The sequence below is a fragment of the Falco peregrinus genome, chromosome 9 (genome assembly GCF_023634155.1).
Source record: "Falco peregrinus isolate bFalPer1 chromosome 9, bFalPer1.pri, whole genome shotgun sequence".
In the NCBI taxonomy this organism is placed as follows: domain Eukaryota; kingdom Metazoa; phylum Chordata; class Aves; order Falconiformes; family Falconidae; genus Falco; species Falco peregrinus.
This window is the reverse complement of record NC_073729.1, coordinates 2,504,140-2,575,367: the sequence shown is the minus strand read 5'-3', so window position 1 is coordinate 2,575,367 and position 71,228 is coordinate 2,504,140. Positions and strand designations below refer to the sequence as shown.

The 71,228-nt window shown below is 48.0% G+C and overlaps 2 long non-coding RNA genes across 2 annotated transcripts; one reads left to right on the top strand and one right to left on the bottom strand.

Moving 5' to 3' along the window:
• Positions 1 to 14,750: 14,750 nt before the first annotated feature.
• On the bottom strand, positions 14,751 to 20,188 carry LOC114012146 (uncharacterized). The gene is made up of 2 exons (XR_003554448.2): positions 20,109 to 20,188; positions 14,751 to 15,204 (listed from the first exon to the last, which is right to left on the bottom strand). It is a non-coding gene; the product is annotated as an uncharacterized LOC114012146 (long non-coding RNA).
• Positions 20,189 to 43,992: 23,804 nt separating this feature from the next.
• LOC114012141 (uncharacterized) lies at positions 43,993 to 70,326 on the top strand. The gene is made up of 4 exons (XR_008748859.1): positions 43,993 to 44,185; positions 53,213 to 53,394; positions 62,144 to 62,220; positions 66,316 to 70,326. It is a non-coding gene; the product is annotated as an uncharacterized LOC114012141 (long non-coding RNA).
• Positions 70,327 to 71,228: the final 902 nt, after the last annotated feature.

Sequence of the window (71,228 nt, the reverse complement as noted above, 5' to 3'; positions counted from 1 at the left end):
GCCCAATGAATCCTGGAAGCCCTCAAGTGCAAGTCTGGATATGTTCTGTGTCCGATTGCCAGCTCTGATGGAGGAAAAATGACTGCCACACCACTGTCCCATCCCTCAGCAGCTATTTGGCAACCTCCCCCTTACATCAACACTGCAGCTGGCTTGCATGCTATCTGCTGACCATTTTCTTTTCCTCAACCCTTATGCCCTGAACGGATCAATTTTTAGAATTTACGAAGTGTCAGATGTCCTGTTGAGAACTGAACATGGATGAAAAAAACACTGGAAAGCTGGTGGAAATTGCTAGAAAGCAGCATTATTTATCCACTGGAAGAGTACACCACAGCTAGCTTCAGGGCAAGTACCACGTCCCCTGGCTCCCCTGCGGTCCTCCGAGCCCCTGCTGATAGGATGCTTGCTCAAGGTCCACTGGCCACTCTTGGCTCTGAGCCGCATCCCCTTGCTGACGGGCATGTTCTGCAGCAGGACCAAGGGCTCCGGGGAAGACTGGGTAAACCTCCCTTGCTGGCTCAAGCATTTTTGCTCAGGTTTAGTTCAGACCCTCTCTCACCGCCATCGACACTATTGGGCCCACCGTTTTCTTTGGAGTCACCGACACCCTCAGACCCAATTGGTTGCAGTGGCTGGGCAAGGCCAGAAGTTTATTTTGGTGCATCTCTCTCACCTTGAAAAGTGTTACAAAACCATGAAGTCATTGCTAGAGCTGGTTGGAAAATTTATTTTACATGGGTTTTTTTCTGCCACAAAAGACCAATATATATAACTGAAATTGTTTGTGGGAAATGGGATGATTTTAACAGATTTTCCAGCTTACGAAAAGGTTGCAAGTCTTCTAAACCCATTTTCTTTTCTCTCTTTTTTTTTTTTTTTTTTTGTCTTTTTACATGATTAGATATTTGGGGTTTTTTTTTTTTACATTGACATAACATTTCATTATTTAATTTAACTTAATTTTTGTGGAGAAAAGAGATTAAACAAAGAGGAAAAGGTCCAAATCAAATACTTGAAAATTATTTTTATCTGTACTGATTTTTGTTTTGCTTTGTCTTGTTTTTGGGTTTTGCCTGCTGGTCTGTGAACAGTTTTGAGATTTCCTTCCAGTTTTCTTTCTGATGTAGAGAGGAACACCAACTGAAATTTCAAAAACTTTTATGAGAAAGGGAAAGCCTTCCCTGCCAAGCTCTAGCTATGGCTTGAATATGTCTTAAAACACTGACTGTCAAAAGCTGTGATCTGATTTACCAGGGAGGGTTTTCTTACATTGTCACACCCGTGCGTAGCCTCCGACGAGTGAATAACAGGGAGCTATTCCTGACGGGTTCCACCTGTGCGAGCTCTTAAAATTCTCCAAAATAGAGTATATCATATTTTGGAGAGGGAGATGTGTTAAGGAGCTTTGAGTCAGCCAGGAGGATTTGTAAACAGAATTATGTGAGGCGGGAGTCAATGCAGAAGAATAATGACATGTAGGAACGAATTGGGAAATAAGAAGTTAGGGATGACTCCACGTGAAGATCCACACCAAGCAATTGCCCGTGACCAACAGCAAATGCATGGGGCAGCATGAGAGTCCAGCCTCTAGAGGTCTGCAGCTCCAGGACTTCTTGAGCCATGAGCTTCAATTTTTTGTCTAAAGGCATGGCTAGGAAATCTCAAAATGCAGTGTGAATACAGGTAAAAAATTCAGTAATTGTGATTTCTTCAGAGTCAAGTGGAACTGCTATGGGGGCCAATGGAAAAGATCTTGTGGCACCTTGTTTATAAGAGCATCGTTCTTTTCCCCACCTTCCAGTTGTCCACAGTTTGCCTTCTAGACCAAGCACCCAGCCCTGTGGTTTTGACTTTTGTCTGAAAAATGGGGAGTTTTGAGTAAACCTTCACCCTTTCTTCCACTGAAGTTTCAACTTAAAAAAAATAATCTCAAACTGCAGATTTAAAAAATTTATTCCACCCCACTTTTAACTGTATCTGTACCCTCTCTGTAGCAGAGTAGATAACTGGAGAGATGAAACACAGTGTGGCTTTGTCCCTGAAGAACATCATCTGTTCTTTTTTCTTCCACTCATAAATCTCACTGGTGTACCTTGCCCTTTACAACGTGGTAGGACTGAGTGACCAGCATACACTCAGCAGAGGAGATGGGGAGGGTGTAAGTACAGATAGTTTCCAAATGACCCCAGAGAAGTGTAGAAATCATGTTGTTAACAACCGTATTCTACATGGCAGTGATCCAGGGCCCTGTAATTAGATGCGAATATTACAGTTGGCTTCGAAACACTATAGAAAGTAGAAATTGCTGGCTGTTGGGGAATTAGAGCATCCTTTTATTGGACGGGGGGAGAGCACATTGGTGGTGGGCTCATTTCATGTTTTTGTATTCCAGGCAGTTTGCCCACTTGAGAGGAAGCTATTTATTGATCTCTGACTGTGGGGGTTAATAAATCTCTGTTTAGACTGGTTCAAACTCTGGCCAGGTCAATCTGAGGCAGATGATAACTGCTTCTTAACCAGAGGCACTCTGCAAACCAGCTGGGGGATGCTGCCCAGGTCTGGGCTGCAATAAGAAACCGGGGGTGTGTGGACCCTTTGACCTCCCCTCAAACCTCTGATGCTTGTGTAGTTTGGATTTAATACATATGGAGTCCTTCTTTTTTTGTTATTCTTATATGGCATTGCAGTCAACAGTGTTTTTTTTCCCCCATCCCTTTGCATCTCCCGTTATCCATGCCACCTTCGGTGGGGGGAGGCGTCGGCTTGGCAAACAGGCTGGTTTCATTACCTCGTCTCCTCCCCTCACCTCCTGAAGGACGTCTTCATTAGGAGCCTCCTTGTGTGGAAATCAGCTTATGCTCCACACAATATGTGAAAGCCCCCTGGAAGGATTTTATGAGAGGTCACACGCTTGAGCCTGCCTGTCACTGGCCACCCGGGGGTGGCCAGCCCACCCTCCTGCCTCCCTGGGACTTGCCCTTTGATTCCTCACCCTGAGCAGCAAATGCCTCCACTTCAATAGACGTAATTTCCAATTGTCTCCATGCGCTTTGGAAGTCTCTCTATCACACCCTGAACAAATATGCCTTCTTTTTTTTTTTTTTTCTTTTTTATTTGTTCTTCTGAACTCGCTGCTGAATAATCGGTTCTTTCCCCACTGCCATGTTTCTGCTCTAATCAAGGACAGATTCTTGTGAAAATAGATTGGTCTTCCCACCCCCCCTGCCAATGTGTGTATGTCTGTTTTTTTAAAAATAATTTCCTAGAACTGATAGATTTGGCTGGCCCTCGGGTCTCTTCTGATGCAGGAGGGTTAAGGGAGAGCTGGGTGGCCTGTTTGCTCTCCCTTTAACCATTTCATCATTTGTAGAGAAAACCCTTTCCCCTACTCCCCTTCCTTAAGAGGGTCAGTCCTGGTGCACGTGGTGTAGGAAGCCCCACTGAAACCTTATCAGCAGCTTTGGGCATGACAAGGAGTAATGCCTCCTCGTCAGGCAGCCCTGGACTGTGGGTGGGTGCGGAGAGATGCTGGGTGTATCCTGCTGGGTGCTGCGTGCCCTCAACTCTCACCGGTGATGGCGGGACTCAAGACAGGGACCCTTTGCCAGGCTTGTGTGCACATCCCGAAGGCCTGAAGCTCTGGCTGATGAGTTTTGTTGTTGAGGACATCACCTTCCCTGGGCTTCTGGGGTTCCCTGGCCTCCTGCTGGGTGTGGGAAGGACCAGTTCTCACCTTCCAAGGGTGCGGGGTGCCTGGCAGTGGGACAGCAGGGCGAGATGTGGCCTTGTCTAGAGGAAGGTGAACTTCTGCAAGACCTGAGGAGGGCACTAGAGAAGTGCAGAGATGTTGAGACAGGGGCTTGGCCAGGCAGTGCATGTGGCTGCCATCTGCAGAGCCCCCAGCTCCTGGTGCTCGGCTTTTCCTGGGAGGGTGCGGTGAAGAGAGCAGGGCGAGGGGGAAGGGCTCTCAAACATTTTTTTGATGTTGTTGATAAGACCTTAGCTGCTCCACACTTTCTTCCCCGTCTGATCCATGATTACTGAGCCTTCACGTGGACGCGCTGGGCGTATGTGTGTATAAAAATATATGGCTGTATAATTAGAACCAGCCAAGAATATTTGGCTGAAATGATGGGGGGGGGGGGGGGACACACGGACTCAGGGGGTGTCCAAACATACTGATTTGTTGGAGCCAGAACTCTTCATGGGAAGTGTCAGGTTTGATGAATTTCCCATTTAACAGAAAAAAGAAAAAAGCAAAAAAAAAAAAGAAAAAGAGAAAGAAAAAAAGGTTTTGACATATTTTAAACATTCCAGTGCAGCATTTTTAAACCATCACCTCCCAGGCTCATTTTTTTCTGCTCACAGAGGTTTTTGAGATCATTCCGAATCAGGCAGAACAGGGATTTGAAGCATGGCCAATGTCCTAAACACCAGCTAAACAGCATCACTCAGTCTCTCTCTCTCCTTTTCTCCACAAAAAGCTTCCTGATAAAACTGGTTGAAGCCAAAACGTTCCACAGGGATGCGTCAACTTTAGCCAAACAGTATATTTGACTATATGAGGTGATAGCGACCTCTAATTGAAATATTTCCATTGCCCATGTACTTAGTGATTCTTCCCATCCCCAAGATGCATCTACCATCCTGCCTTAAAGCAGCAATTTGGTCAAGGCCCTTAAATGAGCTGGTCTTAGTCTCCACATTTCCCTGTATCTTCCCATCTTCCCAGAAAGGCTCCCTGCGTTTTGTGGTGCTGCAAAGCCTCAGCCTTGCCACAGGAGCAGGAGGTCGGAGGGGTGGCCAGGCCGGTGAGGGCAGAGATGAGCAAACGTTGGGATGTGTGGGAAACCCAGGCAGTTCAGAGAGGCTTTGGGGAATTAGGACCCACCTGCCTGGAGCATCTAAGCCATTAATTAGGAACACATTGGGGGGGGGGGGGGGGGGGGGGGCGCGCATCAGCCTGAGGGCCACGTGGCTGGCGCTTTTGCCCAAACTATTATTCATGCTTGTCTAGGTAGAAAGCCCTTGTGCTGGAGCCCAGATCCTCAAAGGTTTGGCTTGACTAGGGAATCAAATGCCTAAATACCTTTGAGGATCGCAGCCTTAGTCACTACATCCACAGCCAGCTTTAAATCCACTCTGGAGAACTTATAAATGCTTCTTTATAAGCTTTTTGAGCTGGACTCTGATCCCGACTGGCTTCGTCCTGGCAGCACTGAGTGCCTTAACCTCCCTCCTTGCTCCACTTTCCCCATGTGGAGGGCTCTGGGGTGGCCACCAGCAGCTCCCCTCTTCCTCCAAACTCTTGAGCAAAGTGATCACCTGAGCTGCTCTTTCAGTAGGTCACTGTGGGATGGCTTAAGCAGAGGTTCACGGCATGAGCTACAGCTGAACAAAAAGGTAATGTAAATATATAGAATCACAGAATCGTTTAGGTTGGAAAAGACCTGTAAGATCAAGTCCAACCATTAACCCAGCACTGCCAAGCCCATCACTAAACCGTGTCCCTAATTGCACATCTACATGTCTTTTTAAATACTCCCAGGGTATTTAAAATACATGAACCATTTCCCTGGCAGCCTGTTCCAGTGCTTGACAACCCTTTTGGTGAAGATTTTTTCCCCAATACCCAATCTAAACCTCCCCTGGCACAACTTGAGACCCTTTCCTCTTGTTCTGTGGCTTATTACTTGGGAGAAGACAGTGACAACTCGCCACACCCTCATTTCCAGTAGCTGTAGAGAGCAATAAGGTCCCCCCTGAACCTCCTTTTCTCCAGGCTGAACACCCCCAGTTCCCTCAGCTGCTCCTCATAGGATTTGTGCTCCAGCCCCTTCCCCAGCTCCGCTGCCCATCTCTGGACATACTCCAGCACCTCTGCATCCCTCTGAGGTGAGGAGCCCAAACCTGAGCACAGGATTTGAGGTGCAGCCTCACCAGTGCCCAGTACAGGGGGACGATGACTGCCCTGGCTCTGCTGGCCACACTGTTTCAGGTACAAGCCAGGATGCTGTTGGCCACCTGAGCACACTCTGGCTCACGTTCAGCCGGCTGTCAGCCAGCACCCCCAGGCCCTTTCCCACCAGGCAGCTTCCCAGACGCTCTTCCCCAGGCCTGTAGCCCTGTGTGGGGCTGCTGTGGCCCACGTGGTTGAACCTCATACAGTTGGCCTCAGCCCATTGGCCCAGCCTGCCCAGACCCCTCTTGCAGAGCCTCTTGCCCTCCAGCAGATCAACACTCCCACCCAACTTGGTGTTGTTTGCAGATGTACTGAGGGTGCACTACATCCCCTCATCCAGTTAATCAACAAAGATATCAAACAGGACTGGCCCCGATACTGAGCCCTTGGGAACACCCCGTGTGCCCAGCACCAGCAGGATGTAACCCCGTTCACCACCACGCTTTGGGCTTGGCCATCCAGGCAGCTTTTTGATCAGTACAGCCACCCAAGCCATAAGCAGCCAGTTTCTCTAGCGGAATGCTGTGGGAGATGCTGTCAAAGACTTTACTAAAGTCCAGGTAGACAACATCCACAGCCTTTCCATCGTCCACTAGAGAGGTCGTCTTGTCATAGGAGATCAGGTTCATCAAGCAGGACCTGCCTTTCTTAAACCCACACTGGCTGGGCCTGACCCCCCAGCTGTCCTGCACATGCCACGTGGTGGTGGTCAGGATGATCCGCTCCATAACGCCTGCCCAGGCACTGAGGTCAGGCTGACAGCCTGTAGTACCCCAGATCCTCCTTCCTGCCCTTCCTGTAGGTAGGTGTCACGTTGGCTAGCCCCCGTCAGTGGGGACCTCCCTGGTTAGCCAGGGCTGCTAAGGAATGATTGACAGTGCCTCAGTGAGCACTTCCACCAGTACATGTGCATTTGGTATATGTATATTCATATTTACAGAATACATACCTATCCCTATATGTTTCTATGTATTTAAGTCTACATAGTGTTCTCATCCTGGTGTTCCTATACCTTGAACTGGTTCAAAACTGGGCTGAAGAACCGGAGAGAAAGGAACCATTCTCGGTGTCGGTCTGTGCTGGGTTACATCCCCGTGGGTGACAGCAGCTGGTCACTTGTCCCCACACCTGCATTTGGGAGCAATGGGAGGGACACAAAACATCACTGTTTGCTCCCTTGGCACCTGGGAAAGAACTTTCTCGTGTAGGTCACACAGAGGCTGCTATCTGCAAGGTTTCCTGCACCTTCCTTGCCACTGTCAGGTACAACCTCCTGAATTAAGCAGAACTCCAGATTTGATCCAGCTTGAATATATATTATTGCACTTTTTTTTTCTGTCCCATCCATGTGCCCCTCAAAGTGTATTTCCCTTCATGTGTTCTTTTGCATTAAATTTCAAAGGGCAATCTCTAGATATAGCAAAAAATAATGCAAGCAAGAAATGAATGCATGGTTAAAAGGAGCTTGTACTGTAAAATATTCAAATGTTAATGGAATACTTGTGTCGATAACATTTCCCTAATCTCTGGGGTGTTTGGGATCAACGTTTGAATTTATCTTTTTCTGTATCACAACAAACTGAAGTCTAAATCCAGGCAGAGGTCTGAGAATTGGTCTGGGACTGTGCAAATGCAAAAGCAAGTCAAGGCGCTGCGGTGCTGAGCCTTCCCGTGAGGCTGCCTGCCTGGACCCCAGCACAGCAGGGTTTACCCCACAGCACGCAGACAGCGATGCTTCCAGGGGAGCCCAACCACCTAACTTCTGCTGGCCCCGCAGCCCGGGTAGGCTCAGCGTTACAATGCCAGCTAATTGTGTCTCTGTACACCCCCCAAAACACCATCAGTCCCTGACCTACTTTTGTCTCCCACAAAACCTTTTCTATTCTTGTTTTTCCTGCTCCTTGCCCTGGTTTTCTTCTTGCTTTCCATGCCATGCTTCTGCATGTACATTCAGGGCCTATACTTTTCCATGGACGTTTTCTTGTAAATGTGTTTCTTGGCTGCAACCCACTCATTACACATCCAAAGGGATGCTTGATTGGCACATCTCTCCAAATCAACAGGAAAACCAACTGCATGCTACTCTTTTATTTTCTTCTCCAGGGATCTGCTTGGACTCCCTCCTCCCCCAGGCCAATGCTCAGGTCTGCTTACTCCCCATTTAGGGGAGCTTTAAGGATTCCCTGCATTGTTTTTTAGGTCCCAGGGAGCTCTGGGAAGCAGAGGGCAGGGATACACCTGACCACCCTGGAGCTCTCACGTGAGGTCTGTGGCAGAGCTGACCATGCCAGGGGACACGCAGCCACACCAAGGAACTGTGCCACAGCTGGCTCTGCCTCCAGAGCGGGAGAGCATCCCTGGAGCCAGCGGAGCCAGCAGCTCCCTGCCACTCAGGCGGCCGCACGAGCTGCACCATCTTAATGCTGCTGCTTCTCATTTATTCACCTGCCTTTTTTTTTTTTTTTCCCCCTCCACCCTCTGGCAGATGGGTTGCCCTCGGACAGGACATCCCCGCGCCCATCTGTGCTGGTGTTGTTCCCTCTGCTGAGCTCTAGGCACCGTGCAGGGGTGGGCTGGGGGCTCAGTTTGCCCGAAGGGCATTGCTTTGTACCTACCAGATGTGCTGAATTTCTCACTCTGGCTCCCTCTGAGCAGCCCCCTGCTTCCTCTTGACCTTGCTGTAGTTTAGATTCTCAGCCTTTTGCCAGTCCCTGCAGCTGATTTATTCTCCTGATGTTTAATGTTGGATTTGCCTCTTTGGAGGAAGGTTATAGCCACCTTGGAAATGTTTGCAGAGCAGAATTTCTCTCTCTCTCTCTCTTTTTTAAAAAAGTATTTAATTTTTTTCTCACTTCTTGAGAGCAAACTAGTGTTACGGTATGTGGCTAGCCTGCAGTTCCCTAGCTAGCAAATTCTCTGCTGGTCAGGTCTCTGTGCGAGCATTTGCATTCTGTCATTAAGCCTTTAGAGATCTTGCCAGCCATCGGTTTGGCATCCAGTCATTCCCAGCAGGACTGTATCCTGTCTTTAGCTAATGCTCTGTCAACCACAGGGGGAAACTCAGCCAACAAGGTATCTATCAGCCTTTCAAGGACCCACAGTTCTTCCATGTGGACTGGAGTCCTGCATTCTGGTCTGATCTATTTATTAAAGAGCTCTGCCAATCAGTAGACCTTGTAAAAAGTAATGTTTCCGCTTCTCCTGTCCCTCCTCCCTGGAAAATGTTGATGTGAGCGACAAATGTTTGGTTTTGTTGACTTATTCCATGGAAATTTACAGGTTCCTTTGGAAAATAAAAGATACATCTTCAGCTGTTGAAGATCTTTCACTTTAAGGCTTTTCAGATTTCTAATAAAGGAAAAGTAATCGAGAATTTTCAAGGAAAGTCACTAATCACTCTGAACACATGGACTTGACTAAATGCCTAACTTTCCAGCAAGACTGCTCTTTGCCTATGGTCACTAATGACTGAATGGTTTCCTTCTCACAGAGGTGCTCCTGCAGGGTGGCTCTAAGGCTTGCTGTGACATATGTTGCCATTGGCTTTTCTGGGCAGTGTTGGTTACCTCTTGCCACCCCTTTAGGACACATCATTGTCCAGCCTTGCTGGTGACTTGACATATACGAAAATGGTCTGTTTTCTTGATGGACTCTCCTGGCTGTCTGATCATCTCGATGGCCTTCGAGCATTGTCTGAGAAGGGGTGTTATTCATTTGGAAGACAGGTGGAATTGTGTGCCTTAAATTCTTAGCAAAAACCTTGATCTAGTTACCATTTCCTTCTCCCGTTGTGGACTAGCTGCGGTCATGTGTGCTATAACTGGAGTTTTCACTCCTTTGTGTTGGAGAGATGGTATCTGAAGTGAGAGGGAGCCCTCGTAGCCACTTCGGACCCAAGACAGGGGTTTTCGCTTCACTTGCCCTTGAGATGTGCAGAAACCTGTGACAAAGCCAAACAGTTAACACGGGTGTCTAGTCTTGCATCATCCTTTCTTGCTCATCCAAGCACACCTGGTCCTGCTTTCCCCTCCCACTAAATTTTTGCCCACTGCTAACCTTCCAGTCCTGAACGCACACACAGGAGCATGTCTTTGTTTTTATCCAGACCATGGGCTTCATACTTTATGGACTAGAAAGAGAGGCATTGCATCACAGCCAGCTCATTAGGCTCAGCTCTGCTGTGCAAGTGTGAGGGGAGGTGGAGAGGGTTGATTAGATAAAGTCTGGAACTGCTCCATTAGTGAGATGTGCTCACAAAGCCACTGTGGTCACTGGAATTAAGCTTTAAAATATTTTGAGCAAATATTGTCCTAGCCCAGTTCTGAGGATTGCTTGTGTGTGTGTGTGTGTGTATGATGCTCTGGCTCAGCCTCCTTGAGCTTGGCAGAGGGCTCTCTTCTGAAACTTGGACCTGTGGCTTCAGCACCTAGTGGCTTCTTCTGAGCTGGTCTCCAGCTTGGTTAGAAGATATCAGCCAGTCGTTTAACCACATGGCAGCTCTGGGAGCAGCTGCACTGGTAGGAAAAAGCATTGGAAGCCCAAGAGCCTTGCCTGTACCTGTCAGCTGTGGGAGATGCATCTCTCCCTCTTGCCTGCCCAGCTCTGGAGGTACAAGCCTCTGGGAACAAAGCACCTCTTGCATGCTGCTCCCTGGCTGTACGTGCTGTGTGTTGGACACAGGAATCTGTTGTCCCTAGAGGGCATGTCCACTGTCTGCCTTCTGGCCCCCTGTACCTCTGAAATAGCTTGACTCCCAGAGACTGATCATTGCAAAGCCAGTGAGGGACGGGTGCCTCTCGTGCCCCATGCTTGCTTTGCCCCAGCCCCATACAAGCTGCTCCTGTGAGGGGAAGCAGGGGGATGCAGAGTGCCAGAAGATGGCATCTCTCACCACAGCTCTTTGTGCCTGACCACCCTCTTCTCTCTTTGTCAGCTGGTAACTTCAGGATTCACCACATGGCAGCACAGATCGAGGGAGACAGTGGGCGAGCTGCAGACTGACGTGCTGGGGCGGGTGTGATGTCGCAGACCCCCCAACCATCACACTGCACCAACGGGGAGAGAGCCACGGGGCCGTAAACCAGGTAACGACAACCGAAGAAGCCAGCGGTAGAGGTGAACAGCATGGCTCCAGTTTCCTACATCCTTTTCCAGTCCCATGTGTCTGTGTCCCTGTGACCGGCACTGGGAAGGGAATGTGGGAGTTGGTTTTGGTTCGTGCACCTTGGGGCGGCTGGGGCTTCACTCCAACACCTCTGTCATGCTGTGCATGAAATCACCAAAAAGCTGGTAGGGGAAATGCGGGAAGAGCGGGTTTTCCTTTGGAGAACGCAGTTCTGTCAAAACTCCATATGTCTTGAAACATTTTTAGGATGAAAAGTGCTATTTTTTAATCCTGAAATAACTTTTTAAAATGTGGTGCATTAGGTAATATAAAATATAAAGTAAATAAGTTCAGCCAGTCTCGACCAGATTTGAAAAGAAAGATTATTTATTCCTGGCACACACACACACACACCCCCCCACCCCAAGAACTTGGTCATATTCAGGTTTGATCCTGGCTTTGAAGAGAAAATTTTTCTGATCTTGAGCGAGTCCAAATTACAGACATTACAGAGCCTCGCTTTTTTGATGAAAGTCTTGGTCCTCCATGGAGCTTAGTGGGAAGATCTTGCTTTAGGATCAAACCCTATTAATGCTGCATAACCGTGTGGTTCAGTGGGGGCCCTCTGACAACGGGCTCAGTCCCCACCTGGAGACCAGGCAAAGTGCCACACAGCTAACGTGACCGACTACGCGACATGAGACCCAACCAAGCGTGGTATCAGTGAGGAACAACCCTGTGGGCAGGGCAGTGGTCTGGGACATGAGATCCGGGCTCTCTGTTCCCTGCAGACTGTCCCTGTAGCCATGGCCCCACCACCTGAGATCATCCTCGCTAGATAGCAGTCCCCCACAGCTGTTACTGCCCTGGCAATGGCTGTCAACCTGCCATTAGCACTAATTAACTGCGCTATGTACGCAAAGCCCCAACCTGATGACGAAGGTGGCCAGAGGTGACGAAGGTGGCTTGGTACCAGGTATCAGCTCCTCAATGACAAGGAAACCTGCAACCCTTTTTCCTCTTGGCTCCTATCACGTTACAAAAACTTTGGGGGGAGCCAGAAGAAATGCAACGGTTGGAAGCCTGCAGGAAGCTCACCAGTCATGGGGCTGGTGGAACACAAGAGCCGATGGACTTGGCAGTGAATAGGAGTAAACCCAGCAAGGGTTAGGTGAGGCCGGTGAGTGTTATTTTTGAAGTGGCACAGAGAGGGAAGAAGGGAAGGCAGGAACGGCTGTAAGGACATTTTTGTTGCTGACTGGTCCAAAGGAATGTGTATAAACAGCTTTAGATGTATTTCCCTGAGCATGCTAAGTGTATTTACTGCCTGCTCTAATTGGTCTTGCCTCAAGTTAGCCAGAACCAAGAGTTCCCATGGGAAGTACGCTTCACTGACTGAAATGGTCTGAAGACTGGTGTTTGCAGTGCAGCCTGTGTTAATGATTGCCCCCGAGCTGTCCTTTCTCACAGCCTTCTGCTGGAGCATCTGGGGTGAGCCCGAGGGTCCACCTGCCGGGTAGCTTTATCGCAGGGCAGCAGCAGGGCTCGGCTGGCACCAGGGCTGGAAAGGGCTGCGTCTCCCTCCCGGGAAGGCTGGTCCACATAGCCGAGGCAAAGGATGCTCGAATTTATTTCCTGACCCTGCTGCAAGCTCCCTCACTCCACTCAAGCAAGTTGCAGACAAAGGCTCCCCGAGCAGGGGCTGCGTTTTCCTGACATGCCAGTTCCCATGCAGGCATCACCAGCCAAAGGTGGTTTTGCATGTGCAAATGCCCCTGCACACAAAGTGTTTTTTCCCAGTATAACCTGGGTGACCACTTTTGCCGAAGCGTTCAATGCAAGCAGTCAGCAAAAGGAGGGAGCGGGGTGGGGGGGAGTGGGAAGCATAAACCAGTTTCTCATTGCAAAATGTCGTTTTGATGGAACTGACATTTTTGGCAAAGCCAGTATAAATTTCAGTGTTTTGTTTTGTTTGTTTAAAAAAAAAACAAACACAGAAAATGTCCAAATATGTAATATTGACATTTTTAGAACCAAATGTTTTGCTACTTCATCCCAGCACAGTTCTTAAAATTTGAATTAACTTTTTCATAAAAATGCTACAAAGAAACTAAAGGAAAAATAAGTTTTAAGTTCTTCTGAAGTACTTGGGCTTTTCACAAATTTTATCTTTTTACTCTGACTCAAGACCTGAGCTCATCCATCGAACAGAAAATGAGATGCCCTCTTTTGGAAAATGCATGTTTTACCTCACTGGCTAAGCCAGTTAGTTGTGAAAATGTTTCCAAAGAGCCGTGCCTGCGGTTGGTGATCTTTCGGGCTGTTAGCATCCTCTTGCCAGCTGAGCCGTGCACACGCCTGTAAAATGCATCCTTGGCAGGGTACCAGCACCGTTGGCTTCCCCACGCAGGGAGCACCAAGGCAGAGGCAGGGTACAACCCAGGTTATCACCTCATGTCCAAAAGCAAGATAAAGCAAAAATTTAATCAAGCTGCTGAACTTCTAAGAATTGCTCTCTCTAATGGTGCTCAAGGGTAAGAAATGTTGAGGAAGGCAGGAGTTTGGGGGGTTTGCTGGATGCAGAGTGGTACAAGAGCATGGCATGGGGACTGCCGCTTCCTTGCTTGTTGCCAAACCATGGGGCCAGCAGAAGGTGTTGATAGGAAGCACTGGTGTGGCATATCTTTTTAGTTAATTTCCTGTGTTAAATACTCGCTGTAAGTGTTGATTACAATTGCAGTTCTCCCTTGTCCATTATATTGCTTTGGATATACAAAGAGAACCCAGAGCATGTGAAAAACTGAGCAGTTGGTTTGCATTTGGTGTCCCTGGATGCTAAGCTGGGCTCAGAAGCTCCAGCAAGGCTTGGTTCGTAGAGGTGCTGAACCTCTGGTTTCCCTTCTCTTTCCCTGCCACCTTTCCTTCAAAGCTCTTCTTTCCTTCTCCTTTCTCAAGTCCCACCAGCCTCTGACATCTTGGACGTGGCTCTCAGGACCTGGCAGAAGGGTCTCCCCACATGCCCAGGAGGTGGTGCAAGTCCCACCCGTCATTTGTCAGAAGAAGTTGCAATAGGGTAATGAGGAAATTTGCCCAGGACCACTGAAGGGAATCAGTGGCAAAGGAGAGATGGAAAAATCACCCCCTAGAAGAGACAGGACTGGTCCCACCAGGAAGGTTGACCTTCAGGGAGTGCGGTGGATCGAGCACCAGGAAGACATGGCGTCACATGTGACACACATGCCGACCCTCCAGGAGTTTTCCAGGAGTTGTTTTTATTTTGTGTAGAAGCTCTGAGCTCCAGAGACCCCCTATTCGGTCCCTCAGGGCAGCACTAGCAGGGTTTGCTGCCCACAGCCCCAGAAGGGTCAGATTTTAAGGCTGACTGGCAGGGCTACGAAAGCCTTGAGTAAGTCCGATCTGCTTTTGGCTTTTTTCCTTGAACCATTCTCTGCTGTGCTTTTTCTTCCCTTGCCATCCGTCCCATGGTGGTTCTCTCTCCCCCCTTGCCCCCTGTGGCCCCCTACCAGCCCCAACCCCACCCTTTCCCTGAGTGTCCCAGTTAGAAAGCAGAGAGGTAACTACGTGCCAGCCGGTACCTTCTTATCTAGTCACAGTGTGTTCCCCTCAGGGAGTTTTTGGCCTGGGATTGTGTGTGTGTGTGTGTGTGTGTGTGTGTGTGTGTGTGTTTTTATATGCTTTATTTTTATCACAGAAAGGATAGACAGTACATTATGTCTTCAGTCCAGGAGGTTACACATTAGATAAGAGACCAGCAGATATACTACAACTGCTCCAGCCTGTGGAGTTATGTTCCGGAGATAGCGCTGGGAACGTAACAGGTAAACTGCTTCCAACCCCCCGCGTTCAGGCAGTGGATTTTGTGTCAACAAATCCAGATCCGAGCAGAGATTTCAATGTTGATGTTCCTGCAGGCAGAGAATAAAGTCCACAGTGCTCCCTCCATCTCTGCCGGGCTTGTACCTTCTCGTCAGCCCCCACCTGCCATCTCCCCCGTCCCAGCTGCTCCTCCTCCCGCTGCATCCTCACCCCTCTCTGTCCCTCTGGACATGCGGTGTGGGTCAGCAATTGCCTTGGGCTCCTCCACAAATACAGCTAGATTCAAAAGGGAAGGGGGCTGGGGGAGTGTAGGAAACCGTGGTGGCAACAAGTTAGTGATAGCAAATGTTAACAAAAATTGGGAAAGGGAGTTTTTTTTAAAAAAAAAGATATTATGGTATTAAAAGCTAAGATCAGAGATAGTTTATCTGTGCCTACTTCTTGCACCTTCCTTGAACTATCTAGGAGAGTTATAGTGCTGGAAATTTCACACTGATTTTTAAAGGATTAAGGGTGAGCCGCAGTATGGTGATGCCTTTTTTTCTGTCATTGCAATAACAGTGTCCTCACCACTGAGCCACAGCTGTGGCAGGCTACGGCAAGCATCCAGAGTCTGGTTCACCAGCATCTCCACCCCTCACAAAGCTCAGGGGCACACAGCCACTTCCACAAATCCATCCCTAGTCTGGCAAGGGAGGTGTTGCAGAGCCTTTGAGTCATCCCACAAATTCGTGCCCTCCCTCACCTCCCCCCAAGCCTTTGTCTCACATTGTGAAGATTAACAGCATGTTGCAGCATCATCGTGCTGCGATGGGGATGGTGGTGCTGGGTTTATTTTCTCAGGAGTAACAGATAAAGGTGGCACCAGCTACTACCCAACACCAAAGCTAAATTAGTGAATTTATTATTCTTCTAAACCTGACAGACGTGACAGGGGCTGTTTTGGATTTTGATCCAAAGCTTAGCAAAGCCCGTGACCTCTGTATCAGCCTGACAATGAGCAATTGCGGCCATGCTGCCCCAGCATCCATCAACCGCGATGATTAAGTGGCGTGACTGGCTTGGCAGAGATCAAAGTCACTGTAACTAAACATTGTCACAAGATGGATGTCTCCTACTTAGAAAATATTGTCTTAGGCTTTAGTTTCTGGGTGTTTCTGTGATGGTCTCACCCCAGTGTCTGCATCCTTAACAAATGTTACCCAGGTTTTAATGAATATATCTTTGTGGCTTACCTGGGAGATAAGAGCAAACCATCACCCTAATTTCGTGGTGGGGGAAATGAGGTACCACGAGATTATCAGCAAAGTGTAACCACTCATTTTGATACCAAGCGTGAGTCATAGAAATTTCAGCTTTCCTGTTTAGCTTTTTTTGTAGCTCTTTATGCATCGTCGGCATGGCTTGGGATGGCCCCAGTCCCAGTCCCAGAGGCTGACAGCCTCCACGCATCCAACCTCTCGTATCTCACACTTGGTAACTTAAATGAGGGATATGCAATGCACATCTCAATTCTCTAATTCCCTGCCCTGGGAGGGCTTGGTGTTTCCTCCTTGGTGCCCTGATGCTTCTGTTCATGCCACAGATATTCAGTATATGTTTAAGTTTAATGTAAAGCTGGCATCACCTCTGAACTGCCTATTATTTTCAAAGTATCCTGTGGTAAAGCTAACTTGGCCATTACACATAGCTTGCTAGATTTACAATAACAGAGCACATCAAACAGATCTCAGACTAAGCTGTGCCGATGCGTCCCTCCCCTTCCCCAAAGCTCTACACCGATTGCTCCAGTGCTACTCATGTAATACAAATGTGGGACCATGTGTTTTCTGTTCTAGAGTTTTTAACATGAAGAAAACCAGAGCTGCTGGAGCCCAGGTCAGGAAGGTCCACGCAGTTCTTACAGCCTTCTCCATCTGCACGAGTCCCCAGCCCCAGCCGGCTCCTAGGAGTTTGCAGGTTGAAAAGATGAGAAAGGAGGACAGTCCCTGCCACATCGTACTGCTGGGTCCAGTTTGAGCTCCTCAGCAACAGCTTCTGCTGAGCCCTTCGACAGTTTCTCACCTCCATCCTGGGGAGCCATGGGCAGAAGAGACCCTGGGAACTCTTGGCAACCACTACTGCTACATCCATCACCTATGACAACCCACGTGAGAGCAGTGAAACCAGCCATGCAGCACCCCAGGCATCTTCATTCCCTTCCACACTTGCAAGTCTTCCGCCATCATTGCAAAAATGAAGCCTCGTGCATGTCTGCTCTCCGTTTCCCTCCCTTCAGCCCCTGCAGTTATTTCCTCAGCTGCAAAACTGACCAGGTTTAAAGGTCACAGCAAGGATGCTCCCTCAAGGGCCCACAAAAGACCCATCCCACTCTCTCTGCACTGCATAATGGGGCAGGAGGACACCTTCACATTTGCTTTTATGAAGATACTACCCTAGAGGTCATGCTGCCAAGCCTGAGCTCCACTTGCTTGGGATTATTCACGTGCTGCCCAGAGAAAGCGGTCATTTCCCTTTGGTACAAGAGGGATTTTAGTAAAAAAAAAAATCCTTCCCCATTCCCAAATGAGCTAGCTGCTTGAGGAGACTGAGGGTACGTTATTAGCAAGGAATTGTCAACATCAGCATGGTCTGGAACAACAAATGGCATGTGAAGCCCTAGAGAGCTTGACTTGCACATGTAAGAGACATGTAGCGTTGGGTTTAGTAAATCCAAACCAGCCCTCCCGTCCTGAGAGTGTGCTGAGAAGTTGCTGCAGTGAAAACGGAGCCGGTGTTCCTGGGGCTGGGGACAGAAATGCTGGAGGTGCCTGGGGTGACTGGTTCCCAGGTTCTGGTGAACGCTGCGGGTTCTCACAAGCCAGCTCATTTGGAAGCAGTAGATGGGATGGGCAGATGGACTTCGGTTCTTCCTTCCTGCAAAAAATCCCCTTTTCTGGCTCAGCTTGTGGCATAGCTTCTGATGCTCAGCTTGGACCACAGGATGCTTTCAAGGTATGAATGAAGTTCTCAGCAATGACCTGCTGTTCTTAAGCCCTGACAACTAGTTGGAAGCTGAGGCGGTGCTTCTCCCAGGTCCCCTATCCCCACCAACCCCCCTCCTTGGGTGCTGTGAGGTCCCCTGCGGCCAGCTCCTCCCAGCCTGGAGGGCTTTGCTGGGGTAACACCGTGAAGGCTGGCAAGCCCACGCTGCAGGTGAGCCATTCCCCTCCTGCACTTTACAGCTCTGGGACTGTCCAAATTGGCCTATTTCTGAGGCTGAACATCTCACAGTGGGTTTGGGAGCAGGTTATTCTGCCCACCTCTAGCTTGCTTGCTTCTCCCCCCACTCCCCCAGGTCTCCCAGCTGCTCAGCGTGGCCAGGAGCAGGGCTGGGATCTGCTTCTCTCGGTGTGCATGGTGGGGCTGGGTCCCTGCTCTGCTGTGCAAGCAATAATTAATTGCTGCCCTTGGTGAGGAGCACCTGTGCCAGCAGTAAGCAGCACTGGCTGGAGAGCGAGCAGCAGAAAGCTGCACACTGCGCAGGGGCACAGCCGTGTCAGTGAGGGGATGGCATCCACCGTGGCTTTGGAATGGGGGTGTTTGGAAGCAGATAATCTCCACAGCGAGGGTTCCCTGTGGGCTTTTGGACCCTCAACATCACAGGGCAGAGTGGGTGCACACTGGGACAGGGGAGCTGTGACCCAGTGGGTGCTCCCCCCAGGTGGAGTGTCAGGCAGGGGTGCAGAAGCACTTTCATTCCACCTAAGCTGTGTCGGAAAATTGTTTTCTTTTCATCCTCATTCTAATTTTGGGTTCTGAACTCAGCGCCCAAAACACGCACAAGTCAAAAGTCCAGCAGGCCAAGATAGGCATGCCATTATGGGGCTGCACAAACAGGAGCAGGGCGGAAGGGAAGAGGAGCCGAACAGTGCGGTCTCCCCTCTTGCTGCCCAATATTTTTGGTAATCTTCATGCACTGGCTACCTTCAGTGATGTCCATGCTAGCTAGGGCTGAGCTGTACCTCCCTTGTTTAAGTTGGACCTCCTCTGTCCCCTCCATTTGACTGTTTCTCCACTTTTAAAATCTGTTGTCTACGTTTGCAGTGATGTAAGGCAGTCCAAGGAGTAACACTGTGGCCTGCAACACGGCACGTTCCTGTATGTTTCCAGGCTAATGAAATGTCGCTAGGCCTCCCAGCATCTGTTCCAGCAGCACAAAGACGGGACCAGAGTCCTCTGTGAGGATGGGATGAGGAGACAGCGTGGCCACCAACTCAGCCCTGCCTGCAGGATGCGGCCCCGAGACCAGATGCAACTGCACAAGCAAAAAGCCAACAACTGATGAAAATTTTGCAGACAGTTCTGAAGATGTTTGGAAATTCTAATGGAAAAAACATTTGCTGGCTTGCAAGTTAGTGATGATAATAATAATATATTTTGCCTGTGTGACTTTTTCAGCAAGATGGGCAATGATATCACATAATAGATGGTATCTGCGCTTTGTTCCATGCCCTTATTTTGATCATCTCCCACCTCTTATCCCAGTCATTCATGAACCACTCCCTCATTCACCCACAAATTTAAATGGACAAGAATACAGATCAGTTGGGCCTTGAAAATCAAGCTTTTTGTGGTTAATACATTTCCACCCATGAGGCAAGACACTGATATTGGCTGAAAGCAGATGCTTCTGAAGGGACTCTTATCTCTTACACTTCCCCAAAGAGACCTCTACCTACCATCTTTCAGCACCTTGTGTGTCCGGACTCTGGGTACTGAGCCGAGGTTGTACTTGCAGCAGTGCACAAAATATATTACATTCAGTGCACCAAAATTTTTTTTTTACAAAAATCACATCCTAAGAAGTTCCCTGAACATTCTTAAAATAGATTTTTCCATCATTTAGGGTCGCACGCAGAACCTGGCTGATGAGGTCTGGGAATCTGCTGTTAATTTGCTCATTAGGAGGTATTTTTATGGTGGCTTTCAGCACTCATGAGTTTTGTGCTCTTCCTAAAACTGCCACTAAACTTCTGACAGCAAACTTCACGAGGAGGGATTTGCCCACTTGGTAGGTCCCATCAATCCGCTAAAATCAATCCTAAATCTGAACTCGCCTTCTCTCACTGTGGTGCCGCGACAAAGATCAGGCACACGCCCGACCCCAAATCTGCCATAACGGAGAAGTCCTGGGTTGAATAGATTCAAGCAAGCTTTTACCTATCTATCCCGGGAGTGTACCCCAGCCTCTGACAGCTTGCCTGTGCACCGGCAGAGTCCTGGGCAGTGACGTACGCGGAGCAGCGATGTGGCTGGGAGCGCGGTGGGGAATGCCGAGGATGCCACAACAGGATGCGCGGAGACATAACATGTCCAAGTGGGGTAACTGAGGCAGACGGAGCAGGAATGCGATTAAATTACCCCTGCGGGATTTGGCTGAGACGCTGGGGCGTGCTGAGCTCATTCCCCCGTAAGAGGGAGGAAGCGAGCGGAGCGGGCTGGCTGTTTGTTTTGGTTTATCAGATGGGACCAACCGGCAGCAGCAAAGGTTGCGGTTTGGGGAAAGAGGGATTGCAGCGTGTTCCCCGGCTCCTTCTGCGTGGCCTCAAGTGCAACTAGCGGAGGGAGGGAGAGCAAGTGAACATGTCCCTGGGCGCACTGGTGTCAGAGATGGAGCCACCTGTGGAGAGCGGCCAGGGAGCCGGCAGGCGCTGGAGGGGCAGACCCCGCGCGTCCCAAAGTGGTGGCCACAGTCCGGCCAGCTGCACACAGAGCCCCAGCCGAAGGAGCCGGCATATGCTTTTTGTTTTGCATGCGCTTCCCCCTCTGCAGCAGAAAACCTGTCTGCTCTGGCCAAGGAACGGGCCCCAGTCCCCCGAGGTCCCTCCACAGGGGTCTTGAGTAAGTCACAGGGACGAGGACGAGGTGCAGCAAGCGGCTCCTCTGCAGACGGTCTGAGCCACTCCCATCCAGGAGAGTAAGTTAAAGCAAATCTTTGCAGGCTAATTCAGTGTGCAAGCTACAGGGCCCTTGTCTGATCTCATTCTTCAATGCATTCAAGAGGTTTTTTTCCTTTGAGAGAGTTTCAGGGTTTTAATCTGAAAATGCCATTTACTCCAAAGCAAAACTGTCTGTGGGAAAAAGGTAGTTTTGATATCAGCGAATGCCAATAGTCTCTTGAAAGTGGTTTCAGCTCTGAGGAATCCTGCACCGAAAATATTTTAGGTTCAGTAGTAGTATTGCAAATTAAGTGAACGTGGAGTAAAAAAGTAGGGAAACATCAACACTGAAATGTTTTGTTGCCATTGATCCTCTCTGGACGTGCTCATCAACGAACTCAGACCTCGATAAAGTTTTCCGAGTTCTGTCCTTGTCCTGATTCAGGAAAGAGAAAAAACCATTTCTGATATTCTGGAAATTTTCACAGGATTGGGAAACAGTTTCCCACTTAGTCTGTTGGGTATTCACCAGGCATCAAGGCTCTTTGCCCTCGTGCTGAGCTTCATGGCAATATACACACATCCTGGATCAGAGCTAGAGCAGGCCGAGACGTGTGACAAAAATAGGGCGTGTTTTCAGATGCCACTTGGGAAATGCCAGATTTTGCACAAGGCATGAAGATTGTCTCCGTGCTGGTAAGTGTTTTTAAAATAAAATCATATTGTGGGGTGGTGGTGGGTGGGGAAGAGCTTGAGACTCTTTTCTGTATTAATAAATCCTCCGACTGTTCCTTCTTAGGTTTTGCAGGGATCTCGAGTGCCTTTTTGTGAGGCCCTGAGAGCACAAGACCACCAGTCCGTCAGTGCTGCGTGGCTTGCTCACTCTTCTTCTTTCTGAGCCCGATTTAGAATTATTACTGTCAGGCCCTTTGCATTTTAAGCACAACTTCCCAAGTTCTGTCACTTCCTTAGGACCCAACCATGTCCAGCAATGCCAACAAGCATAGGAGCGGATCTGTGGCTCTCACAAAAGCTGGGAACAAGCTTGTCAAAAATTTGCAGAGCAGTTCTTACAGCAACTGGATTTGGCCAGTATCTGAAGCATCTCTCATGACAAACCAGAATCAATAAATGGAACCTCAGCAAAATTGCTTCACCTCCCAGATGTATTTCCTTCCAGTGACTCCTGCCTTTCCCAGTTTGCACGCTGTTTATGGGTTAAACCAAGGTAGGTTTTTTTTCCCTTACCTGGCAACGCTGCAAGTCTCACATGGTATCTGAGCAAGAAGGGAGGTTGCTTCCAGTCTTCTACGCAATTCAGAAATCAGGATGTTTACGTAATAGTTTCCAGGTTATATGGACCGTGTCAGAGCTCTGAACTTTGCTGGAATCTCTGAAACAGTTGATTATGGGTTTCAGTTCACATGTGAGAGGAGGATTCAGGTGGCTCTTGGTGCATTCATATCCCTGTGTTTGTCCTTCCTGCCTTTAAGCTGTCACCTACCAAAAACATGCTGAGGTCAGGATTCAGCTGGTGGCCTCACTGGTGGAAGAAGCAAAAGCTGGCCTGCAGTTCCCTCTTTTAGTTTTGCACGAGCTTGGGAGTGCTGACTTTAGTGAAAACTTGTTTTTGTCGGTGTTCAAAACTGCTTGCATGTTACTCAAGAAGCAGAGGGGCAGCAGACCCGAACTGGTTAAAGTCACTTTTCTGACGGCAAACTTTGACCCCTCCCCAAGATGTTAATTTCTAGTGCCAACCCCAAAAAAGCTGCCCAACTCCACTCCCCTCCCCCCCAACCCTAATCCTGCTTTTTGGCAAGCGTTAAAATATTGTGACTTTTTTTTTCTGGACTTTTTTTTTTTTTGAGATCAATGAATCCGATGACCTCTCTCCTCTTGCTATATAACAGCTACCCATTCAGGATAACACATCAGAGCACCTTTTTTTATTTTTTCTTTTGCTAACTGGCTGAGGAACTTAAAGAAGGCTGAGGAGCAAACCCAGGTTTTAATGCCAACAAGCGTTACTGTATGGATCCTGGTATGTTTCTGAACAGATTTCCTTGGGAAATAGGGCAAGTCCCAGGGATGGTGTTTCTGCAAGCAGCTTTGCTGGCTGCCCTTCTTCCCAGGCAGCCATGGCCAGGCAGCCAAAGGATCAGCCATTTCTGTGCCGTGAGTACACTGAGCCTTTTTCCTTTGATCCAGACAAAGGCACAGGATGGAGGGAGAGGCAGCAGCATGCCTATAGTCCCAACAGCCTGCAAGTGCATTCAGCCGTGGCAGCTGGACGTACGTTACAGCAGCCCTGAAATGTCTCTTTCTGATGACAGCTGAAGCTGATGTTGCATTGGGTCAGACATTGCCCAAACACCAGTCCATCTGGTCTAGATCTAAGGCATGCTCTTCCCTGAGGCCCTGCTGAGAGGAGCACTGGGGTTGCTCCAAGCTGTGCAGCCCTTCAGCAGAACGCCAGCATTCACAACCCCGGTCGCAGCCATGCTCCTGCATGTGGTAGCCAAGAAAACCTGCAAGAACTGTAGGCTTGAAATGTGCCCATGGGAAAGATGACTCTCTTCTGGCTCATTAACTCCTGAAAATACTTTAGCCAGGGCCGGCTTGCCAAAAAAAATCCTAAAACTCAATGACAGAGAGACAGATCTGGCTGGTTAGGTGTAACCAGAGTCCTTACCTACCTCCTAAACCATTGTCCACCCCTATTAATGGTTAAGCTCTCTCTCTGTCGTTGCTTGCTGTTCCTGGCCAATTCAAACTCTTTCAAGTGGGAGAGAGAGGGAAGAATGGAGGGAAAACACCATCAAAGACCTGCTTGTTGTATTCCTCAAGACACCTATTTCAACAGCACCTCAAGTCACCAGTAAGTGGCATTTGCTTTCCTGTGAAGGGATGTTTGTTTGAATTCAGAAGTGGGTGAATGAGCAGGGCCCTTAGCCTATGGGTGAACGTGTATTTGTGCATAACTCCCATCCTAAGTACTTATGTGGCATCCTTCCCTCGTCCCCCACAGTATCTCAGAGCCTCATTTTCCTGCTTGTTTATCTCCAGAGGATTCCTTAAAAAAATGAGGTCTGACTAACTTGCCCAAGGTCACACAAAAAACTCGTGGCAGCAGAGAGGGTCAAGTTGAGGATCTGTCGGCATGGCAGGTGTGTCACGATGAAGCCCTTCTAGTGCACCTCAAATATCATGGCAGCCCTTCAGCTTTGGGCACCTGCCCTTCTGCTTGCACGGTGGGGGGTGAAGCTGTACCAGCCTCATGCCCTCGTGGGGCTTTGTGCCCCATGGGCGCCCGTGCATGTCATGGCCGGTGTCACAGGGGCTCTGCCTGGCCGCAGGGCTGAGGGCAGGTAACTCATGCCCCTGATCAGCCGCTGACGTCTCACCCTTTAACTGAACTGAAACTGCTGAGAGTGACAGATTTGCCAAACCACGTATTTTTTCCTGTTGCAGTCAGATATTCACTGAGGATTAAGCTGAGTCCACTTCCCTACTGTCCCTCCTGCCCAAAGGCCATGACGTTATGTTTGAATCAGGTATATGTGAACCTCCCCAGTAGATGAAGACCCGTACCCAGCCTTGAACCAAACTGCACTTGACCCTTCTGTTGAGTTTGAAAAGTTCAGTCAACCTTTTTTTCAACTTTCACATTCCTCTGCCCTCTTTGGGAATTGACTGGTGGTAGAGGCACCAAAATACCCTGGGAAATGCTGTCTTGCGGTTATTTCTGACCCTGCTGAAACCAGTCTTTCTGATTCTGGTTATCCCTTACCATTTCCAGGCCAAAAAACCTATTTGGGCAAGGTTCAAGCGGATGTCCAGGCCATCAGCTTCAAGTGCTCTCATTCATAGGTGATCCATCGAAAATCTCTCTGCTGAGTTCACTGGCACCAACACCAAAGTTACACCAATAAAAGATTTGGGCCCAGCATTTCCCATTGCGTGCCCACATCGACGTTGCCATTTCAAAGCCTGATGTAGGCTGGAACGAGCAGATCCTGCCACTTTGCACTGCCTGTGTTTAGCAGCACGCAAGGTTTTGCAGTGAGCTTTGCTGGAGGTGAGGTGATGTTGGACAGCCGTGGCAGCCCCTCAGTTGCATGTGGCACCCGATAGCCTGACCTCGGGGACAACACTGAGGCTCCCTGGGAGTCCATTGCTAAAATGCCATGCTGCTTAATTAGCATTATGCTTTCTTTTTCTTTCCTTTTCTTTTTTCTTTTTTGTTTTCTTCATCTTGCTCATTTATCTGGCAGGGAGGCTGGTTCACAGGACACTATGCTGGAAAGATGGGCTGATAAAAATGTTCTTCCATGCAAAGACGTCTCATATGGTATAAATGGGGTCTCTTGGGCTGTCTTTACTATTCCAACCCTGATCTCCTACCATATGCTCCTGCAGATGCTGCTGTGATCTTTGTCTTGCCCTGAGAATCACCTGAGCCTCAGATGGGCTGAGGGAGGTCTGAGGGCATCAGGGCCACCCAGGGCACCCACCACTTGAGCAGCTGAGCAGCAAAACATTATACAGGAGATAATGAGCCTTTTGAAAATAATTAACAAATCAGCCAGCAATATTTCAGCCAGCCAGGATGGCTTCAGCAGCTTCCACCTGCCCAGCCTTGCCATCGAGATCAGACCCTTTTTGTGCTGCAAGAAAATTAACTGGGGGTGGGTGGGGGGGGGGTGGGGGAAGGAAAGTGGAAGTTCTTCTGCTTAACATCTAATGAAAGATCATTTAATCAACTGCAAAAACAAGAATAGTCATTTCCCAAATGTGTTCACGTGATGCTGCAGCTCTTCTCGGAAGTGTGCTCTCTAAAGGACGACACTGCCAGGAAGGGAGGGCAGTTTAGGTTCAGGAAGGTTATTGCCTCATAGCACAAGGGAGACAAGGGCTTGAAGGCTTGAGTGTGAGCTTGACAGCCCCTCACATGCACATCAGATGTGCTAGTCCAGTCTCCAGGCCTCCCTCCCTACTACAACAGTATAAGAGCAAACCAGCCAGAGTTTAGTAGAATACAGTAGAAAAAAAAAAAACCCATGTGTAAGTATTATGCTAATACCCTGTTGCCTAAAGGAGTAAAGGAAGAGCTGGCCAGTAGTATTTTGATGGTGAGTTACATGCACCTGGGTGGATGCTTGGATGCTGTGTACAGCAGGAGCCTCTTTCTTGAGAAACAGCTGAAAGATGAATTATGAAACATGAAAGCAGTGATGCCTCCAGTGGGTTTGAGAGAGCATCACATTCAACAGCTCTGCCCCAGGCAAGGAACAGGCGCGTCCCTAAGGATGGTATGTTGCTTCCGTGCTGGCTTTTCCTACTTCTCAGGGGAGACAGGGTGAGTCCTGAGATGATCATCTCACCGCGAGCAGCAGTCACACCACTTCCATCATGCTCTGAAACCAGATCAGGATGGTCCGCTGCCTGGTTGCACTCACAGAAGATGCCTCATTGGTGCCTCATGAGCTTCTTCAGCTCCCTCCAGAGGGAAATCACGCTGGAGCATGGCTGGTTCCTTGCTTCATCTCAGATTGCTGCTCTTTCTCCCCTCTCTCTCCACACAGCTGCCCAGGATGCTTGTTGGTACCTCTACCATAGCCTCCATGCCAGCACGCAGCAGGAGGGGACCTCATCTCCAGGCCATGCTGGCTTAGGGGCTGGAGGCCAGCACCTTTCTTCCAGCAGATACTGTCCAACCTTGAGCGCCACCACCCAGATCTGCAGAGCAGCAACCTGAAGCGATGTTCTTCCTTGATGCTGATAATTCTATCCAGATGACAGGTTAGTTTAGCTGGTAAAGGATTTTTCTAACATTGCTAATGTCAAGTAAACTGAAGTATAACTAGTGCCCAGTTGCCTCTTTACCTGGCTATGCTCTGTTTGCACAAGCTGAAGAACTTCATGGTGCCAGAAGGAACATGTTAGAAGTTCTTTGTCTCATGAATTATTTTGGCCCAGTCTTCTCCAGGGAGACAGGGCAGGAGAACAGGAGCTGGCAGCATGGGTTCTGCTCCCAGCTTTGGCACTGACCTGCTGCGTGACCTTGGACAACTCACTTCACCTCCCTTGAGCTTCTGTTTCCCCTCCTCTCCTTTGTCTGCCTTGTTTATTTGGACTGTCAACTCCTAGAGAAAGGAATTCAGCCTCCCTGGCTGCTTGCAGATTACATAGCATGACGGGAGCCCAATCGGACTTGCTCCTGGGAGGTACTATGGTAAAAAAATTCATAACAATGCCTAAAAACTAGCATTTGCTGAACAATTGTATGGGAGTTTTTAATTATTAAGTGGCGTACATGAATTAGCAGAGCATCTTTGGCATTTCAGAGCACTTGTCCAGGGGCAGCAGCTGCTGTTTCTTTCCTTTTCCATGGCCACACGGAAGGCTGTATCTACCAACCCTGTAAAATTTAACATCATCTTCTCTCTGTCCCAGCTGTGCAGTGGGAGGAGTGGGAAGCATCTTCTGGAGAAAAGGGAGAGTTTGTTGGAGGTAATGAAGAAAGCTCCTCTCGGAGTCCTCCCCCTCGTGAACATCTGGACAGATAACAGCTCTTCTGAGAAAGATTGAAAGAGCTGGGGAGAGCTCCTGGGAAGGGAAACGCTCCGCCTCAGAGCTGGTCACTGCCAAGGGCAGAAAGGCTGAGAGGGGCTGCGGGGGCCAACACAGACCCTGTCACCCAGAGCTTGGAGATGGAGAGGGTGGAACCTACACCATCAAAAGCCTACAAGGCAGATCGTCTTTGGGTGAAACCATGAGAACCTCGATGCCAGAACATACCTCTCTTAGGCAAGTGCTGCAGCCTTGAAGTCCATTTAACTATATGGATGGTATCAAGAGGTGTGATGAAAGGTTTGCCATTGCAGTCATGGCTCTGGAGGAGACTCCATGCTCACCCACTGGCTTCTCCTCCCCTCAGCCAGTCCCCCGGGCAGTGCCACCGCTGCCCATCAGCCAAGAGCATGCTCTCCTCCTGCCGAGTGATCCACAACCAGCACACAAGGACATGACGATACAGCATGAATCTCCTCGTTTACAGGCTACCCCATAGCAATAGCTGAGAGCAAACTGTTTCTCTAACGTGCCGAGGATGCTTTCAAAAAGGCTTGGATCCCACTACTCTTCCAGCAGCAGCCTGCAGCTTGGCAAACTCTGCTTGTGCACTCGTCTGCTTTTAAAGTGTCTTCAACTTACTGTGTGCATTGGCCTGGCACTGGCTTTCTCAAGGCCCGGTGATATGGAGGGGTCTGCTGGGAGTGGTGTGAAAAGCAGCTCCTGAAGCGATGCTTTCTAATCGACAGGACTGGAGGGCAGGCACTACCTGCTGTTAGGGGAGAAAGCCAAGCAAGCCTTTAAGCCATCAACCAGAGGCCAGCGCAGGATTTCCCCCACCCCGGTGCTTTTCTCTCCAGTCCTCTGCACATTTACAGCGCCCCAGCAAAGGTCATTTCCCTGCCTGCCCATCCGTGGCCAGCCACTGCAGGAGCATCCCTGTGGTGCGAGTCCTTCCTACCTTGGCAAAGCCTGGGAGCACCCAGGGGCTTCTTCTGTCTCCAGATGCATCAGGTGGCACGAAGCAGGCACAGGCACAGGAAGGATGATCGAAGAGAATAGATTCTACCTGGCCTTAATTCCCTTCTCCCCTCTGCAGCAGGAGCTTAGGAAACTCAGGAGAGAGATGAGCACACATGGAAGAGCGATGCTCAGGTGCAGGGCAAGAGGGAGTGAGGATGCCCCTGTGCATTGCCATCAAGGGTGCGTACAGATCTGTGTTTTGCCACCAGATCCAGCTTGCTGCACACCCCAAGGCCATCACCATGTAAAGCAGGTGAAGGGCAGTGGCTGCATGTTTGAAAGAAACATAATAAAAAAATATGATCTGTTTTTCAGAGCTCACAGGTTGCTGTTGAGCGGCTACTGCTTTCCATGGCAGTCGCTGCAGCTCAGAGACCACTGCAGACCTGCAGTTGCCAGGGTTTGAAGGGCGAAATTCTTGTGTCTCAGTCTCCAAATTCCTCAAATAAGTCCCTCCAATTTTTATGTTTTCATAAAGACATGGCCTGCTGCCGGGTGACCTGGAAGAGGCATTGCAGTGCTTTGTCAGCACACTCGCCTCACTGCAGAAGTTAAGGACCAAATTGTCTTATTAATCATTTAAAAAGAGGAGGGGAAAAAAAAATAAAAGGCACAGTTCTGGCTAATTGTAGGGGGGGGAAATGAGGTCAGAGTTCATTTTTCTCTCCATTGCTGCTTTACAGTTCACTGGCTGACAAGGAAAGCAAGATAACAAGAGACTGGAGATAGTTCATGGAACAACCTCTCTCTCCCGAGGAGTGGGGGAGTTCAGGTTTCTGACATGGATGGAGAGGCAGCCGTGCTGGCTGCCGAGCTGCAGCACTTGACGGAGGGGATGCCGTGAGCTGCTCCAGGAGGGAGCAGAAGGTTTTGGCCCTGGTGCACATGGAGCAAGGGGGGAACTGTTTCGGGTTTTGCCACCACATGAATGCACTGACATTGTTGCTGCTTGCAGGGAAGTCTAAAGCCAGGAGGAACCAGGGACCTCTTGTCACCAGCAGCCGTGTAGGAATTCAAGTGGACGCATTTCATTCAATCTCAGCCTTGGGGTTTATCCACTCTCCATTTTTTTTGTTTCTTTTTAATTTAGCATCCCTGCAAAACTGCAGATTGGAGGGGAGAACAGAGCCCTGGTGCTCCTTCCCACTCTTAACACAGGGGCAACGATACGGCAAAGCCTGCCAAACCACCCTTCCCTCCCTCCATGCCCTACAGTCGCTCCCAGTGTAAGCAGTGACTGCTGGAGTAACTGAGACCTCCTCAGGAGCGTGAGATCCAGAATCATTCATTTTATGGGGCCCTCCTGCGAGAGCAAGGGATTTGTTACCCTGACTCCTGCTGGGGAAGCGCTCCCACAGCCAGAATGTGAAACACAATACAGCACGGGCTTTGACATTCAAGCTGGGTTATTTGAGGCGAATTTGTTACACGGGGCCTATGCAGCACAATCCCAGCAGTAATTATACGGGCTCCTTGCACCATCCTGACTAGTTCAATGCTAACCCTAGCCTGAAATTGCAAAGCCACTGAGTGAAGCGATGTGCTGAGGCTGGTTCTAGGGGTGTAGAGGGAGGAAGGGGGTCAGGAGAAGGAATCGCAGCCAGGGGGGTGGTTGTTTAGCGGAGATCCTTGCACTGGAGGACATACGCTAGGATGGGATGTTTGCTTCTGTGAGCATGAGCACTGGACTACGGCAGGTAGCTTGGGACCTTCTTCAGCAGTGACATTCGCAGTGATTCCAGCGTTAATGCTAGCGTTAAACTTTCTGCTACAGAAAATGAAGTGATGGCTAAAACTCCCAAGTCAACAATGCAACGTGCACCAAAATCACTCAGGTTGTGTTAACAAGGCAGGAGAGTTTCAAGAGTACGTGACCAAACAGTACCAGTACAATGTCACAGGAATGATGTCAACATTGCTTCAGGCAAATGGACCTGTTTGGATTCACACAAGCAGTTCACCATAGCTTACTGATGTCCTCACCAAGCATAAAACTTGGCTGCAGCTCACTGCTGGTTTTGAAGCAATTTCCACCATGATTTCAGCCCAGAACCTGACACCAGGCATCCTCTACTCATCCTGCCTCACTTTAGCTGTTTCCAGTGTAGGTCTTCATAAACAAGCAGGCATCCAAACTCCCGTTGTAGTCGTGGGTGGTCTACTCAATGCAGAAAAGTCTGCAGAGTGTTTCATGTCATCCTAAAGTGGACACCTACACCTGGTTGGAGGAACCATCTTGTAACTTTGTGGAGAATAACTGTGTCCAAGAGTCTGTGGCTCTCACCACCACTGCTAGGTTCAGCCAGTACAAGAGGGATGTCTCACATAGTAGGCAGAGGGACTGGGTTCAGAAACACAAGTTATCTCCTGCGGCAGAAACTTTCAGACAGACAAGCAAGATCTCACTCTTGGGCCATGGAGAGTCTCCAGGTGGCATCTGAATTTCTTCTGTGATGTTTTCGGTAGCACATTCGAAAATAAGGATGTTCAGATTGAACACCAAGTCCACAGAAGGAATGGCAGCCCTTTGTAGAGCATCTTTCATTTGAAGGTTGCAGAGACACCTTGGCAGACACATCAGTAGCCTATAGAGCTAAAACACTGCTTCAAACAAAATAAGGAGCTCAGGTGTCTCTCCTGAACTTGATCCCCAGTGGGTTGTACACAGGTGTTGTCCCACACCTTGGGAAAGCAGTGATAAGGAGGAGAGCAGCAGATCTCTTGTACTTCTCCCATCATTTCCACAAACGCTGGATTTTCACAGCATGTACCTCCATCTTCCCGCATCTTTGCTGTTCACTTTACCCTCAGTCAGATGCACAATAAGAGGGAAGGAAGGGATGGAGACTGGCCAAAGTATCTGCTTTGGGTACCAGCAGTTATTCAACAGCCTGTGCTACGAAGGTCAGGCCAGGCGACTGCACCAGCCTGTGAATCTCTGTCCGTATCAAACAGACGGCTCTTTGGCCTAGGGACAGCTGTCTGAAAGGTGTTGCCTAAGGGTAGGATAAAAACAAGGTCCTGAAAGTCTTTTTTAATTCCTTGATCAAGGGTGTAGAGAGCAGGCAGGGAGACTGAGGTGAGAAAGATGCTGTTAAAGCCCTGAGAGAGCTTAACCCATTTCCTGAAGGCTGCACACGTCCCCGCCACTGGGGCTGAGCAGGCAGAAGAGGTGGGTCATTTGGGCCAGGCACCACATAAGCATGAAGAAGCTGCAGCACAACTGGTTCCACCATGCTCTGAAAGAAAATGGCTTCAAAACTACCCTGAAAAGGTAAGACACGTGAGAAAGAGCGTTGGATAACAAGGGCTGAGCTGAGAGTTATGAAGATCTTCAAAGACCATGTCCCCCAGCCCCTCCAGACAGACTGCCCAGCCCTTTCTCTCCCAATGCTATTTTTCTCTAATGCAGGATAATTCCTAATTTCTTTTGCTATGGAAGTAACACCATGTCTTTTTTTTTTTTTTTTCCTTGGGGTTTTTTGTTTTGGGTTTTGTTTTTTTTCTTTTGGCTGGGACATCAATAAGGACCCTTCTGCATTTAGACATCAAGGAGGAGAAGGAAAACAGTCTTGTTTTCAGTAAGACAGGGTCTCTTCCTTCGTTGCTCAACTGCCCATTTGCACAAGGCTTTCTGGCCCCGTAGTAGTCTTTTTTCCCTGGAGAGTACCATCGACATGGGGAGGCGAGGCAGTGTTGGAAGGTAGCCTGAGGATAACAGGCGTTATAAAGAGGAATTTTTTTCCCTGCTGTTTTTGTTTGTTTTACCACAGAGGCTCAGAGGAGCTGGCCAAGAGCCTCACACAGCAGGTGCTGCCTGGGAATGCAAGGGGAGCAAAATTCCTACTAAATGGAAGCATTATTTGACACCACCGCCTTTCGCAATCTTTTTCTTTTGTTTCAGACAAACTCCAAGGCCTCCTGGGCTTTGTGGTCAAAGCTGAGTTGGACTCTTCTGCAGGGGAGGAAAGGGAAGTAGTAAGGGTGTCCCCAAACATGCCAAAGACTTGGGTGACAGAGGCCGAGCCTTCTGGAAACAATACTGCTGGGTTCCCACAGAAGTAGCAAGAGGGCCAACAAAAAAAAAGAAAAATCCCCTTTGGCTCCTTCACGGCAGTTCTATATCTTTTTTCTTTCTTTTCTGTTGTTTTATTATTTTATTATTTTTTTTTAATGAAGAAGAGGTTGAGCCTGCACACCCACACCAAAATGCTTTCGCCATTTGGAGACCTCTTAGCCTGGATCCACAGGAGCGCGTTGCAGCTCTGCCTGGCTTGGCTGTTTCTCTCCCGTGGCTGTTGCAAGACTGGAAGAGAGAGTAAGTGTGGCCAGGGGAAAGCAGGATGACAGAGGCTTCCCCTGTGCCTCGGCCCTTCAGCTCCTCTCCATTTCTCTTGTACCTCAGCTCCTTGCCTGTAAAGCTGGTGGGAGCCACATGGGGATCATACATCAGCAGCATGGGATCTGCAGATATTTCATAAGTAGAAATGTCCAGAAAGAAGTCAGAATTTTCCAGAAATGGCAGGCTTTGCCACAGAGTTTACATCCTTTTGGTTTTGGATATTTTTTTTTCACAGGCAGGCAGGCTGCCTCTGTCCAAACGCTGTCCTCCTCCCAGCAAAAATGCGGTCTCAGGCAAAGACTTGGATGCGGGTCCCCTCAGCTGATGAAATGCACCCACAGAAGGGCCCGGTGATAGCTCATTTCCAGAAGCCTACGAACGCACAGTAACTGCCATGTCTGCACTATTCAGGTACGTTTGTCTCAGGGTTGTCCCCGAGCAAAGTGACAGTGTTCTTGTTTGCTCTTGTTCTTTGCCTTGCGTGCTGGGGTCACACTGGCTGCTGGAGCCCTGGAGTGCTCCTCCAAGGCTGGTGCTATTAATATTAATGATTTTCTTGGTTCCTGGGAGACCAGCGGTCCCTCCTGCCCCAGCCTTGATGCTTTTACGCAGCGCTGTATGAGACACAGCTGCATTCCTGAGCTATAAGTCTTTACAATCATGCACCAGCTCTCCAAAACAAGTTCAGAGCATGACTTCCAGCAAGACGGATGACGTGGCTCTTCAGGCCCAGAGGTAAACGCTAGAAGTATTAGCAACACGGTGGCTAGGTGGTACCCACATTCCTGCCACTAACGTCACTGGCATTTCTGCCTGCCAGCGTACAGCCATTGCATTCCTCAGCCCAAACAGCACCTCATGTACTGCAAAAGATGGAGAAATCCAAGTGAAACAAGTATCTGATTCTTCCCAGCTCTTCGGCTGCTATTTATTAAGTACACTAAAAATAATGAAAACCAATGACATTTGGATGGAGGGGAGAAAGTCATAGAGTTCAGAAAATTAAATTTAAATGAGCCTCTTTCAGGAGGCCGTTGCTGTAGCATTAATATTTTCACCCACTCAGAAAGAAGAAGGAAGGATAATACTGAACAAAACTTAAAAACTTCTGGTGTAAACTGTCAACTGCGAGAAAAGTGCATCCTTGACAAAGAGCCAGAAGGACAAACCGCAGTAATGAGCAAATGCCTCTGGATCAGGAGTCCCAGAGAATGGTATAGCTACTGAAAAAATAGAAAAGATGCAGAATAAGATTGCACAACTGATTTCAAAGCTGGCAAACATGACCTGATGATGTGAGACACAGATCTATCTCCAACTCCATGTCAAAAGGGGACAGGGAGAGAGCAGTAACATACAACGCATCTGCACAGGGAGATGGGTGAGGTGTTCAGAAGCCTTTTGGCAAGGCTGGTCACAGCCCTTGTTTTAGCAAGAAACCTCAGTTTGGTTTTTGCATCAGCAAGTTCAATTTCTGTTCATTTTTCTAAGTGAAAGTAGTTCGAAAAATTTTTTTTAAGTATCCCAAGTGAATTTTCTCTGTATTATTTAAGAACAAATAATAATGCAAGCAACAGTGCAGAAAGTTTTTAACTAGCCAAAACTCCAGTAAAGCTGACTTGCAAATACTTCTGCTACATCAACCTTTTGTCCAGATGTCCGGCAAAGAAAAAACAACCCCAGAGTTTGAAGAACGTAGCTTGCGGGGCAATTCTGCTCAGTCATAAAGCAGAGAAAGGTGCAAAACTGATAGCTAGATGTGAATCCAAACAAAAGTGGATTAGAAATGAGGCACATTTTTTAATTAATGTGAGCTTCAAAATCAATAAGGTAGTGAGTCTCCAACTTCTGATGTGTTCACATTCCCATATCTTGGTATGTCCGGAGCTGGATGTTTTTCTGGAAGATGCAGCAAAGCTACTGGGCTCAGTACTGGGCTAATTGGCTGCAACTGAATGGCTTTGAAATATAGGAAGTCATACCAGATGTTCTCATGGTTCCTTCTGGCCTTAAACCCTGTGAATCTATGAATGAGTTTCTGAATCTGTGAAATCCCAAGTCCTAAGAATACAAACATATGAGTAGAGTTACATTTCTGGCCTCCAGATCAGAAGAAAGATATTGAATGTGCATTGTTGCGATAAATCAAAGGAGCAGTCAAATCGGAGCTGTAATAAAAGTTGACTGCAGATCTTTGTGCAGAATTTGGTCATATGTCATGTGAGGACAAGGTTCAGAGAAGCGATTTCTCAACATCTGAAATGACTGCTTTTTGGAGCAGCCCCTTCCAAGTGCTGTGGTGGAGATCTTGCTCCAGACTTGGTCCTCAATGCCACACAGGAGCTCCTTTGACAAGCGACGATCAATGAGGCACTGAACACTGTTGACCACAGTGTAATTGAGATGGGCATCCCTACCATGAAAACCAGCAATGAGACATTCAAGTCAAGAGAAAGGGGTTTTGTTTTGTTGGACTTCCTTAAAGGGAAGCTTGTCAAAACTGAGGAAATTGAAATCCGTAGTCAGCAAGAAAGCTATTCAGCCATGGTCTAAGCACGGTCACACCAAGCATGTATCCACCCACTCCTCTCCTCTGAAAAAGGAAGAAGAGCAGCAGCAAAAACAACAACAACAGAAAAAAAAAAAAAAAAGGAAAAAAAAAAAAGAAAATAATTACGATACTTCTGTATCGTTTAATAGCACTTTGAAGTAATCTAGTATTTTTGGAGGGGAGGAAGTCCTCTGTAGGCTCCATAACTGGATTCAGGCAACACGAGTTTGAGACTCACCACTGAAATGCCTTCTTTCCAAGCTCTGAGCATCTTGGTTTCATCTCTTTCAGCTATGGCTCTGGCTGGAGATGGCATGAGAGGGCAGGAGCCACCTGGGACCCAGTGTGCCTCATCAGCGCAACGTCGGGTGAATGCTAAGGTGAACAGTTGGACACCGTGATGCAAACCTCCTTTCTCTAGGTATGATGGTGCTGGAGCCTTGCACAATGGGCATGTTTTGATGGCTGCTTGAAAGCAAACCTTCAAGAAATGGACACCTTGTTTGAATAAACTGTCAGAAAAAAACCCATGCGCTGTCAAAATTCTCTGGTGAAACACCCTTATTATATAATATGAGCTACATGTGTCATGCAAAGTACTGTATGTCATTTGCTGAGGGCCCGTTGATACTCTAACGTCACCACCAATGTCACGCAACACTGGGCGAAGCAACGAGCATAGCAATATCACCAAGCAATACATAATGCCAATGACAGTGGAACTAATGTAGAGGCGATTATCCTTACATTATTCAACACTTCCAATTGCTCTCTGTTTTAAGTGGCTATACGATGTAATAATATATAAATACTGTAATGAAGAGTTTATTTATAGCTATCCTCAATGTTACCAGTGAAAGTATTAATGCATTTTTCCCATGCTATGTTCATTGACTGCAGCAGAGCAACCCATTTTCAAGGGACCGTGTCAAAAGAGTGTTTAAGCCATTCCTCAGTCACAGGAACAGGTGAATAGCTAATGTAGCAGGCAAAGTAATCAGCTTTAAATGTGGGAATAAAAAAAACAGCAAAAAAATGAAGGTGAAGAGAGGACATGCCTCAAATGGAAAAAGAGGGTTCAAGTGTCTCTAAAGCTGGCAACTACTTTCCAGCCTGGGGACCAAAGGGCTCCCTGGAGCAGCAGGAGCTTGCACCCATCTCTCATTTAAGACATGAGCATTGAGCCGGGGGGTGGTCAGACCTTAGGGCTGGGACCAAAAGCCTCTTCAGGTCTCAGAAATCTGGAGTGACGCCATTTGCACGCCAGAGTCGCTCTTGGTTTCTAATGGCATTGACCTTAACTGAGCTGGCATTCCTGTATAATCCTCCACATCCTTCAGCTTGCCAAACCGCTCTGGAGCCACCAGTATCTTCCAAATGTTTCATTCTCTTCCGTGAGGATGATGTGGAGAGCAAAATGGCAGGTCTTGCATGGTTGAAGATGCAGGGCTTCAGAAGGACTGTGTAGCATTTGCAGAGACACTACAACACTCCCATTCTTATGCTCCGTCTGCAGAGAGTTGCCTTTCACTCTGAACACAGCAAAACCAGGAAAAAGCAGAAAGAAAACCACTCCCTTTTCCCTTGTGGAAGAAAAGTGTGATTTCATCATTGCAAATTGTGGGTTTCTTGTGGTGTGTAGGAGAAGCCACAATTACCTGGAGAGACAAAGTGGTAGTGATGGGGCTTCTGGCTCTCTGGTTTGCCCTCCTGTGTGGCACCAGGTCCTGCCCCACTCCTGAGCCCCTCATGTCCCCACAGCTTTATGCTGGCCCAGGAAGATCTACTTTTCAGAAATTCACCTGCTACCTGCATTTCCCCTATTCAGGGATAAGCTTTCCCTGCCTTTGAATCTGCTAATACGTGCAGCTCATCATTCCTTGCAAGGTCTGTCATGCCTTTCCGTTGGTGGCTCTTTGAGTGGTGAAGCCATGGCAAGACCTGTAGGGGAAAAAACCCCCAAAATCTCTCCACCCAGCTGAGGACTTTCCCATTCATCTTTCTTACTACTAGCTGCTCTGAGAGCGTGAAGATCCTGTGTATCCATGTGGGCTTTTAGAATGAAGCAGAGCAAGAAATGGGGCATCGGCTTTTCATGCAAAAGTGACAACAGGAGGGGATGTACCTTCCCCCATTGCATTGGCATGCTGCCAGCAAGTGCAAGAAACTGCCTTTTTTCCCCCATTTCACAACAAACAGAGCTGCACTGTAAACAGCATTCATCACACAGGGAGTTCCACTTAGAACTGGGTGAATGCTAGAAAAATACTATTTACAAATGCTCTCTCAAATAAAAACCATGAGTTTATTTTGGCACAGCCAGTGATTCTCCCAGTGATTGCTCCTGGCAAGCGATCAGGCAGGTACAACAACACTTGCTGAAATACTCAGAGGATGGGGACACGTTGCAGATACTTGTGTAAATATGAACCATTGGACAAATGCTTGTGCAAATCCGTGTTCACGTGGGTCTATGCAGCAAGGGCTTTGCATAACTGGTTTTGAGAGCTGCTTGTGGGTTCACTCCTCGTATCAAAGCAGAGAAGCTCTGCCACGTGACGGAGGTAAACAGGGACACATGCATAAACTCACTGAGAAGAGCACAAATGAAAAAAAAAATAAGGAGGAAAAAAGAAAAGGGCAAATAGCCAATAGTTGAACTGCAGTCAGGCTGCATAGTTTACATGCAACCAAAAGACTGAGAAATGGCCAGAGAAACCATTCACGTAATAACGGTGTGTCAAACACATCTGCAAAGTTCCTGCAGTATTTGCAAACAGAGGCCCAAGTTCGATGGGATTGATCTGGGGAGCAGTTCATACAATTAAAATTAGGTGAGTGTGGAAATATCTTACTGGAACAGGGCCAGGAGACAGGACTACACTCACATGGTCAACTGAGTTTGGTGAGTAGTCATCCAGCTACGTTTCCTCCAGGATCGACATGTGGAATGGACCGATTAGTGCTGGAAGAATTAAGGATGGGAATTACAGAACAAGGAGGAACGACGGGAGGGCTGCCCAGGCTGGCTCGCCTGGATGGGCAGACAGGCTGATGTTCAATAGGTGGCACCTACATGCAGGGACCCAAGGCAGGTGTCCCCTCACACCACTGCAGCTTCCAAACACTTCTCCTGATGCAGTTGGAGACTTAACCGTATGCTGGCTGTAACCGATGCATCCACATGTGAAAGCAATTGTGATGCCTGGAAAGGCTTGGACTCTGTTTTGTTTGCATTGTTCGTTTCCTACAAATGTAATTACCAAGGGATAAATTAAATTAGGTTGTAACATTATTTTGAACATCTTTTCTGGTTTGCTTTACTTCACATTTTCTGAGAGGCCAGTGTTTACAGTTAAAAGTACAACTTGGCAGAAGTATAATCAGGAGTGAGCAACACGTACCACAAACAAAACCATTAAGAGCATTTAGAAAATTTTTGCAAAAGACAATCAAGTGCTACAGGACTAATTTCCCACTTGGTCATCACGATCTTATGTCAACATTAGCACCATTGACTTCAGCTGAGCCCTACAGGCACAAGGCTTGTGTGATGGGGTGGAAAAACTGGCCCAGCTTAGGGTTATGTATACCGTATTCTTTAAAAGACAAAGAACTAGATCCCAGGAGTGTGTAAATACCCTGAAGTTTCAGAGTGCAGCCCTTTTCCCACTGAAATCAAATGCAGAGCACCTGTGTGCTGGGAGGGGCTGGAATCAGGTGCCTCCCACTTGCCATTAAGAAGGCATGGCCACCAGCAGCATGCTTCTCTGGGCTGGATGTGTGGCTTGTGGGGGGAGGGAGAGGTGACTGGAGAGGCAGGTATGTCTTCCTCCTCATGCACATCCTCCCTCACCCATGACTATCTTCTTTTCTTGTTATTTCCAGTTTCTCCATTTTCAGAACAATATTGAAATTATTCCTGGAAGGCTAGGAAGTGTTTTCAAAACTCCTCAAATCAGTTAATATATATTTTTTTTTTTTTTTTGTCCATATGTGTATGGATAGAAGGGTGTATATATATATAAACAAAAAAAAAATGTTTTTTACCTGGTTGATCATTAGGGGTTTTTTCATTTTTAGGTCTTTTAGAAGAGCAATTATATTAAAGATGTTACGTTGGCCACTAGGATGAGTAAAACAGTTTGGGAGAGGAAAAGGGTTGTGAATATTTCAGGGTAATTACTAGCAGTTAGTCCCAGAACCAGGATGGGGGGGCAGGGGGAAAGGCAAAGAAAAAGAACAGCTTTCGCCTGTTACTGATTTCCTTTTTGGTTACAGGGGCCATTGTTTGTTTTAATGACAGGAAAAGAGAGCTGTCAGAAGACATTTGCATAGTGCAAATAGGGTCACAAATCAGAGGGACTGCATAGATCGTTTAGCAGTGAGCCGGCAGCCATCCGCGTGCAACTGCGAGGACAAGATTGTTTTGTGGAAAACGAGGAAAAGCTGATAGGTTTTCCACATGCAATTGAGGGCTTGAGCAAATTTTGGGGAGAGAAACTTCCTGCTTGCAGTGGGGTCTGTCGGGCTGTCATGAAGGCGTTGCTGTTTGTTTATTTTCCTAGCTGCGTGCTTAAGATGCATTCTTTGAAAATGTAGCTGATGGGTCTGTTTGTATAGACTGCACTGCTGGTGAGTTAGACCAGGGGTTTGTGTTCATTTGGGAAAAGAGAAAGAATCCTGGCCATCAGAAATGTTTACTATATCAGGAAATGAATTCACTACTTGAGGGTTCCAGTGGATATAAAACAAAAATTAAAAGAGCCTTGTATAAACCCACTTTGTATTGTCTTCTCCATAAACAGCCCCATACGTGACAAAGCTCGGAGCGAGCGAGAGAGGTAGTTTTATTGGGGCGTGTGGAGGGGAGTTAATTGCTGTCATGTTTTGATTTTTTTTGCACATGTTGGTGAGTTTGAGGCGAAATCTGGTCTTCTTTTCTTCCTCCCGTTCCAGGGAGAGCTGAGCCTTTGCTGAGAAATAACACTAGGCAAAATGACTTCAAGCTGTCACCATTACACAACCTAAACTTTATTTCTTCATTAATGCATTACAGAGCAAAAAAACAATGAGAGCATTCCTCTGGAATGTGTGTTTACTGAGCACAAAATGATATGTTTACTGAAATAGCAGTTGCTGCCGGGTTACCCAGTGGGAGAGAGCTTTCTCTTTCCGCACCGGTCCGAGATCCTGGTGCCGCTCTGCTCCGCAGCCTTCAGTGCCAGTGACTTTGGTGGCATCCCTCACCGCCCTGTGCCCATGAGAGGAGAGACCAAGGAGGTCCTGTGGCAAAAAGCAGAGGTGGTGCCAACCCAAGCCAAGGCTCAGCGTTGTCCAGCGGCACCTTTCTGGTGGCTCCGGCAAACCCTGGAGGAAAGGAGAAAAAGGAGGGAGATTTCGAGGCATCCCTTCCTGGAAAAAACATGAGTCAGAGGAGAAGGGGCTAAGCCCGGGATTTTGGGGTGGGTGGCAGTGCTTCTCTTGGCACAGGAGTGGGAAAGATGCTTGGGGTGGAGGACTGGCAGCAGGGGTGTGTGGGCAAAGGGTCCCTTCCTGAAGAGCAGGCAGAGGCAGCGGCCAGGGGCTGGCAGAGCTGTACCGCGGCACTGGGGGAACGCACCGCAGGAGGAAGGGTGGGAGGACAGGCAATGTCCTTTGTGGTCACAGTAATGAAAACATCATTCCTGATGGCCGGGATGTGATGGGCACGTTGCAAATGCCCCAAACAAAAACAGCCAGAGGAGGGAAGAAAGGGAGTCAGAAAGACAAAGCAAAATGAAATCAGTGATGGAGCTTTCTCCTTTCTCCTGAGACTCAAAGTAAACCATGCGTGTGTTGGTACATATGTACACGCGCAGGTGCACGCACACGCACACCCTCCTACACACCCAGTCCCATGAATTCCAAGGTGGTTGGGTTTTTTCTCTTTATTCCACTAAGATTCAGGCAGCAAAAACAATAATTAAGGAGCTTTTGTTCAGTACAACTGCCAAGCAGACATCAGGTTGGCTGCAGTGCTGTTTGGTGTGGATATGGCTCTCCAGTGATTCATAACCAGCCCAATCAGAACAGGGTTCATTGGTGCCCCAACCAACAAAAACACAACTGCAATGTTTTCTGTTTGTTCTCTTCTCCTTTAAAGAAAAATACACACATGCGCGTGGAGGAAAAACAAAACCAGAGAGTGCTTTCTAACCTGGTACAGCATATTACACTAATTAAGGGATGCTGTTACTCATGCATCATTCACGACCCTGCCAAAACTGGGAACAAACAGTCCCTACAATCTGGGTAGGACTGTCTGAGCTGAACTTTGCAGAGTTCTCTGATCTGACAAAGCCCAAATAGGAAACATTCTTCCCCACTGCTAACTCCCTGTGGCTGGCAGTATATCGGGCAGTATTCTTCCCCTGATCTGCTTCTTCAATTACACATTGATATTCTTGTCCAGCAGTGACTGCAGGGCAGGTGAAGGGACCTGCGCAACGTCACATGAAGTCATCTTTCTGCTGGGTTGCAACAAAGACCTCAGGGGCTCTGCACTGGGCCAGCACCTGCCGTAGTGGGAGCATCCCTGGAAACCCAGAGGAGCTTGCACCTGAGCATCGCCTCTGCCTCGGAGGTAAAAGCATCTCCTTGCCGAGATGCCTTCACCCCGGGGCTGTGGGCTTTTTGCTGTCCCGTTTGATGCTGCAGGGACACGGGGATACGGCTGCCAGGAAAGCCAGAGGTGTTTTCCCCCCAGACCCTGCCTGCTGAGGTGTGGAGGAGGGTTGGGGAAGTCCTTCGAGGTATCTCCTGCCACGGCTGAGAGAGGCCAGGGAAGCGTGCTATTTGTGTACATGCCGTGCATGTGTCTCGGCACCGCAGTGAGAAGGATTGACAGGAGCTGCAGAAAGGCTGAGTAAAATTTTCCAAAATACCTAAGTGATGTAGAAGCCTCCTGTCCTATTTTTAAAACGTGACTGAAGCATGCGAGGCCCAGTGCCTTAAAGGTACCTCTGCAGATAGCTCCTGGAGAGCTGGGCACCCTAACGATCTGAGCACCTCCATCCCACTGCCCTGGTGACCCGATCCTCCCCATCGCTCTGGGGTGCCTTCCCCTCTCAGCCGCATTGGTTCGGCCCCTGAAGCCCAAGAGGTTGCCCTTTCCCAAGCCCCGCAGAGACCTGCACAGACCGCTGCCAAGTGCCTGCCCCCAGCAGAGATGTCCCCTCTTTCCTTCCCCCAGTCCCACCAGAGCTGCTTCATACTTGGGTTTTGCTTCCAGCCAGGATGCCTCTGGGTTTTTTAATCCTTCTTTTCTTTGCTGATCCAGAAGCCGCTGCTGGGTGGTCACTCCCCTCCAGCCCGGCCAGCTCCCAGCTGGGGCATCCCCAACCCTCCCAGCTGCTGCACTCAGGCACGTTGCTCTCAGCAGACCTTGTAACTCCAGGATGGGTGGCAAGGTGCCTTTAGCAGTGTCTTTTCTCACTGGCCAGAAGGCTCTGCGAGCCCCAGCCTGGCTGGCTTGGCCCAAAATATCTCAGGCTGCTTCCGCAGCAATGAAATGTCGCCTATTTATTGCTGCTGATTATTGCTAATGACAAAGGCAGGTGGCCGGGGCAGGCAAAAGGAGAACGGCAAGGCTCAGAGAGATGGGGCAAGATAAAAAGGTCAAAAAGCAGTTATTTTAGCTGCCGGCTTTGTGCAATTTTGGAAGCAGAGGACTGTTTGCGTTAGATGTAGCAAGCACAGGTTTCAGCTTGCAACGGCACTCTTCCCACTCCGTGTTTTTGCAAAACTTTCTGCCTATTTGTAGCACCTCCTGCTGTATTGCTCACACCAGCCCTTGCTCAAGAAAGATACTGGAGCCATACGTCGGAGCCGTATGTCTCATCGGCACAGCGAGACTCGAGCAGAAGCTATTGCCAGAGGCAGAAATACTCTCATGGATGCAGCCAGTAGAATAGGTGGAAATTTTCCAAATTTCTTTTTGCAGAGGGAACATTTTTCCCTATAAAAAATGTGGAGGGAATGAAGGGAAGGCTTAATAGTGACTTTTACAACATGTCCTTTCCCATTTCTAACTTGTCTTTTCTATCTTACGATGCCCTTGTGGAGCCCTGACTCTCACTGATGTCAAGACAGGAATAGTGAGGAAAGAAATATTGTCACCCAAGCTGCGGTGCTGAAAGCTCCTTCTTGTCAGCGCTCTGATACAAATAACCGTATAGATACCGGGACGTGCTCCTAAAGTTTCTGTCATTGCGCAAGAGCCCTTCTGGCCTCTCAGCTGCTGTGGCAGTGCAGTGTGGTTGACTTTCCCATGTCTCTCCCAAGCAAATCCCTTCTCTGCAGACCTGAAATGATGCTGGGGGTTCCACTTTGCAACGGTGCTGCGGTCGATGAGGATGGAGCAAGAAGCGGGTTGGAGAAGACAAGGGTTTGCGAAGCACCAGCAAGAGGCAGGCTGGGTTCTGGGAGGGAGCACAGGCACCACGTGGTGCTCGGGCTGAAGCAACCCCTGTGCTGTGCATGCTTTTCAGGGGGAAGCCTAAACCACCCAGTGTTGCAGGGGGATCCCTAAAGTGATAGGGGGAGGAACCCATTAACAGCAGGATGTCAGCACATCACAGCGAGCAGCCCAGGAGCTCGTACTGATGCAAGCACCTACACCAGAGACAGGTCCAGAAGAAGCATGCAGGAGTTCACCCCCTCCAAATACCACCCCTACAGTACAAAATCACGTAATTTAAATGTCAGGATGTCTGTTTTGCTTTCCTTTGAAGCTGTGAGATGCTGGTAGAGGCGTTGGTGACTTGTGAGCTCGTGTCTCTGCAACCTGTCACTTGCTGAACCCCAGGGACCATCACGCATCCTTCAGGTACCAACAGTCACATCCCTTTCAGCATGATGCGGCACCGGCTCCCGCTCCAGGGAGCTGCAGCCATGGGGAAGCCACGACTGCTCAGGTGAATGCCTTTGATAAATGGCCACCCTCCCACTTCCCTGCTGCATGGACCAGATAGCTGCAAGCCAAGGCCATTACTCAGCGTATCATCAGGTGTGTAGCTGTGTCCTGTGCACTCCAAATTGGCAGGGAGATGACTATTGGAAGGAAGCTGAAGCCAAAAGGGCTGTGGCATCTGGCCAAATCCACTGTCGATTTTAAAGCTGATTCCGCTGTTCCTCCTGTGGAGCAAAACAACCATATTTTTCATTTTGCAAAGGACAAAGCTCAATAGGTCTGCTTTTTTTTTTGTTGCCTTTTTTTTTTTTTTTTGGTTGCGTTTGCTAGGAATTTATTGAACGCTGTTACATTATTCTTCTTGCTGTCAGGAAACAGGCTGACTCCCCTCCCAAGTAGCAAAGTTTGGCTACTGAGCAACCAGGCTGCATGGGGCTTTTTGGCCACTGGTGAGGCTACTGTCTTAGATGGTGGCCTGTGAACTTCCTTCAAACACTTGGCGCTGAAGAGCTTTGCTCTCAGCCTCTGGAAGTTCCCCTATCAAAGGGCAGTGAGCGGGTGGCACAGCTTTTGGGCCTGAAGAGAGTAAAACCCTGTTGCCATAAAATCTCTAACGTAGCATCTGGTTCGGTTTATACTCTCTCTGCTGTGTTGCATCCCGTGCAAGCGGCCCCGAGCCGCTCAGGATGCATGCTGCATGGTCCAGGGCTGTTGGGGAAGGTGCCCCCTGCCCCAACACCCACAGCTGGTCCTGCATGCTAATAAAGGCACAGTCCCACAGTGGGAAATTCATGAATCTGACACTCCTTCTTTATTCCTTCACTGGAAAGTGCAGTAGGAAAAAGCTCGCAGTTTATTTTTGTGATGGGGATGAGTGGCAGAAACGGGTTGTAAGAAGGGACAGTAGCATGAACAGAGCGGGAACTGGCACTGTTCTTATGCCTTCTCCTCCCAGTTACCCATTGTGATTATGCACCTGACCCATCCACCTCCATCTACACCAAAAATCTGGCACTTGGCCACCTGCCAGCCATCCTCTTTCTGTGCTGAGCAGGTCTCATACAGGGGAAATTTCTCCAGCCATGGAGAAACCTGAGCAAGAAGCGATTTCCCTGGGTTCATTCCATTATTCATCGTTATCCTCCCCTCGGGCTGCCCTGAACAATTTCCTTCCTCTCCCCTCCGTGTACACCCTTCAAATGGTTTTACAATATGGCACTGAAAAATAAAGTTTAAAAAAAAACCAAAAACCCAAGGCATTGAAAACATTCAAATATATTGCTCAGCTCTTTCCTCCCTGCACCATTGTCTTAGGAGGGCTGGCGTGGGACCAGACTTCTTTCTTATTACCAATCTTAACTACTCCACTGGGCATCGAAAAATAAAGCCCTATAAAAGTCACTAATTAAATAAGTTCTCCCATCTGACCTAATACAAGCAACATGGGAGGTTGCATGATTATTTTTTTTTTTTAGATTTTTTTTTTCTTTTCTCCTCCCTTTTGTAGAGCCCACTTCTCTGACGGGGATTCGTTGTTTTTCTGGTGAGGGAGAGGGATTTCAAGGTCATGGAATGAATAAATGATGATAATGCGCGGCCGCAGGGAGAAGCGAGCACAGCAAGCGCGCAGTGAGCAAGCATGGCAGCAGCCGAGGTGCTCGCTGCCTCCCCGGTCTCCTCCATGGGGGTCTGGGCTGGGGTCGTCCCCTCCCCGTGGTGGCTGTGTGGGTGCTTAGCCTTCCTACTATTGTTTGCCAGGGCAGGCGCTTCTTTTTTAAATTATCATTATTATTTTCATCTCTTGCGACTCAGAGGCGTGTGGTTATCTCGTCTGAGTGTCCCCAGCCCAGGGCTCTGCGGGGCTCCCTGGCTCCAGCCCTCGCGGGGTGCGTGCCTGCCCCAAAGCAAGCAGGACGGAAAATTAGCGGCTGGATTTCCTGTTATTCTTGGGAATTTCGGATGGGTTTGTGCAGCTAGATATTTGCCATGCTCAGCTGCGGTGATTCCAGTGCTGTGTGCAATCTCTCTCTTCCTCCCTGCTCCTTGGGCATAGGTGCACAAGTGATATGAGCTGGGCAGTCTCAGCCCACTGCCCCACCGCTGGGGTTACGCAGGGCAATGCTCTTTTCTTTGCTCCCGACTCGCTCGCTAATAAGCTCGCCTCTTGCGAGAGCATCCCAGGGTTTTCTAATAACAGGAAGCAGGAGCTGCCTGCCCCAGGTTCCAGCCGCCTGCGGGAAGAGGTGTGGCTGCCTCCAATTTCGAGGAACACCAGTGTCACCAGCGGCCCCGGTCTTGGCGCGCTTCCTCCTCGGCATCCTCCTTGCCGTCTCCAGCAGTGTAGCCCTTTTATTTCACTTTCTACCTGAGTAACCCAAGGGGTTGCAGCCAGGATCGTCCCCTGCAGAGACAGGCATCTGGAGGGAGAGGGTTGCAGCTCCCAAAAGGTGGCAGGTAGCGGGTGAGGATGCAGTTGTGGGTTGACGGGGGTCCCAAAGCCAGTGCTGCAGTGAAACAGACACCAAAGGGCTTGAGCACACACCACTAGAGGATTCCCCAAACCTCTTTTCCCTTTTTTAATGCAGAACCTGTGGCAGTGAAGGGTCTTGCCCTTTAACAAAGCAGCGGACGGGACGTGCCCAGCTAGACAAGTTCTTCAGCTGCTCCTCCTGCCTCTCTTCATGCCTGGAGAGCCAGGCAGCGCAGACCCCTGGGGACACCTCCCGACAGCCCTGATTTACCTTATTCTAGGCCATGCTGAGAATTATTAGCTGCAAGAGTCTGCCTCTCTCCCTTCCTTGTTGAGACCAGTTTTCTTATTATAGCATGGTGCTTCACTTTCCCCCCACCTGGGCTATTCATTCTATAGCTTTTACGCTAGGATAAATAAACAGCAGCTGAGAGGGGGCCGTGGCTCTCAGGGAGGGCAGGGATGGGAGCCCGGCACTGGGCACTCTCCTTATGCAGTGCCCGCAGCCAGGGCCGGGGGAAGCCATGCAGCATCTTCCTGGCTGTATTCCCGTGGTGGTGGTCGTGGTTGAGCTCAACCCTCAGTTTTGAGCACAAGGTGCTGCTGGGTGGTGCAGCCTCTCCGCAAACCTGTTCGATAGCAGAGCAAGCCCCAGCAGCTGCAGGGAGCCAGCGGGCTCATCGCTTAACCCATGGAAAGACTTCACATGATTTTTCTGTAACCGGTCACTTCAAATCTTCCAGCAAATGCCGTCTGGCTGTTAACGTTATGCGAATATTCCTGTGTACTCATTTATTGATGACAGGCCCATGGAAAAGACAAACCCTAAACAAATGCAGGAGACTGTTCATAGAACAATTAAATTTGCTTTGCACCAGCTTGTGGCCTGGAAAAAGACATCCCTGAATTTGGCTCATGTCAATCTAGTCATGAGTCAAATATTTTGTGTGACTTGGCTTAAATGACAGGGCTCTCCGCTAGCTTTCCAAGTGGTGGCGAGCGCGTTTGTTTGAGGTCGGGGACTCAGCAAGCTTCATTTCAGTTGACGCTTCACGCAAGTTGCATTATTTTCCTGTGCACCATCTACAATCTCGAAGGGCTTCTTGCCTCGTGGGGCTTGTGCTGAATATGTGACAGAAACTGTCAGAGATACCTGCACAGGCCTCTTAGGAGATGATTTCCAGAAATGAAGAGCAAGTAAGCTGCAGAACAAAAGCGAGGGTGAGAAGGGTACGAGCACGGCCGTGATGGAGCAAGCTCATCTCCAAGCTCATCTCCTGGCCAAGGCGTTAGCAGGACCTAACTGGCTGCTTACCTTGCAACTTAAGGAGGAAACTCTTTACATTTCTGTGTTCCTTATATATATATTACAAATATGAGACACGTGCACTGTCACTAATTTATTGCCTAAGCAAATTTGATTAGGAGAGAGGCCAAGTCTTGAGTGTAGAGACTGTTCTCCAGTGATAGAAATGATTGCTGAATATTTAATATGATGTCAAGCATCATAGCACACCTCAAATGGGAAGATCTGGGGACTCAGCCTCTCTCTGGTGACTTTCTCTGGACCACTGAGGCCTCCTGTTGCCATCCTATGCTGCGCATATCCTTCGCAGTATCTGTGTTCCTGCAAGCTACCCGGTGGGAATGACTTTCATTTTTCCATGGGTAAAGACTGACAGTAATTACAGGTGTTTGGGGGCTGCTCTGGGAAAAGCAGGAGACGAATCACGTTGCTGCTCTGACCAAGAAAGGCTGTGGATAAAAGATAATCATTTAGTCTTCTGCAGGTGCAATCGTTGGGAGGCATTGCCTGTCTCCTGCAGCCTCTCAAGCTTTACAGTCAGCGCAGCTCAAGCTAAAAGTGTTTTTAGTGGGGAACCTGGACGGGGTGGTAGGAATTAGTGCCCTGCAGGGCTTGGGATATGTAGATAAACCATTTGTTGTTGAGCAGTAAAGAAAACAATTATTGCCACAAAGCTTTTTCTGCAGGAAAATGTCATTGGCTCGTGATGGACAGCCAGGTTTAAGGCGGCAGGGAGATGAAATGGATCATAAATATTTTCTAGCTTAGCCTCTAACAACAAACCTCCAGGAACAGCTTTTGTCTGGTTGGCTCTTAGGGACTTTAAAAGACAAAATAACCAAGATTTCTCCTTACAGAAATCACGCAATGGTTCACAGTATAATACAGTCATGTTTAAACACATAGAGTACAAAATATGGGGGTATTGTCTGATACTCATGCATAGCTTAAATACATCAGTTCAACTGCATATTTGCGTCAGAATAAATCTATAATCAAAGGTTTGGTAAAAAGGGCCGACCTTTTTTCGTTTTCTTTCTTTTTTAATGCTTCAATGGAAATATCCCCATGTTTCTAGCTTCTTAGGACACAGACAGGAGGGGAATAACCCATTACATACTTCATTATTTTCCAGATAGCAGAGGAAATCTCCTAGGAATATTTGAAGTGTAAAGGGTATTATAATATCTAAAATCAAATGACATGAATTTTGATGATCTGTCAGCATTTGCAACTGGTAATGCTGAAGCTGATTTTTAGGGAGCCATTACTCAGGCTGCACCTCAATAGCAAATGAGATGAGGATTGCCTTACAAGCAGTTGCTCTATTCATTTTCTAAATAATACCACAAAACAAGGCATAGCTAGACCCCTCTTTTTTGCCTTTGCTTATTTGCAAACCCAAGCTTCAAAATTACCCCTGATGTTTTGTAATATCAGCCTCTCAGACACAGAAATCTTGAAGCAAATACCTACGTGTTCAGGGCTGCAAGCAGTATTCAGTGATCTAAAATATTCTTTATGATAGTCTTAAAATCAGACTTACTCAGTTCTAGTACATGCTGAAATTTACAGTGGTGCATTAAAGCTACGACAAACAACCTCTGACAAATAATTTGGTAGTAACTCAGCACACATCATGGCGAAGCAGCACAAGTGGGAAGGGATGCTGTGGGGCAGCAGTTGATGCGAGCTCTCAGTGCCAGACTCCAGATTTTGATTTCAACAAGCAAAATTATCTTAACTTATTTTATCCTTTTTTCTTGGGGGAAGGGGGAGGAAAGAAAAAAAAAAACCTATGTTGTTTTTTCCAGAAACACTCTTGATTTTAGAACATGTTTGAAATTTGAGAAGAGGCTGGCTGTGCTTGGTCTCCATAAGAACTACCTCATCCTGATAGATTTAGTGGAGAATGTGTCTGTGCTCCATGAATCTTCCCCTAAGAAATAGCAAATGCATTGTTTCCAAATACTAATTCTCTCAACTTCTTAAAATCCCTTGGTGCTTATTATATTCATTCCTCGCAAGCAGTAGTGAAAACAAATGTTCTTTGTGTAAACAGACTTTGACAGAATGTGGGAACTTAAATAAATATGGTTATAATATGGTATAAAAATCAGCTTCAGATTTAAAGCAAACTGAAAGTGCATGGGTAAAGAGTCTTGTCACTCGAGTTAACAAGCCCCCCCAAATATTTACTGACATGTATTAAAACAGGTAAATATCAGATCTCAGGGTCCTAACCATGTCATATGTTTGAAGATGCTGAAACTGTGTAAATATGCAATGTTGAGTAAAACAGTTGCTCCAAAATGTCCTTTTGCATAAAACATGCTATTGTATCTGCTATTCCTCTCCAAGAAAAATGAACGTGTTATTGGTGCTGTTCTCCTCAGCCAGCCAGAGACACGGGGCATAGCTCTTCATTGGGGTGGGCAATGACATCGTAGGGCTGATGGAAACCAGGGATGTTTTGAAACATTTATGTGGCTTATTTGAGGGGAGGGGGGGAAATCCTTACTCCAGAAAGCACAACTGGCCACAAAGCCTTTCTATGAGATTGGATACCCTGGGTGGTTTTCTGAGGCATGAGGCCAAAGGCCAAAAGAGTAAAACCACCAGAAAAGTGTAATAATTGCCCTCCGGGGCAACGGCTGCATGAAATGGAACTTATGCATAAAGACAAGGGAAACCCATTAAGTAATATTATTGACATGCATCTGACAACCGGTGCTCGCCAATTGTGCTCTGGATTTCTGGAATAATTTCTTAATGGAATAAGGGGGGTTTAATTCATAATGTCTTTCTACAGATGCTAGAGGATGCAGGTTTGCCAGACATTCATGTTCCCAGCCTGCGTGCTGTTAATAAATCCTAGGTTTAGCTGAAGCACAGTAGTAGTCCTCTGTTATATCGGCATTGCAAGCAAGTTTCAGCTTCATGCAATAACACAAAATTGCCATATATCAGCATTTCTTAAGCACCTGTCCCTGACAGTGCCAAGCCACTCTGAGAATTACAGGGGGAAGAAATGAGAGAGACCATTTTCCATGCGAGATGTAGTGCTGCGGCGACAAATATACCTTTTGATTACATAGTGCAAACAGACTTCAGTGCCAATTGCAGAGGCAAAATAAAGGAAAACAGGGTTCAGACGATGCTACAAGCCTGAAAAATGTGTCTGGACCACATAAGAAAGGCATAAATGGAAGATTTGTGACTCTTGAGGTTTTGAAGTTTTAGGGTCCAAATGGTTGCTTTACTTCCAGGGTTTAATAGCAAAACAGTTTTAAGGAGAAGTGAAATCTGGGCTGAGAAACGATCAGCTGAATTACCCACTTGTGAGACCAAAGTTGATACACACTGGAGGGTGATACACTGCTCATGAGGATGGGGGTACTCCTGAAGCCAGGCAATATCCCCCCTCCAAAAGCCTGTACCCCTTCTCCTCACCTATGTCATGACCTGGACACAGTTTCTGTTGGGCTGGATGTGAAGAAAGTATTTTTCTGGAGGAAGGAGTACCAGCAAGGTGTGCTCACACTGCCCGGTCTGAGGAAGAAAATGGACTCCTCTCTCCTTGTGGGTATGGTAAGGTGTGTTGATAATGATGGCTCTAGAAAGTCAGTCCTTTTGTTAGATTTTTTGGGTTTTTTCAACATTACAACTCTGCAAATTTAAAAGTGTGTCTTTTCACTGCTCAGGGCAAATCTGCATTTGGCTCATTTAAGGAAGTTGACCCTGCTTTTGTGAAGCAATGTAGTATTTTGACCGGTAAAAACAGGTCATTCCTAACTCCAAAATGTAGACATTAATCACAGCTAAAAGGGGCACTTCAGGAAGATCTTTTGGAGGTGTTTTGAATGTAGAAGTAATTGTTCATCTGCTGGGTGAGTTGTACTTGAGTACCACTGTGTGTTGGGAGGGACAGTCAATCACAGATGGTATTTCTGAGACTTCAAGACCTCCAAATGTTTTTATTTAATCTTCCTTATACATTTGCTGTACCCATCTTAGTACATGTCCTGCTGGTGTTTCTGTGTCCCTTTCATCACTGAACCAGGCTGCGTGGTGTGAGGATGCCTCACGCACCAGGAGCAGCCAAAGCCCAACCTTTCTGTCTTGCCTGCACAGTTGGGGTTGGTGAAATGGCTGCAGACAGAGTGGGACTACTTAGCTTAGGTATCTGCCACGCAGCCACGCATGCAAGGCACCAAGGAGGCACGCAGGGGATGTGAGCCCCCCGTTTCCTCCATGGGCATGCCCAAGCAGACACCAACCCCAGCTCTTCATGCCAAGACCCTTCTCCACCCTGCAGGGCCTGCACGAGGAAGGGTGACGGCTGCTCGCCTGTCCAGACCCCAAAGCCAAGCTTCCCTGGGGTTTCACGAGTGGGAAGGGTCCACTGAGGGAGGAGGCCCAGGCTGCCTGGCGTGGTGAGGAAAGCCAGCTCTCAGACCACCCCATGGTGGGAGATGGACTTGTTTATCAGCACAGCTTGCCCGGTGCCACCCCTCTTCATTTCAGACTGAGTCAACCCTCCAGACACCAATGAATGTGCTCTTGTAAACAAACACCACGGGTTGCTCTTTTCTAGTTGCTGCTGCTATTGGGTGTTTTTCTTTCTTTTCCAGCTAAAACTGCTTTGCTTTCAAAGAGCGAGACAACGTAACCTTTGCAGGCTCTTGAGCAACTTTTAAATGGTCCCTGTTGGGATGGGAACCTTTGCTTTCCTGGTGAAAGAGGCATGGCCATGGGCTGTAAACAGCTCAGGGAGGGTGAAGAGGGCACGGTGCAGGCGGGAGGGCTGCCCGAGGCTGCACCTCAGTCCTGCTTTCCTGAACTATGGCATCGCTGAGCCTGGTTCAGAGGTGCACCCAAGGAGGGTGTTTACTGCAGCTTCGGATGGTGTGTCGGCATCAGCAGCACTCAGAGGAAGGCAAAGGTTTCTAGCAAGGTCAGGAGAGCACCATGTGTGTTACAAATACAAAGAGAGGCTAAAAACTCTTCCTTGCCCTTGCCATCCTTGGTGGCATGTGGGAAGAGATGTGGCAGGGATGGCTGGTGGAGTCCACAGCGGCTTGTCTGTTTCTTTAGGGCTTCCCCTCTGTTTTCCTCTTTGTTAAGTGATTATTTATTTTATTCTGCTCTTTTCATGCTTGTGTAGCCCTGGTCATACTGATGGCTTCCCCTTGCCCTGGCAGAGCGTTATTGGTTGACAGCACAGCATGTCCCACCAGCTGGCAGCTGGTTTGTCCTGGAACCTACTGATGCCTGTTGAGGGATGCAGTGTCCCCATCCCCTTCCCTGCCACAGGAGGGGATAGGTTGCCTCTGGCAGAACACCAATGTAAGTCTTTTGTTATTCCATATTCTCCTTTCCCTGCCCCTCTGTCAGATCTGGTGGTCCAGGAAAAGCAGTTAGCTGCTGGCTCATCCCTGCCTGTTGCTCAGATGCCAGATGCTGCTCTGCTCTGCTCTGCTCTGCTCTGCTCTGCTCTGCTCTGCTCTGCTCTGCTCTGCTCTGCGTGGGGAGGAACTTGGCTCTCTTTCCCAAAAATGCCCGCAGATGTCCTTTGTTTGCCCAGCCACAGCAGCAAATTGGAAGTGGTGGGACCATCTCAAAAATCAGGGGGGGATTCTGCCTCTGCACATCACAGTTTGGAGCTTGCCTGTTATGAAACTGAAGATGACTAAATGATCTCACTGGGATGTTTCCCAAGGATGCTGCCTTCCCTTGGGTGACCATGCTCCCAAGGGTTTGTTTCATTCATGCATTAAGCTGAGTGACTTCAGTGTTAACTGTAAAAATACAGCTTTTCGACGCTTACTACAATAGCCCAGCCACAAACTGGGAGTTTTGGTAAAAAAGAAATTATGCTTCGCTTTAGGGTCAGCCAGCAAAGCTGCTTTGCCACCAGCTTTTCTCTCTTTTCTTAGTTTTTCCCCTTGAAGCCATTGGAGACCAGTAACCCCAGTTCACATGGTGGTTTTGGTGTCAGTGGACTCCTCCTCGCCATGCATCAAGCAAGCTTGCAGCAGCATGGCAGCTCTGCATCCCAATGCAGCTATGTGTATAGGGACACCAAGAAAAGCAAGCTGCACGTTCCTTCTGCTCGGCTCACCTCTCCTACCACTGCAAGACGCAGAAGTTGAAAATTAAACTTTTGAGTTACCAGCAATTTCCACTTTGGTGCATTATTGGCTTTCCTGCAGCGCTTTTGTAAGCCTGTTTATAAGACAATAGACAATGGGAGAAGTTGCTGAGGCTCCCAGTGGACACATGTTGACAATAAACCCCTGTAACAGAGGTCAAATGTGTGTTCCCAGAATAGCAGAGGGTAACTCACTGCCTGAGGAGTGTAATGCTGCAAATGAACCAATACAGAAGAGATGTCTTATTGTCCGAGCCTTTGAGTCAACTTGGCCCAAGAAGACTAATTTTCCAGAAGATCTGATCTCTTTACTTACTGCAAGGGTATGACAACATGTCTTTTCCATTGGTAACACTTATATCTATGCAAAGGTCCCTGTAGTCACAGATAGAAAGCTATTTAAAATGATTTGAAGTGTAAAGAGGCAACACCACCCTGAATGTCATGTTCTTGACCAGGTGCCCCCGTTGGTGGAAAGCCTTTCTCTCCAAGCGAGACACAAGAGTGAGTCAGAGGCAGTTTCATGTGGGTGGGGTGGCTCTGCACAGGAACGGGGGGAGGGAAGGAATTATAAAACACTATGTCCTATTTTTAAGAAGTTGTAACTTAGCTTTACTTTTCCCTCATATGAAGTCTCTTTGGGCAGCAAAGCACTTTTAACACATGGTTTGCAAAAAGAAAAAAAAATTACTGACCAAGTGGAGGTTTTTTCTTTCACTGGTCATTTTTCAGCGCTTTGTGGATGCCAAAAAGAATTAAGAGCTTCTTCTTTTCATGCGTGTCTGCAGATACATTGATTGTTCTCTGATAGCCAGAGGACGACTGACTGAATAGGGCAACCCATAGTCATTTGTGTTAAAGATACATTGCTGCAGACGGACAGCTTGTGATGGGTTGTCTCCTTGGTGCTACAGGAGCTGCATTGACTGCAAGGTGGTATGGATAGCAATGTCAGCATGTAGGTGAGCACTTGGGTTGACAGGAAGGTTTGCAGAGGCTCCAGAAGCACTTTGGCAAACAAAACCTCTCTCCTTGAAAAAACATGTGTATTGCTCCACAGAAAACAAATCTACCTACAAAGGGATTCAAGGAAGGCTGTGGGAGAGCCCAAGTCTCCTCCATGTGCCATCTCCACAGCAGCAGGGAGGTGAGGTTGCTGTCATGCGAAGGCAACAACTGTCTTATGTTTAATGCCTATTTTTACTCTTTTTGCCTCCATTTTTCCTGGCATGCAAAGAACTGGAAGCAAAGGCACCGCACCCTAGAGTGGTGGCGAATATTACAGTGGGAGCATGGTGCCAAGGTTATGGTTAGATCCTAGGCTCCCCTCAACAATTTTATGACTGACTGTGCCTTACAAATACCCAAAGCTCATTCCAAGAGACAGGTGGGGGATTTGTTTTTTTTTTTTTGTTTCAGAGCCTGTTAGCAAGTAGCCAGCAGTGGAGACAGGAAGCAGCTGCTCTGTACGGGTCTGGTTGGTGGGCTAAAGACATTTTCTTTTGGAGCACACCATGCTACCAAAGCCAGCGGAGTCACTTAAAGACCCTGCAACACCCAAACAGTGACCGTGTGGCCAAGCTAGAAGGGGACTCTCCACCCTGGCCAGCCCACCATGCTGTGGCACACTTGTGCCCCATCCAACTTGCAGGCAGAGCCTGCAGTTCAAAGGGGCATGGACTGGGGTGTGGAGGGTGAGAGGGCTAATAGCACCGTGTGGAAAAACTGGATGTCTAGAGTTTCCAACCAAACGAGTGACCTGAGTATTTCCCAACCAAAATATTGATTCTTCCTGGTTACTGAACTTCTGCAGCCCAATTCACAGCTCACCCATCCAGCCCAGTGCACTGACTTCTTCACAGTGACTGGCTCATTTTGAGCAAAGTTCCTGGAGGGTTTGTTTTTCATGGTTTCCAACTGGCCTAGACTATATAGGAGGTAAGATAATGGGTATCCCTGGAAAGTTACATGTGTTCCTGGAGATACTCTTCTACCTTCATGAACTCCATTGCTAGCAGTAAGTTTTGCCTGCAGAAAGGAAGCTAGCAGTGACAATCATGACCCCAACACCCCTTTGCTAATATAGTAACACCTGTGAAGGTCTTGCTCAAGGAACTATTCATTTGGCTTTTTTAAATTATATGCATATTGGTTTACTGGGGACGTTCGACTTCTTGAAGGCTTCACTGTCCAGCCACATAAGACCCTTTTCCACTTCTGTGCAAACCATGGGAGAGGAAAATCCTTATCAAGCCATGCAGTCTAGTATGAGCAGGTTGCTGATATGTCTTCACATCCTTCCTTGTTTCTGTGTCAAAACCTTCATGTAAACAGCAGAATTGTAGGACAAACAGAAAAAATACTTGTTAGAAAAGCAAACAAGAGTAAAAGAGGGTAAATACAATCTGAAGGCCCAATTGAAACATTGTCTTCCCATCGGGGATACCCAGCTTCATGTCATCTGAATTGGAAATAATCTTGAGAGATTTCTTCTCCATTCCCTAGCAAACAGGTAGCAATGGAAACGTTTGGCAGGTATTTAGACATTAATAACCTAAGGACTTTGGAGTTTCTTCTTTGCAACCATCTTGAGGGGGAGAGGGAATTGAAGAAGAAACAATCAGTAAAATCAGTCTTGTATCACCATCCTGAGCCACACGCATTACAGTGCACTCACAGCGCTCTCTTCTCACTTCCAAAATGGACTCCAGAGGTATTTTTATTTCTGGGACACCACCACGGGCAGTGGCTATCCCACCAAAGCCACTGATTCAGTTGCCTCATTGGCTGAACAGTCCTATAAGTAAGAAAAGAAAAATCTGCTTCTACCCCACTAATGCTTTACAAAGTTGCTCAGGAAAATTTGTAACGCGTGAGGCAGCAGCAGTCCTATATTAACTGGCAGACTCCAGACATTATGCAACCTGAAGCTTTCCCAATTATGCTGTCCTCGACAATTCCTGCCTACACTCACAGGTCTGCACACTCTTACAAATGTGTGCAAAATCCAGCGTGATTTAACCTTTAATTTATCAAAACAGAATGTTTGATTTGCAATGAGCTAGGAGAAACGTAATAGTTCCTGACCTTAGCAAGGCAATTCCTTCAAACCTAGGTCATGGGACTTTGATATTCAGCCTCTTGGAGGAGAGGCACAGGGACCTGGTGCTGGTGGTCACCTTGCTGACAGCCACCTTTTTCCACCACCGGTCAAGAGTCGAGATAAGGGTGCCACTCAGCAGTGCCCAGCAGCCACACCTTCAGCTGACTATTTGAATTCTGCTCAAGAAAACACAATCCTTGGCATGCTCAGCTTGGATGCTCCAAGTGCAAGTGGTAACTGTGTGAACTGAAACAGCTGCCTCCTGATTCAGTCTGCTGAAAATTATTTTTAACATAGCTTAGCTGATTTGCACCCATCTATGGCATATTATTGTCCCAAAGCCTCTGCAGCTGGTCATGATAAGGTGATCCCCCAAATGATTAGGTTATGCTGTTCCTCTTTCCTTCTCCTCATTACCTGTAGAGAAAGCAAGAGGATGGGTAAAGCTTTCTTGCACTGATCAAGCAGAGACGAAGTGTTACTTCTTGAGAAGTTTTACAGTTGCTTTGAGCCTCCTAAGTTCTGACGTAAACTGGTTCTGCATTGCCTGTCTTGGGAGTAGCTCAACCTTGGTTTAAGCAGATTCTCCTTCCAGGAAACTGAGCTGGCAACAGGGCTTCCACAGATGGAAACTAGAACGCTTCATGGTCCATGAGCCATGAGATATTTGGGTGAACTGGTTCTTCTGCTGCTGCCCCAAAATTGTCTAGTTGCCTGTTGTGTTACATTTTGGCTGAAGATATCAGCCCCTCTACTCTGTCCTTACCTGTGTCTCACCATCCTCTGTCGGAAGTTATATCTTTTTTGATAAGCTGTCTGAACTGCCTGGGCGGTTGCTTTCTAAGCTACTTTCAGTTCGTTGCCAACCAATCTGGAGGGGCAGCATCCTGCAGCAGGAGAGTGGTTGAAGATAGTAAGTTGTCCAGCTGGCTCAGTTGCTTTTGGAAGATGTGTAATCAAGCTGTAAATAGAACCATTTCCTGCGCTTGTCTTCCCAGGCTTTATCTTGTTTATTCATGCAAATGGTACCTGGGGATTAGCTGCTGTCTGGCCTTGGTTTTAATTTGCCTGTATTTCAGCAGCGTCATGTCATTACATTGGTGCAATACCAGATTTGGAGGAAATTCATGTGGATGACCTATTCTTGATAGCCCTTTAACTATGCCCAGATGGAGCGTGAGCCGCCTGTGGCCACACATTGCTTGGTGAGGAGCACATGTTAATGTGCACAGCCGGGGAGGCATCAGAGCTCTCATCACAGCTCGCGTGATAGATGGTTTTCCTCTGCAAAGCAACCAGCTAAAAAGGTGTAGGGTGTTTCTTGGAGGTCTCAAATGCCCCAGGCAGGTGAGGAGCTGCTCTCTTCCTCCTTCCTTCAAGAGTCATTTAGGGACAGTGGGGGGGAGCACCAAGAAGCTTTAGGTTAAGCAAAGTGCAAGCACAATCCTGTATAGCAGTGGGTGCAGCGTGCGTGTGTGTTTATGGGATTTCTGATCTGCTGCCTTGTCCCCGTTCTTTGTGGCTTTGGAAAACTGCATTTCACTGTGCCAGTTCCCCACGTGTCACCCATAATGCTTGTAAAATGCAGTAACCCTTAATAGCTAAGCCATCCGCTTCGTTAGAGTCTTTCTGCAAGGATCTCGAAACACTTAATACAGGGAAATGTTTCTCTCAGTTTTTACCAAAGGGCACCTAGAGCCAAAAGATGAAGTGATCTTTGCAGGAATACTTTCAAGCCAAGCTTCCTGACTGCTTTTCCAGGAGCTGTTAAAGAACAGTGCTTTCAGCCATCAGCCTGGTCCAGTTCCGATTCTTGTGGCCACTAGAATTTTTTTCCAGCTTCCCTCTCAGTGTGTCACCGAGGGCCCTCTGCTTTAGGACTCAGGAGAACACGTAACCCATGACTTCATCCATAGTTTAGCCCCTTTGTATCACCGCTAGCCCCAGGCTGAATGGGAAAAGAGTGGTTTGACCTACTCAAAGGTGAGGGTGAAGCTTCACTGAGTATTTAGCTGGAGCAATCCAAAGAGTCATAGGACGGCCACCACCTGCTTTGGGGTGGTGAGATGCTCAGGGCTGCTGAAGGGTGAACCAGTGCTGAAGCACACAGGGCTGCCTTCTCCTCCACCCAAAGCTGGAGACTCAGGGTTGGAAGTGAGTGGGGTGGTTGGTGTCCACGTGAGCATGAGGCATGAGGTAGCCTCTCAGCATTGTTTCCCATTTCATTACCATGTGATGGAAGATGTTTTTAAAGAAAACCTTGCTTTTTCACTGCCATTTAATAAAGCTGTAAAAATGAAGACCAAGTCCCCCAGCATGCTGGGGAGATGGGGTTAGCTGATACTCAGCCACTCCAGCGATGTGCTTGGCTCCACACCCCTTGCAGCTTTACGTGATCTCTGGGGCCTGAAGGTCTCCTGCAGCTGGGCCCATCGCAGCGGTATGTCCCAGGTGATTGTAGTGAAACAAAACTTCACTTTCTAGGATTAAACTCCAGGATTTCCTCGCTCTTAAGCAAGTTCCAGCTCTCTGGAGTCAACAGCAACTTGGCCAGATCCTGCTTTCAATTACATACAGATGTAAAAGGCAGGGTAACACGGTGCTCTGCTATCCCCCTGGGCTGAGCTGCTCCATTGGATGCTGTACCTTCCCCCACCCTTTTCAGGGCTGGAGGGACACCACCACCACCACCACCCCGAAAGGAGCACGGTGACCCACTCCCCAGTGTTGCACTGGGACGTTGCTTGCCTCCATGCTGTCTGGCTCCTCCGTGGCTGGGAAAGAGTTTGGATGCAATTTATTCATTGCAATCAAAACCCAACAAGTACTGGAAGAAAGTTCAAATGTATGTGAAATAACTTGTCCAAAAAGCTGGCAAAGGCAGCTTATTTTTCCTGTCTTACAAGAAGTTATGCAATCAAGTGATTAATTACCCATGGCACGGTCTGAGGGGTGAAAGATTAATATTCCTGGAGACTGCTGCTGTTGACCTTGTGTTATACCCAGGATGGGAATAGCCAAAGCTTCCCAGCAGAATAAACCTTGCCCAATGTTGAGACTGTCTTCTCCATAGTTGAGTGAAGAGGTTAAAGTTTTATTTTTCTTCTTAATTCTGTCCCTCCAGCAGGAAATAGTGCCATCAAAAGACTCCCACCCACCTCCCGGATAAAAAGGAAGTTCAAATCTTCTATACTTCAAGGGCCCAGCCTCACCCAGCCATCGATGTGGGCGCTGTTGGGAATTAGCAGCACTGCATGTGTTAACCGGTGGGGCGCGAGCCGTGACCCAGCACCCGCTGCAGAGAATGCTGGAAAACTTCTCAGCTGGTTGCAGTTAGCCCCGGGGGGGGCAAACCTCAAATTCAATCACAATTTAAAATGATAGTTCTTGCCTGCACTCAATGCTCGTTAATGCACGTTGTAACATTATTTCTTTCCTGGGGAAAGAACCATTTCCTGGGATGTGACAGAAATTAATTCTGTGTGCGGTTGCAGTACTCATTCATTCATCCTGCTCATCATGTGCAGCTGAAGGGTGCTACGTTTCTGTGGCGTAGGAGGACATGCCTTCTCAAGCACATTGCTCACCCTACCTTTCTTTCTCTGCACAAGCCCATGTGCAGCAATCACTTATCTGCTGAGAATCCTGCACCAGCTTGCTGTCAGCAATGTCAGCTTAGACCAAAACTTATTTTATCAAAACTTTTATTAAAAGGCTGCTTTTCAGTAGTTTTTAACTTTGCCAAACCAGATGCTCACTTCAAGATGAAGTTATTTTCCAAGGGAAGGCTGCAGCAAACCTGCAGTCATTGCAGTCATTGGATGTGCAAGGAATAATGTGTAGCTTACCCTATAGATAAGACCATGCCTATGCATGAAATCCTTCCCCTAGATACAAAACTTTGTTATCAAGCCTTTAAAACCCCATTCTTTGGAGTATTTCTCAGCATATCCTACCTCTGATGGCTCAATTTGCAGCATTACTCTTCTAAGGAAATAAACACTCATTCATTTTCAAGCTATACTCAGTATAGGAAGAAGGAGTAGAAGAAAGGGCTGTACAAGTTTTCTTTCTCAAGGAGTGGTTTCCACCAAAGCAACTTGGCATGTGAAAGCTCCTCGTGAAGGAGGGAATCAAACATAGGAAAGGAAACCAGGAAAAACAGGGCAGGGGGCAAGAGGTTACTTCATGTGCAATAAATAAAAACTCCCCTAATCTTTGGTCTCGTGAAAAGGTCGATAGTGTTGGTACCAAATAACTCCTTGCAGCGGGAAGACCGGACAGCAGCGAGGCTGCTGGGGCCAGTGGGTGCCTCTCAGCTGAAATGAACAGAAAGAATGAGGCTGCCAAAACAGTGAGACACTGAACGGGGGTTGAGTGGAAGGCTTGGAAATGGATGGTGTTAATGGCCTTCAAAAATGTTATGACAGACCTGACCAAGTGTGAGGTGGAGCTTGCAGCAACTCGTGTAGTCAGCGATGGCATCGGTGGTATGACTCATGTCTCATCACTGCTCTGGAAGAGCTCTGGCACCTCATTTGCTCCTGGTTCTCTTGATGCACCTTGGGTTCACAACATCACAGAGTAGCTGAGGTTGAAATGCATCTCATGAGATCACATACTCCAACTCCCCAGCTCAAGCAGGGTCAGCTAGAGCAGGTCCAAAACCCTGGCCAGTTGGGGTTTGAGTATCTCCAAGAATGGAGACTCCATAGCCTCTCTGGGCAATCTGTGCCAGTGTACAACCACCCTCACAGCTAAATATATATATATATATATTTCTTTAAAAAAAATATATTTTTTTTTTTTTAAATGTTTAAACAGAACTTCCTTTCTTTCAGCTGGTGACCATGGCCTCTCATCTTGCCACTGGACATCACTGGGAAGGGTCTGTCTCTATCCTTCCTCTCCCTATCAGGTATTTATACATAGTGATAAGATACCCCCTGAGCCCTCTCTTCTCCAGGCTGAGCAGTCCCAGCTCTCGGCCCCTCCTCGTATGATAGATGCTGCAATCCCTTAATTGTCTTTGGGGCTCTTTGCTGAACTCATTCAAGTACATCCGTGTTTTGTACTAGGGCATCCAGACCTGGACCCAGCTCTCCAGTGTTGGACCACCTCCCTCAACCTGCTGGCAATGCTTTTCGTAATACAGCCCCCAGAATGCTCTTGGCATCTTTGCCATGAGACCACATTGCTGGTTCGTGGTCAGCTTGTTGTGCACCAGTACTTACGCTCCCTTTCTGCAGAGCTGCTTTCCAGCTAGCTGGTCAGCCCCGATTCATACTGGTGTCTGAGGTTATTCCTCTCCACATGCAGGACATCAGTTTTCCCTGTAAACATTCTGAGATTCCTGTTGACTCATACCTCCAGCCTCCTGAAGTCCCTCTGAATGGCACCACAGCCATCTGCTCTAGCAACCAGTCCTCCCATTTTTGTATCACCTGAAAACTTGTGAGGAGGGTCCTCAGTCCCATCATCCAGGTCATTATTGCAGACATTAAACAGTGCTGGCCCCAGTATCAAGCCCTGGGGTGCACCCCTGTAGTGACCAGCCTCCAAATGGGCTTCGTGCCACTGATCACAACCCTTTGATCCCAGCCGTTCAGCCAGGTTTCAAGCCACCGCACTGTCCATTTATGTCATCCATACCTCATCAGTCTGTCTGTAAGGATGTTATAGGAGACAGTGTCAAAAGCCCTGTTTGAAATGGCATAAACAACATCCCCTGTGCACCCCCCACCCACTAAGGCACTTGTCTCGTTGCAGAAGGCTATCATGATGGCCAGGCATGATTTCAGCATATCAAATTCACCAGAGTGTGAGGTTTGAGAAACTGGAGAAAGGGAACCGCACCTCATCTCCCTCCGGCCTTGGTTTTCATAATAGCTGGAGGGAAACTGGTGTTTTAGCTTTTGTTGTAACTAAGAATGCCTGTCTTCCTTCTGGGGAGTTAAGAAAGGCGGAATTTACTGTAAAAGCTTAGTTATGTGTGCTAGAATTTTAGTCTCTGCTTTGGCATGGACTTAGAAAAATAATAATCACTTAAAAATAAACCTAGCTATTGTATTTAACCTTGGCCCGTGCAGCCAGTGATATTTTGTGAGACGTTCCAGCTATCCACAGATTCTTTTCACCGAAGCTTCCCTTCAGGAAACAAAATAAATTAATGATACAAACAGGAAGCAGCTGTCTTTTCCTAAATAATAATTAAAATGGGGTCCCCTTAGCGAAGTGGGGAATAAAGGGAAGGGAAAAGACCTGAAATATTGTCGGTGTAATTGTGACCAGCCTTCAGAGGACAGGCCTGGAACAGTGACAACCTGTGGGGCTGGGAGGCCTCACTTTCTTACGAGCCATTTTTGGATTTAAAAAATGGAGAAGGCTCTGTGCAAGGGGCAGATGGGCAAGACAAAGGAACACTGCTCTCAGGGCAAGCAAGAAGCAAGCTCTCTTCCTTTGGTAGTATGCACATGGAAAGAAACATTAATCATCGTAATCATTGATGCTGTTGTTCAGCGGCTTTCATCTCCTATCAGCAATCACTAGGAAATTCCAGGGTGTTCCTGATGGGGTTTTTTTGTTTTGTTGTGGTTGGTTGGTGGTTGTTTTTTTTCTTGTCTTTGTCCTAGACTGTTGACTTGACACAGTTCCTTGAAATTCTACTTCAAGAAGGAAGAAGGATAAGACAGCTGGAAACTCTCAGCTCCTTCCAGCCGGCTGGAGGAGGAGGTGGTGGCAGTGAGTGTGGTGCCACGCAGGGCTCCTGCTGCAAGCCCAGGGCTTGGGCTGCTTAGGGCTTCCCGAGGTGGAGGGACCTTCCCCTGTGGGTTTAGCAGCTGAACCTGTGGGTGACCACAAAAACATACTGCTCAGAGGTGAGGAAACCAGGGGAGACAAGGGCCAGCAAAAGCCACAAGCAGCACAAGAGCTAGGACTCTTTTATCTTTTAAGATGATTGGGTGAAGCAGTAAGCTGCTACAGCATGGCAGTGCTCTGGGGAAGGTGCATTTCTTAACAGCATGAAATAACACTTTATTAAAAATTAAGTTTGAATTTGCTCCATCTCAGGAGATACCGTCAGTATGTAACCATACAACACGGCCCTGAGAGAAGGCTCAGGATGCACCCTCAGCTGGTACTCTGCCATTTGCTTGGGTGGGTGGCACTGGGTGACTGGTGGTGCTGATCATAACAGGAGTGGCTTAATGGAAGTTTTTATGACTGCACCCAGAGAACCAATGCAGAAAAAACTGTGCCATAATCCCATGGGTTAGCCAGTGTCACCTCCCAAAATACATAAAGGCTGGGATAAACAAAGTTTGTGGGTTTACTTGTAAGACTTCAGGACTCTACTTGGCAGTAAAAAAGTCTTCTGTCCACTCCCAACCACATTACTAAGTACCTGAATGTGGCAGGGATTTGCAGCTGAGAAAGGAGATGGCAGAAAAATTGGTGACAAGGATTATAACTCCTTCCACTATTTGAAGGTATGGTCAAGCTATTGTAGATACCAGTTTCTGTATCGTTTGAGGTACGGAAACCCCAGAAAGATCTCATGCTCTAGATTGCTGTCCATGAATCAGAGTTGGCACCAGTTTTGACTTAAAATTTTCTACAATTTGTTACTTTTATGATGGGAAGGCAATAAAGAATCTGGAATTGAAGAAGATTTTGATATGGTCCCTTTACTCTGCACTCTGTGACCCTATTATCTATACAACCTTTCTTCCATCTTTTTCTTATTATATCTCATCCTAAACGCTCGAGTTGGTATCCTCTGAGCAAAGCCAGCAGTAATGCACTTGCATTTTTAACTGGGCACAGCCATCTCCTGCTAGTCCTGTGTCTGTAACGCTAAAGGGACGGAGCTAATCTCATGGTAAAACTGCAAATGCTTCTTTTAGCAGCACAGAGTTTAAAAGTGTAAGAAAGTTCAGTCAGAACTGTCCGAGACACTTAGCAGCCTTCACCAGGTCACACGGAAAAATTTTCCATGGAAAAGTTTATCTTGAGTTACCTTCAGATAAAGGTGGTGTATTCACAGTCACCATGGAAATTCCCAGCCATGTCCCCTCTGTAAGAGGGAAGCCTGTTACAGGTCTCTGAAGGAAAACATAACATTTCACCGTGAGGATTTTGCGATTCCTTTCTGGAAGTACTGTTTTGTCCCTGGCTTTATTCGCCTGATCTCTCCCAGGACCTCTGCTGCAGTACCCATTAGCAGATAAGATGTTGAGTTTGCATCTTTCCTGCCATGAGGCACGCTGGAAGAATGACATGAGCCAGGGGGTTCTCCTTCAGATGCTCAGAAGGAAGCCAGGAGAGCTGATGTGTTCTGGGCAAGCACAGCTATTAAGACAGAAAACGTCAAGAACAACAAAAGAAGGAGCTGATATTTATGCAGTGGTACATTAATGCCTCCATGGGTCCCAAGAAGCCAAGCAGATGGCAGTGTGGACATCACCTTTGGCTTTGCATGCACTTGCACATGATCAGTGGGGTTGCTTGTATGGTAAACCTAAAATTTTGTAGAAATTTTGGAGAAAAAAAGCATTTAATCAATGTTTAGACTCACCAGGCACACACACACAAAGGATTAAAAGGGAGACGTGTGTCATTCGAGACCTCTTGGCTCCCGACAGTACACATGCCCTCATTTCTAGTTCAAACTAAATTAATCCATTAAGGTACAGGAAACCTAATTTCACATCTGATTCTTCTCGGGCAGACGCTGGAATACCAAAAAAGGCAGCTAGGTCTTTATCACAATGTACAATTCAAGGGAAGTGAGAGGTATTATTCATGTGGGTGTGACCTGCTGGCCATGCTGATTCACTCTTCCACTCCAAAGCCCTCCCTGTCCTTCCGAAGCCTTGCAGCACTCGGGCCGCCTTTACAAGGGGCCTTATTTGGTGAAGAGGGCTACATATTTTGGCCGACCCTCTTTCCTCCCCGCTACAAGTTATTGTTGTGGAAATGGCTCACAGAGGGGTATTTTTTTTTCCTTAAGGATCAGGCTCCCCACGGCTAAGAATAGCTTCTTCTGTTATGTGAGCAGCAGCAAAAAGTAAGAAGAGTATCAACAATGTGAATGTCACCGGAGGCAAAAATCCCACTCCACCCGTCGCGACAGCAGTCCACTTTTGGAGATCTCCGGGTGGTGCTTGGCTAATTTTGAAGCTTCCTCAGTGGGGATCCACAGTTGGTGTGACAAAAGGGATAGCAAAGCTAGGGCAGTCAATCTGTATCAAGTAATTTGTGCAGTACTGCAAACATGCTGATAATCAGACATCATCAACCTCAGCAAGTTTTAAACTGCGACAGAGCTAGGTGTTTTGTTTCCACAACAGATGGCTTGCTATGAAGCCCCCAAAATCTTGAACTGATGTGTTTATCTCAGAGATAGCTCTTGCTGTAGCCACATAGGCTTTGCTCTCCAACTGTTGGGAGAGTAAACGGGATCGATGGGCTCCAGGTATACACCTTTTCTCCTTTTTTTCCTTTGTTTTTTTTTTCTTTTTCCCAGACCATTTTTTTTCTCAATTCCCCTTCAGGGGTCACTGCCATCCTGATCACTCTCGATTTGCAGCAGTCTCAAAATCATAGTGAGAGACCCGGGACAGGAGACCTCAAAGGAGCAGCTGGGAAGATGTGAAGGGAAGGCTAACGAGGCCACTCGGTTGTTATTCAAAGACTCATCTTTCAAATACTATTTTTCAGGGAAGAGAGGGGTGAGAAAGGCTTTCAATGTTATTGCTACAAATAAACCCTTTAAAACACATCCCAAGTAGGATGAATAAAGCCCCAGAGCAGTTCATCTGAGCTATGTGCTGTCTCGGCAGCTTCAGCATTTTTTAACAGAGGTGCCAGTAAGGACTCAGCTTCCACAGCCAAACTTGGAACCAAGTTGGCAAACTGGTGGCCAGAACAGAATTCTCACTTACTGCAAACAGCTGCGTTCACAACAGCTTCGGCGTGGTTTGCTGAGGTGGGAACAAATGGGACAGCAAGGAGGCACGAGGGGTAGCAGTGTCAATATTATTGCCAAACACCCAATAATGTCACACCCTGAGAGTGATGGGCTGCTCAGGGATGATGTGTATGGCAGGCTTCACAAAGCTTCAGTTGTTCCACAGATTTTTCTACCAGCAGACAGGATCGTATGCTGCGTGGTCAACTGCGACCAGGGTAAAGGTGTGTTGTGCCTGAGCTGCGGTGAATGTGGAATGAGTGAGGATGCTTGAAGATGGTGACCTTTGGGGAGTAACCATGCAAGAACAGGATAAAGCTGCCCCTTGTGAATATGAAGGTTACAGTTCCACTTGGTCAGACCAAAGGTCTGTCTAACCTAACATCCGGACCCCAACAGAGCCCATGAGTGCAAGCCTAGGGAGAAGTAAGAACAAGGGAAAACATACACAATACTTCCCCTTAGTGTTCTCCCAGCCTCCAACTATTTTCAGCTCAGGAACTTCCTGAGCCAGACACAGTTTCTATGTTTTTAGTAACTCTCAGTGGATTTCTCTTCCGTGAACTCTCCTTGAATCCATATAAACGTCTCATATCCACAACATCCTTTGGTAAGAAGATCCATAGATCTGCTACCTGTTGCATGAAGAGCCACCTCCTCCTGTTTGTTTTTCAGCCCTGCTCCTCCTAGCTCCATGTAATGCTGCCTGGTCTTGTACAGGAAGAGACAGCAAAGCCTACCCCATCCATGCTCCCATGCTGCTCACAAGCTCAGGAACGTCTTTCAGATATCTCCTAGTCGTTACTATTCCAAGCTGAAGATACCTGTTTCAGTTGGTACGGAAACTAAGCCGTAAGGTGGAACTTGTGAAGGACTTGTGCTATTTTTATGTACAGCCTCACTTGCCCTCAGACTCCAAAGAGTCTTGTTGAGTCCTGCAGTTGTGAATGAAAGCCTCCAGCTTGCTCAGAGCTTGAGTTCCAGCTCTAATGCTGCAAGCGTCACGCGTTGGCAGAGCTATGGGGATATAAATGATAGCCTGAACTCAAATCCCAGGGAGGAACAGTTCCTAACCATGCCGTATGCGTGCACAAGCCGTTGCTGGAAGCCTCTTTGCACTTCCATCCTCCCTTACGCCTCCCCAACTTTGCCAGTAAGCCATACTCCCAGCTTCACTTCCAGGGGTCTTGTGAGGTTATTCATGTCTACGAGCTGCACTTTGCAGACAAACTCGTGGCGTTTCTGGCAGTGACCAGCAGCTTAGCCTTTTCTCTCATTGTGCTGGCACGTAAAGCTGTTATGAGTGCCCAGGAAAACCAAAAGCCTGCCACCTGCATCAACGCTGCTGAGTACCTACCGAAGGCATAGCGTGCTCCCTGCTCTGTGTGTGTGTGTCACAGTGACCTCTGAGCACGCCATCTAAAATAATCCCATGTATGGAACCAGGAATAGAAAGAAAGGAAGGATGCATTTTATGTAAATGCAGTCAGAAAGTCTGCAAGACAACTTGCTTGAAGTGGTTCGAAAGATGAAGAAATATGACTCACTTCCGAAGGGAACTGTTTTTGCTGGGCTGGGCTGAAGGTAGCATTGTGTCTTAGGCAAGTGCATGGCTGCTGTTAGGGCTTTGCTGCTATCTGTGTGGATGGGCTGGGTGTCCAGTAAACTGTATACTGGCCATGCAGGGCAGGTGTGCTTCACAAGCGTGGAGGGAACTCCGCCTCGGTGCAGAAGAGGATGCACCTGTTCGTCTGCAGTGTGGATTTACACATAGCCTTTGCAACCAGTGTCACTAACCCAAGGATGCTTACCATGGTCTCAACAGGAAAAAGTCTCCAAGGCACCTTTGTCCCGGCAAGTAGGAACCTCCTGCCTGGTTCAGAGCAGTGGTGTGTTTAATTAAATGCTCAGCTTCCCACAAAGCCTGTGGTAATGCTGCAGAGGACGAGGTAAAAGTGCTCAGCGTGGGCAGCCATGCCCTAGCAAGCTGCCAGCAGAAGTCTCCTCTGCCCCCCCCGGCCTATCAGCACTCAGCTCCTCGGAAGCATGAGGGTTTAGCGATGTTTATCAACACTTCCCCTGTGAAACGCAGCTATGTGTACCCTTATTCATCACAGAGCATTCTTTTCCCAGTGTTTTTCTTTCACTAACTCCTTGTAGCAACAAGAAATTTCACTGAATTAAACTGTGGGTGTTGACGACATTGGGCGGCGTTTTATTTCATACCATCTTTTCTCTCCATGCGTCATTGCCTGCCAAGACCAGGGCAGCTGTTGCATGTAGGTTAGCTGAGAGAGGGTGCACCTCACGTGCAGCCCCACAGCGTGCCCCAGCCCCACTGCGCCAAGGGGACAGCAGTGGCAGGTCCCTCCCCATCAGCCAGGCATGCAGCTTGGGTAGCATCGCCCTCCTGGAAGTGTGCCGTGGCCCAGGTGTGCTCCTGAGCGGGACACAGCTATTGTTCATGGCAGGTTGCATTGCAGCAGCACAGACTGAATTTTCCAAAGCCCTGCTCCCATCCGCATCCATTGAGGACAGGAATGCAAGTTCACCCGGAAACCACCTTTCCCTTTTAAGTGAGCGCATTTCTGAGCGGGTTTGGTATTTCCCATCTCTAGACACCACATTTTTTCCACTGACTCTGCGGGCAGCGCCAGGAGTTTCAGCAAGAGCCTAAATCTGTCAGTGCACCAGGAAGCGCAGGAAGCCAAACACCGAAACTTCCCATCCTGGTTTCAGCAGAGGGGTCAGACCCGTCTCTGCCCTGTGGAGCCACAACCAATTCACCGTCATCCCTTCGCTGCCGGGACAGGAAGGCGCTGGCAGACGGGCTCCATCCCTGGCACCCCAAGCCCCCAGCGGGGATGCCCGCCCCAGCACGGGTGCAGCAGCCCCCAAGGCGCTGGCTCCCTGCGGCTGAGGGCTTTTCCTTTCCCTCTGCCACGTCTTCCTCTGAAGACGACGGGTGAGGCGGGCTCGCTCACACATGCCGGGGCTGGTGGCAGGGTGGCACAAAGCCTGCATTGTGCGCGCTCACCGCCCGGAGAGGCGATCTAATTGTCTTCCCCAGCTCAGAGCAACAATTTGCTGGCAGCCAGGCTTGTGTCATTATATAACTGGAGATAGTCCGACTTGTAAACAGATCTCCAGAACATGTCTCTCTTCCCTTATTTTGGAGAAACAATAAGCTCGGGGCTGGATGAGACCTTGACGCTGTTTGCAAGGGTACAAATGGAGCCTTTGCAGGGAGGGATTTGTCCAGGGCATCACCTCTGCGGTGACAGTGGGAAGTCAGGAGGGGAATCCCAGGAAAGGTGAGGGCTTTAACAACAAGCCTGGAGACCGGCAGGCCTCCTTCAGCTGCACCTCATGCTATGCAGCCGGCTTTCCTCAGGCTGAGACAGGAGCTGCATACAGAAGACTTTGCAGCAATAAGCCTGGAGGACCTTCGAGGGTTAAAGAGGAGGAATTTGATTTCCATGCTTGCTTTCCCTCCTCCCCCTGCCCAGCCCTAACCCATGCTAACCAGCTGGTGAGAGAAAGGCAAAAGCCATCCTCCTCTACTTCCATCCCTGGGGGAGCACATCTCCATGCATGACTTCCAGACTCATGAGGGATGCCCAAAGGCATCTTCTCCCAACACTGCCAGAGTTGCAGCTGAAGGCACCGTGTTGTCATCGGCATTTGTGCTCCTCAGGCTTTCCTCTGCACTGGGGCTTGTATCCTCCTTGGGAAAGAAAAGAAACTACTCTCCCTTTCTGAGTTTCATCTTTCTATGCTTCTGCACGTGATAACATCAACAGACAAGAATTCTATTCTGGAAAACTGTTTCTCATTGACCACAGGGGACAACTGAATCTTCATGTTAACTTCAGTGCTGGACTTCCCAGGCAGCCGTTTGCTGCCGGAGCCTGAAACAAGGAGCGAGGATGGCACATCAAAAAGATAAATTA